This window comes from Bufo gargarizans, chromosome 5 (assembly GCF_014858855.1).
Source record: "Bufo gargarizans isolate SCDJY-AF-19 chromosome 5, ASM1485885v1, whole genome shotgun sequence".
NCBI lineage: Eukaryota > Metazoa > Chordata > Amphibia > Anura > Bufonidae > Bufo > Bufo gargarizans.
In genome coordinates, this window is record NC_058084.1 from 280,420,528 (window position 1) to 280,481,475 (window position 60,948).

General features: G+C 42.5%; 1 protein-coding gene across 4 annotated transcripts; it reads right to left on the minus strand.

Annotated features, from left to right (window-relative positions):
- Positions 1–9,982: 9,982 nt before the first annotated feature.
- MSANTD3 (Myb/SANT DNA binding domain containing 3) lies at positions 9,983–60,466 on the minus strand. 4 transcript variants are annotated; one of them, XM_044293198.1, is made up of 7 exons: positions 59,407–60,466; positions 55,479–55,575; positions 53,655–54,081; positions 42,949–43,095; positions 29,839–29,898; positions 21,809–21,937; positions 9,983–12,242 (listed from the first exon to the last, which is right to left on the minus strand). In XM_044293198.1, exons 3-7 carry the CDS (start codon positions 54,079–54,081, stop codon positions 11,833–11,835), a joined length of 1,173 nt encoding a protein of 390 aa, XP_044149133.1. In that variant the 5' UTR covers positions 55,479–55,575; positions 59,407–60,466; the 3' UTR covers positions 9,983–11,832. The 4 variants fall into 4 exon arrangements, with proteins under 4 accessions (XP_044149133.1, XP_044149132.1, XP_044149131.1 ...); XM_044293197.1 differs by having other exon boundaries at positions 55,479–55,617; XM_044293196.1 differs by lacking the exon at positions 55,479–55,575 and having other exon boundaries at positions 59,407–60,465.
- Between the last annotated feature and the right edge of the window lie 482 nt (positions 60,467–60,948).

Here is a 60,948-nt window from a genome sequence, read left to right on the forward strand (position 1 = left end):
GGGTATCACCGCGTCTGTGACAACCTGCTCTTTAAAATTACGTCATGATCTAACCTGTCAAATGAATGGTGTAAATAACAAAAAAAAAAAACGGTGCCAAAAAAGCAATTTCTTGTTACCTTGCCGCACAAAAAGTGTAATATAGAGCAACCAAAAATCATATGTACCCTGAACTTGTACCAACAAAACTGCCACCCTATCCCGTAGTTTCTAAAATGGGGTCACTTTTTTGGAGTTTCTACTCTAGGGGTGCATCAGGGGGCTTCAAATGGGACATGGTGTCAAAAAAACCAGTCCAGCAAAATCTGCCTTCCAAAAACCGTATGGCATTCCTTTCCTTCTGCGCCCTGCCGTGTGACCGTACAGCGGTTTACGACCACATATGGGGTGTTTCTGTAAACGACAGAATCAGGGCCATAAATAACGAGTTTTGTTTGGCTGTTAACCCTTGCTTTGTAACTGGAAAAAAAATATTAAAATGGAAAATCTGCCAAAAAAGTGAAATTTTGAAATTGTATCTCTATTTTCCATTAAATCTTGTGCAACACCTAAAGGGTTAACAAACTTTGTAAAATCAGTTTTGTATACCTTGAGGGGTGTAGTTTCTTAGATGGGGTCACTTTTATGGAGTTTCTACTCTAGGGGTGCATCAGGGGGCTTCAAATGGGACATGGTGTCAAAAAACCAGTCCAGCAAAACCTGCCTTCCAAAAACCAAACGGCGCACCTTTCACTCTACGCCCCGCTGTGTGGCCGTACAGTAGTTTACGGCCACATATGGCGTGTTTCTGTAAACGGCAGAGTCAGGGCAATAAAGATACAGTCTTGTTTGGCTGTTAACCCTTGCTTTGTTAGTGGAAAAAATTGGTTAAAATGGAAAATTAGGCAATAAAATGAAATTCTCAAATTTCATCCCCATTTGCCAATAACTCTTGTGCAACACCTAAAGGGTTAACAAAGTTTGTAAAATCAGTTTTGAATACCTTGAGGGGTGTAGTTTATAGAATGGGGTCATTTTTGGGTGGTTTCTATTATGTAAGCCTCGCAAAGTGACTTCAGAGCTGTAGTGGTCCCTAAAAATTGGGTTTTTGTAAATTTCTGAAAAATTTCAAGATTTGCTTCTAAACTTCTAAGTCTTGTAACATCCCCAAAAAATAAAATATCATTCCCAAAATAATTCAAACATGAAGTAGACATATGGGGAATGTAAAGTCATCACAATTTTTAAGGGTATTACTATGTTTTACAGAAGTAGAGAAACTGAAACTTTGAAATTTGCTAATTTTTCCCAATTTTTGGTAAATTTGACTTTTTTATGCAAAAAAAAATTTTTTTTTTAACTTTATTTTACCAGTGTCATGAAGTACAATATGTGACGAAAAAACAATCTCAGAATGGCCTGGATAAGTCAAAGCGTTTTAAAGTTATCATCACTTAAAGTGACACTGGTCAGATTTTCAAAAAATGGCCTGGTCCTAAGGTGTAAAAAGGCTGTGTCCCTAAGGGGTTAATCGTTTTAATGTTACTATGGACAGGAAAGACCTTCCTCTTCTTTTCTCCTAGCCCCTAAAACATTCTGTCCTGTACGGACTGAGGCTCCTTAGTATCTTCTATTTTCATTGTGGCCCTAATGGTCCTTAACAGCCTTTCTGTGCGTTCTGGGCTACAAAGGGGTCTCCCCAATTCCTCGTCAGAGGATTCAGTTTCTTCAAGGGATAATACTTCTCCCTCCTCAGAGTGAGGCTCCGGCTGATGGTCTGACAACTCAGATCTTTGAGAGGTAGAGGGCTGAGGAGAACACGGAGGGAGCCTTGTGTCAATTGCTGATTTAACCTCTTCCTTAATCATATCTCGGATTCATTCAAGGAAAGAGGGCGATTCCTCCGAAACGATCTTGTCCGTACATTTTGGACATAGTGACTTCTTTGATTTAGAGGGTAGGGATTTTCTACATATTGCACATCTTTCCTTGGATAAAGATTCCTCAGATCTTCTGGTGCTGGTGTCCTTGCCCTGAAAATGATTACATTTACCGGTAATCAGATTTTTCTGCCCCCCCCCCCCGACAGCACAACTGAGAGATGGCTCCGCCTCCATGGACAGGAAACCTGTAGCATAAAAAAGGTGGAGCCACTCTCCCACCTCAGTGAGTTTACTGAGCATGAGAGGGACTCCTTTTGGTTAATACAGCTTACTACTTTTTTTTTTTTTTTTTTTTTTTGCATCTCACCACGTGAATTCCACACTGTACCACCACCATAGGGAGGGAATTAGACAGGTGCTGTCGTGGGGTCAGGAAAATCTGATTACCGGTAAGTGTAATCATCATTTTTCCCCTCCCCCATGACAGCACCACTGAGAGAGATTACATAGAAATCAAGGGTGGGTAACAGCTTCCAACACCTTTCTGCCAAAAAGGAGGTCAGAGATAGAGTCGAGCTGAAGCCTATAGAAGGTAGAGGGAGAGGCCCAAGTGGCAGCCCTGAAGATCTGGTCAACTGAAACACTGGCCCTTTCTGCCTAGGAGGTAGACACCGCCCTAGTAGAGTGAGCTTTCAAGGAAAGCGGATGAGAAGAACCAGAAAAAGAGTATGCTAAGGAAATTAAATCCACCTAGCGATGGTACTCTTTGAGGCAGCATTACCTTTCCTAACCCCTGCGTACAAGACAAATATTACCTATAATATAATGTTATTTCTAGGTACTGGATCAGACACCTTCTTACGTCCAGAAGATGCCATTTTTCTTTATCTTCATAAAGATAATCTGTAATCTGTTTGTTTTGGAAGGGACTTTAGGAATAAAATTAGGGTCCGGCCTCATCACTACTCTATCCTCACGTATGGTCATAAACGGGGGATTAATAGACAGGGCCTGAATCTCACTAATTCTCCATGCTGAAGTGAGAGCTACCAAGATAACTAATTTCAGGGTAAGCATTTTGATCGAGCCTATTGAGAATAGTTCTAATGGATGACTAGTTAATGCTTTCAACACCAAGTTCAAATCCCAGGGGGGAAATCTAGGTCCCTTAACTGGAGCAACCCTATCCACTGCCTTGAAAAACCTAACTATCCAGGGATCCATAGCTAAGCTTCTACCGCTTAATCCCGAGAGGGCCGAAACCTGAACCTTCAGTGTGCTTTTAGCTAAACCTAAAGAGAGCCCTCGTTGCAAAAATTCTAAAACCTGTCTAGTAAAAATTTTGTCTGGCCAAACATTGGTTTCTAGGCCCGCAAAGGATAGGAATTTTTTCCAAATTCTAGAATAAACAGTGTTAGTCACATTTTTCCTGCTTTTAAGTAGGGTAGAAATTAAGAGCTTCAGAAAACCCTTAATTGACTAAATGCGCCCTTTCAATCTCCATGCCCTAAGATGTAAGTACTCCAACTCCGGGCCCTGCACCCAAGGTTCCAACACAAACATGGACCTGAGAAGAGAGAACCATGCTCTCTTTGGCCAAAATGGGGCAATAACTATCATATCTGATTTCTCCTCTATTTTCCTGAGAACTCTGGGAAGAAGCTGAAGCGGGGGAAAGGCATACCCCAGACAAAACTTCCATTTTAGGAGAAAGGGCATCCACCCCAAACGGGGATTCGTGAGGGCTGAGGGAGCAAAACCTCTCCACCTGCCTGTTCTCCCTGGTGGCGAAAAGATCTATTTCCAGGGTTCCCCATAACTCCACAATCTTTGCAAACACTTAGGGGTTCAGGGACCACTCTCCCTGTCTTAACCGATGACGACTTAAAAAGTCGGCCTGAATATTCTCTTTCCCTTTTATATGTAGAGCAGATATGTGTGTTATCTGAACCTGTATACCTGTATTTCTGAGAATTAATTCTATCTCCCTCATCAAAGATCGGGATCTGGTACCTCCCTGGCGAGTCAGGTATGACGCCACTATTCTGTTGTCTGACATGATTCTGACATGCTTGTGTTGTATCTCTGGAAGGGCTGCTCTTAGGGCTAAGGAGAAGCTGTTGGAGGAGAAATCTCTCTGAAGCAAGGACCAATTTCCCTGCCTCAACTGACCCTGAAAATGTGCCCCCCACCCCCAAGGGCTGGCATCGGTCGCGATTACCAAAGGGTCTGGGTAATTCCATGGGATACCCTGGTTTAAGTTCTTTACCTTCGACCACCAGTTGAGGGAGATAAGAGTCCTCCTGCAGAGCATCATCTGGGAGTCCAAGGTTTTCCCTTCCAGTCTTATCTCCAAGATCCTTGAAGCTGTCTTGAATGAAATTGCGCCCATTGCACTGCTGGAATACAAGCTGTAATTAATCCCAGTAGAGACATAGCCTCCTGAGTTTTTCGAACTTCGTTCCACACTTTCTGTATCTTTTCTAGTGGAAGAAAAAGTCCTCTATTGCAAGGAGTCCAGCTGTAAACCTAAAAATATTTGGCTTGTGCTGGGTTCTAATCTGGATTTCTTTAAATTTATTATCCATCCTAGACCTTCCAGAATCGGAATCACCCACTGAATAGAATTCTGACACTTCTTCTGGGAATTCGCGATTATCAGGAAATAGTCTAGATAGGGCAGGAAAAGAATGTTCTCCCTGCGAATGAATGAGGCTACTTCCGCCAGCACTTTGGTAAAAGTTCTTGGTGCACTTGACAGCCCGAAGGGCATAGCCTGAAACTGGAGGTGTCTGGTCCTTGCGTTCCCTACCATGGCTACTCGTAGGAATTTCTGGAAAGAAGGATGCATCGGGATATGCAGGTACGCATCCTTCAAATCCAATACTGCCATGAAACACCCCGGAAAAACTAGGTGAATTGCAGACTTTATGGTCTCCATCTTGAATTTTTTTGCAACTAGAGACTTGTTCAGTTGTCTTAAAATGTATAATTATCCTGAAAGAGCCGTCCAGTTTCTTACTAAGAAAAACATTGAGTAGAAGCCCTTCCCCCACTCCGCTTTTGGTACCGGTATCAACACTCTCTTGTCCATTAGTAGAGCCACTTCTTCTGACAAGTTTGGGGACTCTTTTGTGACCACAAACCTTTGTGGGTTATGTCCTCTGAACTGTAATTTTAAGCAGTCTGCCATAATATTTCTGACCCAACTTCCTGAAATCTCTTCCCAGGCAGAGAGAAATAATTTTATCCTTCCTCCTACCTGCAGCCTGGCATCATTTTTTGGACAGTTTATCTTTCTGAGAGGAGGTGCTCCCAAACATGAAGCCCTTACTTCCTGATCCTCTGGCCCTGGGAAACTGATTTCTATCCCCCGACTGCTTTTTTTCCCTGAAACCTAGAGGAATTATGAAAGGGACGCCTATAAGTCCTAAACTGTAAGAGGATTCCTGTGGTAATTTCTTTTTCCTGTCTGCTGCCTTTTCTAAAAGGGCATTTAGTTCTGGGCCAAACAGGAACTGTCCCTGGCAGGGAATACTGCATAGACGCTGTTTGGAAGCCATGTCTCTTCCCCTCCAGTTCTTAAGCCATAAAGCTCTACGGGCAGAGTTTGAAATAGAAGCAGACCTGGCCGACAATCTGACCGCCTCAACCGAAGCGTCAGATAAAAAAAATCCGCCGCCTTCTGTAAAGACGGCAAAAAGGCCAGAATCTGATCCCTAGGGCATTTATCCCTTATCTGGCCCTCTAGCCTGTCAAGCCAAATGGCCAAAGATATGGCAGTAACAGTTGCTGCTATGTTAGGTCTGAAGGAAGCGGTAGATGCCTCCTATGTATTCTTCAGACAGGAGTCTATCTTTTTATCTAATGGGTCCTTTAAGAAACCCATATCCTCGAATGGTAGGGAAGACCTTCTTGAAATTTTAGATATTGCCATGTCCAATTTAGGTGCTTTATCCCACGATGGAGAGGCTTCCTCCTCAAAGGGATATTTCCTCTTAAATATTTTGGTTATAAAGGCCTTCCTGTTTTTTTCCACTCCTTTTCTATTAGGGCTGTTATACTTTTATGTAAGGGAAAACATTTTCTTCTCACGTAATCCTTCAAAGACTGCGTCCGCAACTGTTCTGTCTTCCTTAACGTCCTCTAGCTCTAGAGTAGCCCTAATAGTTTTAAGTAGTTTATCCGTGTCACCTACTGGAAATAGAAATTTCTTCTCACTGTCCTCTTCTGAGGAAAACAAATCCTCGGACCCTTCATCCCTATCTTCTTCACCATCACTGAAGATTCCACCTCTGAATCCACCCGTTCCTCTGATATTTTTTTTTGACTTCTTAGATGTTTTAAGAGAATCTTTAACCTCCGACCTAATCGAGGCCCTAATATCATTCATAAAATTTGGGGATTCCTCTGCCAGCATCCTCTTGATACACTGCTGGCACAGTTTTTTAGGATAGGAAGACGACAAGGGGCATCTACATAAGATACATTCTTTGTTTTTCCTTTTCGCCATGACTTTTTTAGGCGCCATCTAAGGAAAAAAACGGCATATACACAACCACATATCAGTATTTTCTTATACCAGCAATTGTACCTTACCCCCTCAGAAGCTTCTATACCGGCGTCTGCCTTTCTGTCTCCATTTCTTCCGACCTCTTGTCCTCCTCCATGTTACTCCTAGGGGCATAGAGGTTACAAGTTTAAGCTGAAGCAGGGAACAGCACCTCTCCTTAGAGAGTTCCACATGTTCCCTGGGAGCCGACTGTGCCAGAAACCATTGCTGCTTTAGGTCCTCACCAGTAGCCGATCCAGAGCTGAGCACTGCTTGCTGAAAAAAGAATAATCCGATCGCCCAGAGAGGTTAAAAGATAACAGCCAAAACAAAAGTAATGTATCCAATGGTGCCCCCAGCTCTGAAAACGCCGATCTTCCTATGCAGCTTTTATTTCCGGTCACCTGACCGGAACTTGGCCTGTGGAACGCACGTCTTACCAGTGACGTCAGTCCCACGACTTCCGGCGCGCTCCACTGATCCTGGGTCAGTATGCAGCCTCCACGTGCGAGCCCTCTGGCATGTTCCTCCAGCAGCAGCCATCCTCTGTGCTGCGGCCCCCACAAGGTCTCATTCCTCTGAGGGACCAGTGCAAATAGCCCTGAAGATCAAGGGACGTCCCGGACCATCCCCCCAATCTTCTAAGAGAGAAGGACCCGGCGCCCGGTCTGGTAAGACCACATGACCCTCTAGGCTTTCCTAGGATTTCTTGGTCAAGGGTCCCTAGAAAAAAGCTACAAGTCTCCTGCTCCAGGGACAGGAAACCTCGCTGAGGTGGGAGAGTGTCTCCACCTTTTTTATGCTACAGGTTTCCTGTCCATGGAGGCGGAGCCATCTCTCAGTGGTGCTGTCGTGGGGGAGGGGAAAAGATAACATTTGAATCTTTTCAGGGCTTTGTAATATGGCTACACTATAACACCAGCACCACACCAGTGAGGGAATAGTAATGTGCCTCCTCCCGAACTCCGTGCCCCCAGCCCTATATCCGCCAGTCCTCTGATGTCACCCGCCACCAGAAGTGACGCCGAGGACTGGCAACTTAACTTCCGGCCTGTGCGCCCGCGCGCGATCCCTTGTTCCCGCAATGAGCCAGGGAACGGAAGCCCGGGGCTGCCATTACAGAAGGACTTATGCCGAAGGAACGGGGACAGAACCTGACAACCCCCCGACCTCTGCACGGCCCTCCCGGATGGGGCAAGTTATCCAGGCCGTGCGCGATGAACCCCTGACGTAGCAGAAGTGGCTTCCACACGATCCCGAGGACAGGAAACAACTAACTGAAGCAGGTAAGGGGAGGGGGTCTTTTAAGTCTGAGCTTCTACATTGTTTCCTTACCTGGGGAGGCGTGGACACCCTCCTGGAGTGCCGTTGTGGAGGCGCCGGGGAAAAAAAATTAAATCCTTTCTTTACAACAGCGCACTTCTATATTGTAGTGGTAAATCTGCTGTATGCAACACAGAAGGTCTAGGATTCAATTCCCATTGAAAACCTGTAAAATAATTTCTTTTAAAAAAAAACTTATGTGTGTTGGGAGAGAGCCCCTTCCCCAACCCACATTGAGGGCAAGTACCATGCAGCACTGAAGTGCATACTAATGACACTGATTAAGAAATTGGGCATAGGGGGCACACCAAATCTAAACGAGTGCCAACCACGGTATTGCTACACAACTATATACAATACAAAAAAAAGAAATACCACATACAAGGCTGCACCTCTGAGGAAGACAGTTTGACCTGGCGATATGCGTGGGGCGTATTCCACTACACACCATGCCCACAGATCTATATATTATGATGAACATCCTTGATCTTTTGATGTCTATTTATAATTTTTTATGTTATTTATATTCATGTACTTTTGTATCATGTTAGCAGTATTTGTATGTTTCTATATAGAAACTGGTGTGTTGTAGGGTTGTGTGTTGGACACATGTCTAGTCCACACACTGTTTCAACTGTATACAATGTTTTTATCCTTTGAGTTTTAGTGTTTGCTAATAAATTTGATATTTTTATAATAATAGGTGCAGCCTTGTATGCGATATTTCTTTTTTGTATTGTATATACTAATGAGACTGTCACAGACCTGAAGTGGCTGGGCCTGGTCATCCAGCTTCTATGGGCCTGCCACTGCAGTAGTGCTATAATGGCAGCCCTGTAAACTGTAGAAGCTGGGCAACAGGTCCTCGAAGGAAGGGGGGGACAGGGGACGGAAGGTGCTTTTGACACACAAAAATACGCTTATAAATACGCATTTATAAACTGAAGTAGCTTTGCAACAGGTTTTTTTGAAAAAAGACTGGCCACTACACATTAAATAGTTCATGTGTAGTGAAAAACAGTCCGCTCCAACCCTGGCTATAACAGACACACAATGCACTAACTTAATCCTCTCCTCTCCATAATGATAATCTTAAGTAATTTAAGATATCTAACTAAATATCTTCCCAATCCCTTACACCATCCCTGTAAAACCCTAAAATGGCTGTCCTGTGTGTCTTATTGCTGTGTGTGGAACAGACACATCCTAGCACATCAGTGGCTGAGTTCAGAACAGCGTCTCTGCTTGAGAGGTAAGATATTGCCTGACAGACCAGACAATATCCTGCGGCCAGGCTTATGTGTTCCTCACTGGGCATCTTTTGTGGAATTCATCTGTATTGAGCCTCCAAAACTTCTGATTCATTTCAAAGTAGAATTTGTGAAATTCATAATGAATTCCGATTAAATGTAGAATTTAATCATCAGGTTTGTGTATGACTGAAAACCGGGCATCATGTAGACACTGATGAATTGCATCCAACATTGCTACAGATTTTTCAGTACCTCTTTTGTGCTTTTGTGTGTGCGCAAAATACTTTCACAATAAAACAAAGATATGATACTGGTGCTTCCCGCATAATTTACATTATAATCATTAATAGGTGAGATACAGGCAATGATCTGTCTTAGGCCTCTTTCACACTACAGTATGTTGAATTCAGTGTTTTGCGTTCCGTTTTTCACGGATCCGTTGTTCCGTTTTTTGCTTCCGTTGTGGTTCCGTTTCCGTTCCGTTGTTCCGTTCCGTTTTTCCGTATGGCATATACAGTATACAGTAATTACATAGAAAAAATTGGGCTGGGCATAACATTTTCAATTGATGGTTCCGCAAAAAACGGAACGGATACGGAAGACATACGGATGCATTTCCGTATGTGTTCCGTTTTTTTTGCGGACCCATTGCCTTGAATGGAGCCACGGACTGTGATTTGCGGCCAAATATAGGACATGTTCTATCTTTTCAACGGAACGGAAAAACGGAAACGGAATGCATACGGAACACATTCCGTTTTTTTGCGGAACCATTGAAATGAATGGTTCCGTATACGGACCTTATACGGACCGCAAAAAACGGACCGCAAAACGGAAAAAAAAAACGGTAGTGTGAAAGAGGCCTTATACAGTATAATATCCTAATTTGGACAATTTGCTAAAAAAAAAAAAAAAAAAAAAAAAGAGGCAGCCACACAAAAATCAGATAAGCACAGACCGATCTAAAGAAAAAAAAAAAACGAAAAAAAAACCCCTCTGGAATCATAGTTTATTTTCACTTACAAATTATTACTTTTCATTTGTGCAATACAATTTACTCTAGACTGGGGATTCACTACACTTCTCACACGCTAAAATAAATCAGTCTTTTTTTTTTTTCTCCAACATAAATGCCTTTTTCTCTTTTTGGTTTTCTTAAGGTACCCATAGACATTAGGCTAAAGTTGATAAATACAGACAATTTCAACCAAAACGATCAATCGTCAGAGGAAACTAAAAGGGTGCAAAGATATTGATGCTCAGTATAGGTCTTCAATATCATGTCAAACAGCTGATCGGCAGGGGAGCTAGGAGTCGGATAGGATATAAACATCTTAGCAGGGCACAACCCTTTTTCGAATGAACAATCAGCTTAGCTGACCAATGACGGCCATTCATCTGAAAAGAAGTCAGCTGTGTTTGAAATTTTCAGCCAATAGTCAGATAAGGCTGAGTTCACACAGCTATTTGGTCAGTTATTTTGATCAATTATTGCTAGCCCAAACTAGTGGCAGCCAAAAAGACAGAAGAGGTGAAAATCTTTACAACAGACCTGATCTCAGAGTAGGCTTTACTACTCGTTTTGGCTCACAATAACTAAAATAAATAACTAGCCAAATAACTGAAGTGTGAACTTGGCCTAAAAGATCTTTCTTGGTAAGGACTTTCCCAGAAAGATCATTTGTTCAGTTGAATTCAATGTGTATGGCCAGTTTTAACCACTACGGCCAATATGGAGTAAAATGTGTATGGTTGTTTCAGAGAAATGTTTGTTCAACCATCAACCTAGTTCTGGCTAATGTGTATGGCCACCTTTAGTCCAATACTACAATGTCGGGTTTTAACATTACTTTTATCAGATTTTCCACCATTTTCATTTACTTTTTGAGTGCCTGGGAAAATTCCTTTTTCTCCCCAACTGGAGCCAAGAGGTTGTTCACTCTAGTACATAAGAAGGTATATTAAGAGTATAGAAAACGAAGTCAGAGCACCGCTGGGTATTCAACACATTTCTATTTTCAATTACATAAATACTGCCAGTAATAGATGAGTAGCAGTGGAAAGTTTAGTGTAGTTAAACACAAGGGTGTCCAGCACTCATCTTTATTTGTGCTTAAATGGTAGAGTGTTTCAGTCAAGGTTCACCGCAACCCTGATTTATCAGTCAGATAATATGATATAAATAAGACACAATGGTTTTTTTTGTACCTTTGGCCTCTTCAATACCTGGATAACCTTAGACCCATTACAGTGGAGGACTGAGTAAACATTACAGTGGATGTGAGAAATAACAGCCACATTACTCTCCATCATCAATACTTCAACTACTCTTGCATTACATTTTGGTCTCATCCAGAAGAACTGTGGTCATTTTGGTTCCAAATTACACCATTTTCACAGATTCATAAATGGATAGCAATTATCCATATTTTATCCAAATAATGTACCAAAGAAATCCAGCAAACAAACAATACACACAACATAATAAAAAGTGAACTTGATGTTTGTAAAATAAAAAAATAGTCTGTGGGAAGAAAGACCATACTTTCCAGCTTATGTCGTCATAAGCTTTGTGTTACAGCAGACAGGCCATATGCATGTTATGTTTTTATTACTACTAAAAGCAAAACATCTTGCTCCTGAATATATATATATATATATATATATATATATATATATATATATATATATATATATATATATATATAATTACTATTTTCCTACACAGCAACTGTTGCCAGTGTTTGGGCCTACTGATAGTCATCGTGATGGTTGAGCCATGTACAGTGCTGCTGCCAGTGTTTCCCCCAAGTATCTTTTGAACACTTACAAGGGTTATGATTCAAGGAGAGTTTGGGAACGGTCTGTTGAATGATGCTACTGGCCACTCTTTTGTAATAGTTTGCAGTTTCCTCTCCCAGTACATTTTCTTTTTGTTCAGGATCTCCATCTTTATTCGGTGTTCCACCTCAGCCATTTCACATTCACGCTCTATCTGTTGCACTTTAGCCACATGCACCTCATTCATCTGAATTAACTGCAGTTGGAGGATAGACATCTGCTGATGATGCTCTTCCTCATGCATCTTTGTCAGAATGCCATTCTGGGTTGGTTTGCTTCTATAGGTCCTGTTACCCATTATTCTTGCAGTGGAACAGGAAGGTGATGCCAAATTTCCTTGACATTTCTGCATGTTCACGATATTAGACTTTTCTGGTGAATATAGGTCTCTGTCGAGGATAACATAGGATTCTAGGTAATAAACAGAAATATATTACAAATACAACAATTTTATGCGTTGACAATATTCCTACTTCTCTCTGATGATATCTGCTTGTTTTGTCAACTATACATGCCCTACTTATGGCAGTGTGAATGTAGCCCAACAGTAATTTAGGATAACTTTAATTGACATGTGGTGACAACGGAAGTCATTTGGGGTCCTACAAAACTGACAGCCTATCCTTAGGTAAGGCCATCAATATCGGAATTGTTGGTTTTGGCTCCCAGCAATCAATTGATCATGTGATTCAACAGATCATGGTGTTCCAGCAAGCACCATGTCTACTTCATTATTTACCAGGCACAGATCCATACTTTTAGGACTAATTATGCTATTATTCAGAACTGTTCACCCTAGAGAACTGAATTTAATTGCAGTTCCAGGAACAGCCACTACAAAAAAAATATTAAAGCTGATCAGCAAAGGTACCAAGCGATAGACCCCCACTGATGTGATATTCATGGCCCATCCTAACAGCTTTACAATTTTGCAGGACACATTTAAGCATTTCATTTTTAGGAATATCATGTTTTTTTCATTCATACAAGATTATGAGAAGAATTAAATCTTTTCTTATTCCTTTAAAGGCACTGACAATATTAAAGGTTATTGTAATTAACTGTTTTGTAGAGATAGATCAAGTAGGTGATTACTGTGTAAATAATATCATGGGCATCAGTAATCATGTCATCAATACTCATTCCATTAGTTAAACTGTTTAACATTCTGCAAGTGCCCATACTATCAAGAAGTTTAAAGGCAAGGGAAATGGAGCCAAATACAAAAAGACAAGGACTTCCGACGTGTCTAGCGGAGCTCCACTACCTTCCAAGTGGCATTACCCTCCATAGACTGCCTAAAGGCTTATTTTTCCCCTACCACTGTGTGGGATTCCCCGCATGACTGCTCAGTCTAGCATTGTGCCCAAAATGGCGGCGGATAACATTGACACCACCCCGAACAATGTGCCGCATGACCTACAGCCAGCCTACACACAAGAGGATATCTTCGGATCTAGCCCCCTACCAGCCACAGATATTAAACGACTGGCCATTGAAGCGGCAAACCATCTGCCCCCGGACCTCAAAGCCTCGCTATCGGCAACGGCGCAAACGGCCCTCACAGAATTGCAAGATGCTTTTACACAACAAGGATACCGTATCGATGAGCTCGAGTAACGAACATTATGCGTGGAGGAAGACCTAGGAGGCACCAATACCAAAGTGGATATGTTGCAACAAGCGGTCAGGGAACTCAGAGATAAGGTGGACGATCTTATGCTGTAGCTATTCTAAAGGAAGATCGCAAGCAGATAGATAGATCTGGGGCCACTATGAGGACGGGTGGTGGTGTATTTTATTAGCGTTCCTAGCAGATACAGCGCTGCTAGATGCATGGAGGGTCTCACATCCTGATGGTAGGCAATATACTCTTTACTCTCATGCGCAAAATTTATGGTCTAGAATCGATTACGGGCTTACAGATCCCCAGTTATTGGCCAGGGTACAGGAGGTACTAATCAGGGATCTGGTGATATCCGATCATTCACCAGTTGTCTTAACCTTGGCGGACACAGTCCCGAGGGGAACAGAGTTTATATGGAAATTCCTGTCCTTCCTGGTGAAAGATGAATTTTTTGCGGAGTTGGTGGCTGCAGTACAGTACTCTGAATCAAGACCATGTCGTCAATAACCCAACACTGTTTTGGGAGGCAGGCAAGACGGTGCTAAGGAGCCGCCTGATTGCTTATGTAGCAGGGGTCCAAAAGACCACCAAGGCGCAGTATATCAAAATTAGTAAGGAGGTTTAAAGGGCTTCTGTCAGCCCACTAAACAGTTTTTTTTTTCTTTTTGGGTTAATAATAATCCCTACACTGCGAGCTCCTTATACATAAGCTAAATATTCATTTTTGTTCAGTAGATTTTGTTAAAAAGCAATTTTTATAATATGTAAATTACCTTGCTACCAGCAAGTAGGGCGGCTACTTGCTGGTAGCAGCCGCATCCTCCTCTCATAATGACGCCCCCTCCGCTGTGTGATTGACAGGGCCAGGGAACGGGATCGTTCTCTGCTGGCCCTGTTTGAATTCAAAATATCGCGCCTGCGCCGTACCTGTCTTTAATCGGCGCAGACGCACTGGAGAGGAGGCCGCTCCATCCTCAATGCGCCTGCGCCGGGTGTAGATGTGACGTCATTGGTGCAGGCGCATTGAGGATGGAGCGGCCGCCTCTCAGTGTGCCTGCGCCGATTAAAGACAGGTACGGCGCAGGCGCGATATTTTGAATTCAAACAGGGCCAGCAGAGAACGATCCCTTTCCCTGGCCCTGTCAATCACACAGCGGAGGGGGCATCATTATGAGAGGAGGATGCGGCTGCTACCAGCAAGTAGCCGCCCTACTTGCTGGTAGCAAGGTAATTTACATATTATAAAAATTGCTTTTTAACAAAATCTACTGAACAAAAATGAATATTTAGCTTATGTATAGGGAGCTCACAGTGTAGGGATTATTATTAACCCCCCCCCCCCCTCAAAAAAAAAAAAAGGTTTAGTGGGCTGACAGAAGCCCTTTAAAAGACCTGTATAGAGAAATCATACAAACCCACTCATCACACCATAAAAAAAATCATGGATTGGGGCAAGGCGAGATTTGGTCAGAAAGGATGGAGGGTATCTACAAGTCTCAATGGGAATTGGAACGCCATAAATATGGGAACAAGGCATGTAGACTGATGGCCAACGTCCCTTGTACCAGCTGCATGGTCCCGGAGGGGCTCTGGAATACTACTCAAATCTATATTGTAAACCTACACAGATTGTAGAGAGGTAGAAGCGGGTTTCCTGAATGGTCTAAGTCAGTGATGCCCAACCTGCGGCCCGCGAAGTCGTGTCATGCGGCCTGTGCAGTGACCGGACTTTATCAGCGCAGGGCGCGCTGCAAACGGCACAGGCAGCAAAGCGATGCTGCCTGTGCCTGCAATCTCCCCGCCCAGTGCCGCCTCCTAGCTAATTTATTCACTGCACTTGCCTCTGTGAAATTGAAGATAAGTGCCGTAATCTCACACAGGCCCACTGGCAGAGGCATCGAAGTGCGCATGCACCGTCTTCCTGGTATCTGATATCTGTGGACGGCACTGAAAGGGGGGGGGGGGGGGGGAGGATATCTGTGGACGGCACTGAAAGGGGGGGGGGAGGATATCTGTGGACGGCACTGAAAGGGGGGGGGGGAGAGGAGGATATCTGTGGACGGCACTGAAAGGGGGGGGGAGGATATCTGTGGACGGCACTGAAAGGGGGGGGGGGAGGATATCTGTGGACGGCACTGAAAGGGGGGGGGGGGGAGGATATCTGTGGACGGCACTGAAAGGGGGGAGGGGGGAGGATATCTGTGGACGGCACTGAAAGGGGGGAGGGGGGAGGATATCTGTGGACGGCACTGAAAGGGGGGAGGGGGGGAGGATATCTGTGGACGGCACTGAAAGGGGGGGGGAGGATATCTGTGGACGGCACTGAAAGGGGGGGGGGGATATCTGTGGACGGCACTGAAAGGGGGGGGGGGAGGATATCTGTGGACGGCACTGAAAGGGGGGGGGGAGGATATCTGTGGACGGCACTGAAAGGGGGGGGGGAGGATATCTCTGGACGGCACTGAAAGGGGGGGGGAGGATATCTGTGGACGGCACTGAAAAGGGGGGGGGGGAGGATATCTGTGGACGGCACTGAAAGGGGGGGGGAGGATATCTGTGGACGGCACTGAAAGGGGGGGGGGATATCTGTGGACGGCACTGAAAGGGGGGGGGAGGATATCTGGACGGCACTGAAAGGGGGGGGGGAGGATATCTGTGGACGGCACTGAAAGGGGGGGGGGGAGGATATCTGTGGACGGCACTGAAAGGGGGGGGGGAGGATATCTGTGGACGGCACTGAAAGGGGGGGGGGAGGATGATATCTGTGGACGGCACTGAAAGGGGGGGGGGAGGATATCTGTGGACGGCACTGAAAGGGGGGGGGAGGATATCTGTGGACGGCACTGAAAGGGGGGGGGATATCTGTGGACGGCACTGAAAGGGGGGGGGGGAGGATATCTGTGGACGACACTGAAGGGGGGGGGAGATATCTGTGGACGACACTGAAGGGGGGCGGAATATCTGTGGACGACACTGAAGGGGGATCTAGGGAGGGCTGTGGGGATTTTAGGTCCTGGAGGGGTGTTTGGGTGGGAGCTCTGGAAGGGGTGGGAGGTCCGATAGGTATGTGGGGGTGGGAGATCCGGGAGGGGAGGGCCCATACATTTTTTGCTATGGGGCCCCAGTCATTTCTAGCTATGCCCCTGATTGTTAAGATTGGGTGGGCACTGGAGAGATAGAGCGCCCTGCTGTAGGAGAAGCTGGCGGGAGATGAAAGGAGGAGGGGCCAGCTCCTGGTGGTGTCCGGCACACAGCGCAAGCATGGCGGAGGAGGATCTGACTGAAGCCTAAAGACCAGACATCAAGGTAGACCAGCAGAAGAAGGTGACCGCGCAGTATGTGATGTATACATGTGTGTAATGTATGTAGTGCAGTGTGTGATCATCACATACTGCACTACATACATTACACGCATGTATACATCACATGCCCCCTCACAGTAATAATGCCAAGATATGTGCCCACTTCAGACGTAATTGTCACACATGCCCCCTCACAGTAGTTATGCCAAGATATGTGCCCTCCTCACAGTAGTTATAGCCTGTTATGTGCCCCCTCACAGTAGTTATGCCCAGATATGTGCCCCCTCACAGTAGTTATGCCCAGATATGTGCCCTCCTCACAGCTCACAGTAGTTATACCCTGATATGTGCCCTCCTCACAGTAGTAATGCCCAGATATGTGCCCCCATCACAGTAGTAATGCCCAGATATGTGTCCCCATCACAGTAGTAATGCCCAGATATGTGCCCCCTCACAGCGTTTGCATTTCTTTCTGGAAAAGATACCTGGTTCCGGCCCGCAAAATTTATACCAAGTCTAGTGCAGCCCTCAGACGAAAAATGGTTGGGCACCACTGGTCTAAGTCTTCCAGCCCCATCCCCTGAGCAGTTGGGTTCCTAAATGCACCCATTATGGCTGAAGAGATACAAATTACAATTGCCAGGGAACAAGACCCAGGGACCTGATGGCTACTTGGGTGACTTTTATAAAATACTGGAAGTGCAGGTCTCACCTATCAGGTCATGTGTGGTTAATGCAATTCTGCATGAGGGGGAAGCTCTCAGGTAAGATGAATATGGCCCACATCAGACTGCTCCTAAAAGGTAAACCTGCCGAGAGCCCATCCTCATAGCGCCCGATCTCCCTCATCAACCAAGACCTGAATTTTTTCTAAACTAATGGCTAATAGGCTAGCTCAACTTCTACCGAGCTTGATTAGCCCAACACAGGTCGGCTTTGTGAAGGGAAGATCGACGACCACCTACATACGCAGAGTCCTAGCAGACCTTGATGTGATGGATCGTAGGGTGGAGGATGTTTCGACCCCCGCCCTGGTCACTTTAGAAGGTGAAAAAAAAGCATTTGATAACATACATTGGGAGTGGCTAGGGCAGATGTTAGATAAAATGGGCTTTGTGGGTTCATTTCGGACATACTTTACGCAAATGTATTCCAGCCCCCAAGCTAGGATAGGCACGCAAGTTTTTTTTTTTAGTTTTTTTTATCTGATCCCTTTGACTTATACAGGGGTACCAGGCAGGGATGCCTGCTGTCTCCTCTCCTGTTCAACTTGGCAGTGGAATCCTTGGTACGATACCTCAGCACTTGGGGGCAGTTCAAGGGTATTAGAGTAGGCAGTATTGCACTAAAAGAAGCCCTTTTTGCAGATGACATTCTATTATTCATGGAAAGACCCCGGGAGGAACTACAAGGAGTGTTGAACAGTATAAAGGAATTTGAAAATCTCTCAGGCTTCAGAATCAACACTGCAAAATGTGCACTCTTACAGTTGAAGCAAGGGAAAGATATGGTCAATCAGGAATCAACAATATGGCATACCTATAGTGAAAGACAGTATAATATTTGGGGATTAAAGTGGGACATGGGGCGGATTCTCTATACAAGCTAAAAATTATACTCCCCTATTTCATAAAATAGCTCAAGTTACAAAAATGGCATAATCTACCTCTATCACTTCTAGGATGGATACACTTAAATAAAATGATGAACCTTTTAAGACCTTATACCCTCTTCAGACTCTACCCGTATTAATCAAACATGTAGATATAGTTAAGCTATACAGTGAAATTACACATTTCATATGGCAAGGAAGACGCCCTCGGATAGGTCTGAAAAAACTCATGGCCCTCAAAATAAAGGGGGAATGAATATGCCCGATCAGCGTATATAATCTTTCCTGTCTATTTAGACATATTATAGACTGGGTACGACATACAAGCAAGCTTTCATTCAGATTATGCACTGGAGAGGAACTTGTGCTCCCCTTGGAAACCTCCAACCTGCTCCACACGGGTCTAAAAGACCTGCCTAGATACCTAAGAAACTAAGATCTATTTAGACAGACATACCTGGGCAGTTTCCACCTTTGTCAGAAAGTATCTAAATACTTACCACTGTGGGGCCATCCAGAATTCAAAGAGTAGGAGTAGTGGTCTCTTTAAGGAGTGGAGAGTGAAGAGGATCTTAATAGCTCAACATGTGATGCATAACTCAAAGTAGGTGGCTAACTCAGCAAGAGGTCAGAGATAAATATAAAATTGAGCTCTTTCCAGAACATCCAATTTGCCCATGTTAGAACATTTCTCACCGACAGACTGTCTGATCCCTCTAGGGAAATCATTTAAAATAGTTTTGATAAGATCTTACAAAAAGAAAGACAGGCCCTCAACTCAACCCCCATCTTTCTTATATTCTCAAATTAGAGAAGCCTTGGGGGGTGGGCTGCCCCCACTGACATTTAGACCATGGGCCCAGATACTGGAATATCAGGAGGCAGGAGACAAGATTTTGATAGGCTGGTGGGCGTTGAGAAAAATCTATATTAAATGAATCTTGGAGGGACACGCATTTCAGCATAATGCCATATATGCCTTTAATCTGCCACCAGTTCTTAGTAGACCTGGGAGATTGACAAGATGCCCAAAGTGTCTTATGCCACATACTGATTTATATCACAGCCTTTGGGCCTGCCGCAGACCTATGCTCTATGGGGTCAAATAGCACAAACAGTTAAGGACATTTGGAGCCTTAAGAGCCCTCTAAGACCTATGATTTATTTATCTCATTATTAGGAAGAAAAGGGAGGGGAAGGTACAACAGAGCAAAGATTACCTATCCTATTTCATGCCATTTGCATGGTGACTAAGAGGAGCCTATTGCAGAATTGGTTGCAACCCTCTGTCCCACAAAAGAGGTAGTCATAGAAAACATGAAAGGTTTATTGGCACTGGAAAGGAGAAAGGTAGAGAGATGCAAGGAGGGAAAGTTCATCAAAAAATTGTGTCGTTTCCTGGTACAACTCCTCACCAACTCAGAGGTTGAAAGCATTAGGAGACCCTTTACTCTCACTCAATGGTTTCTGACTGAGCAACTGAAAGGCACGCTAGACAGGCTGAAACAGTGAGAGTACTATTACGCCATTATTAGGCTGCAAAGTATATGACCTACGGAAGGCTCTTGCTGGATTAAAACACAGGCTTGAATGCGATATTTAGATAACTTGCTTTGATCATGGAAGGTATTCATTGTTCTTCTTTATGCAGGACATGTTTGTATGTGTCAGATGTACATTTTGTTGTATGTACAAAGTACTATGTCTTAAATAAAAACAATTTTCAAAAACAAAGGCAAAAGGATGGACAAAAGTGAACTTACAACAACTACAATGTGAAATTAATTATATTATTTTTTTTACCAAGCTGTTTTCCAGCAATTTGTATAATTTTAATGCTCCTCATTAAAAAAAGGAGGGAGAGCCATAATGATGATGTCACCAGCAGAGTGTTAGAGCTAGTGAAAAAAATCTGCCACTCCGTTCTTCAATCTTCCAGTCCTCAGCTTCTAAACTTCTGGACAGGGTTGCATACTCAACTGCAGCCAATGACTGGTCTCAATGGTGTCATGTCCCCAAGTTGCACTCGCCACTGCTGGGTCACATGCCGTTTGGGGATTTTTGCAACTTGCAACTGAGGTAATCGATTGTCCACAACAGCAAATGACCCAGTCAGGATATATAAAAGGTCAAGGATCGGAAGATAACTGAATGTTGCCAGAACAGAATGGAGAAGAGCAAGTCAGTAAGATTCTTTTTCAATAATATCCAAAATGCCCAAAAGGGGCAAACCACCCTATATACTTCCCAATAATTAGCTTTAAGACAATTTTATTTAATAATATGTATAACACAATTTAATCCTGGTCAATATTACAGATGTCAGCATGTTGGAAGGGGGCTGATCCATTTACTTTAACTTTGGCACACCAGTCAATTTGAGCAGATCTATCTGCAGTGGATATGCCTCTGTACATAATCTATAAGTATAGGGCTGTTGATCGGGGGCAGAGTCCTGACAACAAAGCCCAATGGAATAGTTACAGTGTGTCTGCAAGGAGTAATTAGAATGATGAACATGGCAGTGGACAGTCTGATATCAATGAACTAAACAGAATAATATTATTATGTAATAATGCACACACTGCACTACCAATATATGGCGTTTATGAAATAAAACATTGGCACCACTCCCTACTGGAGTGGCTTTGGGAGTCAAAAATCTGGGTTTAAACTCCTTAAAATAGCTAACCATGCCCACTTTTCAAAACTGGAGTGAGTGGTGTAAAAATGCAAATAGTCACAAAAATATTGCGCAACTGATTTTTTTTTTGCAAAAGTCAGAATTCTGGAGCGCAAAGCTTGATAAACCCCCCCAAAGTGTTTGGCTGCAAATTGTATACAAATAGGACAGGTCATCAATATTACAAAAGTGGACAATCCCTTTAACATTAAACATTTGCAAGACCCAGCCAAGCGTGCATGAAAAGGTGGGCGTCAGAAAATAGTTGTATGCGTATGCATGGGTAGCCTTTGGGCTCTTTTACATGGGACAAGAGTGAGGGAAATTATTAGGAACAAAAGTTTCTAAAAACACATAATAAAAAAGATCTAAAGCTAAGGGTAGAAAACAATCTAATAAATATATAATTTCTGGGGGAAAAAATAAAAAATTCAATTGTAATTACATTTATAATCCTTAGGCCTTTCCATGCCATATGATTGGCAAATGTCTTTACCTCTTCTATCTATAAGGTGAAGCTTTCAAAAAGAAACTGCATCCCAGCCATGATGGATGCACAAAGAAACATGAAATCAGAAGACTATCAAAATATTTTGGAGTGAAACATTCTGCTGTGTCAGGAAATAAATGGTGGATAGAACCTTTTCAATAACTAACACTTTGGAATTGAGCAATGTTAGTTTATTGAACAAAATGAAAAAAAGGTACCAATAACTTTGTCCACATCTGTACATACAATTCTGAAAATGTTACCTTTTTTTATACTGTTGGGGGAAGTGCCCTCTGCACGTACTGCTTCAGTGGCAGAGACATTCCTTATTGGTTCTGTCTGGATTTTTCCCTGTTCGTCAATGAGGATTTCTAGGTCTCCTTTGTGGAAAGCTATAGAATAGTGAATATATGAAAAAAAAATAAGTTAGCAATCTGTGCCATTTCAGTAAAATTATGTTTTTAATAACAATACATAAAATAATGTTTCCATCAGTGGAACATTTATTACAATGTTTTGGGCCCAATTTTGGTCCCCCTCTTCAGGCTACCAAAAAAAAATGCACAATCAGAATACATAAAACATGATAATTATGGCAGTAAATCACAATTGGAAAATTTTATACCATGATCAGCTTAAAATACTATGCATAATTTAATTATAGTGATATACATAATTGTGTAATCATATAACATGATTCAAAGACATTATGACATAATCTCTCTCTCTCCCCCCCCCCCCCAAAAAAAGAGAGGAAAACAACAAAACAATATCATGATTACATGGCCTAGTAACATTGAGATATATAAAAGGTCAAGTACTATCAAAATATCACAGGGCTAAACGTGTGTGTGTGTGTGTGTGTGTGTGTGTGTGTGTGTGTGTGTGTGTGTGTCAGGATCGAGTGTCAGGAGGAAAAAATTGCCACAAGACCAAATGCACTTGGGTACATATATAGCTACAAGGCAAATATCCAACTGCTTATTATATTGAATTTTATTTCCAAATTGATCTCACAATATCTCGAGCCGAATCCTGGGTTAATATACCCATCAGCAAGTGACACAAAGAGCCATTAGGATGGAATAAACATCACACGAACTTCATAGGAAAAAGTTAGTCAAAAGTCACTGAAGACCAACATATATAGCGAGCATACATAGCGATCATGAATCTGCAACAAAGCTTATAAAAAGTAAATATAGCTACCTGTGTCTAAAGGGAGTTCGGATTCACAGCGTGCATGATTTCCTCAAGGTAGATCACCCTAGGATTCCGGTTACGTATATACAGGTCCTTCTCAAAAAATTAGTATATTGTGATAAAGTTCATTATATTCTGTAATGTACTGATAAACATTAGACTTTCATATATTTTAGATTCATCACACACCAACTGAAGTAGTTCAAGCCTTTTATTGTTTTAATATTGATGATGTTGGCATACAGCTCATGAAAACCCAAATTTCCTATCTAAAAAAATTAGCATATTTCATCCGACCAATAAAAGAAAAGTGTTTTTAATACAAAAAAAGTCAACCTTCAAATAATTATGTTCAGTTATGCACTTAATACTTGGTCGGGAATCCTTTTGCAGAAATGACTGCTTCAATGCGGCGTGGCATGGAGGCAATCAGCCTGTGGCACTGCTGAGGTGTTATGGAGGCCCAGGATGCTTCGATAGCGGCCTTAAGCTCATCCAGAGTGTTGGGTCTTGCGTCTGTCAACTTTCTCTTCCCAATATCCCACAGATTCTCTATGGGGTTCAGGTCAGGAGATTTGGCAGGCCAATTGAGCACAGTAATACCATGGTCAGTAAACCATTTACCAGTGGTTTTGGCACTGTGAGCAGGTGCCAGGTCGTGCTGAAAAATGAAATTTTCATCTCCATAAAGCTTTTCAGCAGATGGAAGCATGAAGTGCTCCAAAATCTCCTGATAGCTAGCTGCATTGACCCTGCCCTTGATAAAACACAGTGGACCAACACCAGCAGCTGACATGGCACCCCAGACCATCACTGACTAAGGGTACTTGACACTGGACTTCAGGCATTTTGGCATTTCCCTCTCCCCAGTCTTCCTCCAGACTCTGGCATCTTGATTTCCGAATGACATGCAAAATTAGCTTTCATCCGAAAAAAGTACTTTGGACCACTGAGCAACAGTCCAATGCTGCTTCTCTGTAGCCCAGGTCAGGCACTTCTGCCGCTGTTTCTGGTTCAAAAGTGGCTTGACCTGGGGAATGCGGCACCTGTAGCCCATTTCCTGCACACGCCTGTACACGGTGGCTCTGTCCACTGCTTCCGCAGGTCCCCCAAGGTCTGGAATCGGTCCTTCTCCACAATCTTCCTCAGGGTCCGGTCACCTCTTCTCGTTGTGCAGTGTTTTCTGCCACACTTTTTTCTTCCCACAGACTTCCCACTGAGGTGCCTTGATACAGCACTCTGGGAACAGCCTATTCGTTCAGAAATTTCTTTCTGTGTCTTACCCTCTTGCTTGAGGGTGTCAATGATGGCCTTCTGGACAGCAGTCAGGTCGGCAGTCTTACCCATGATTGCGGTTTTAAGTAATGAACCAGGCTGGGAGTTTTTAAAAGCCTCAGGAATCTTTTGCAGGTGTTTAGAGTTATTTAGTTGATTCAGATGATTAGGTTAATAGCTCGTTTAGAGAACCTTTTCATGATATGCTAATTTTTTTTAGATAGGAATTTTGGGTTTTCATGAGCTGTATGCCAAAATCATCAATATTAAAACAATAAAAGGCTTGAACTACTTCAGTTGGTGTGTAATGAATCTAAAATATATGAAAGTCTAATGTTTATCAGTACATTACAGAAAATAATGAACTTTATCACAATATGCTAATTTTTTTAGAAGGACCTGTACTCCCAAAAATCCATAAAAGCCTAATCAATCGCCCTGGCCATCCTATAATTTCGGGCTGTGAATCTATCTTTCAACCAGCCGCAGTCATGCTTGATCAATTGTTACGCCCATATGCGCAATTAGGCAGGTCCTTTATTTTAAATAATACTACAGAATTTAGAAATCCAGGGGACTAATATTTTTTTAGTCACGATGGATGTATCAAGTTTGTATACTAATATTCCCACTGAAGATAGCATTGATTATGTTAAGGAGGTTTTGATACAACAAAGATTTTTCAGATGATGAAAATCATTTTAGCATAGATTTATTGAACTTTGTGTTGAAAAGTAATTTTTTTCTTTTTATAAAACTCATTTAATACATAAAGTATGGATGGCGCATGAATTTCATTTTACCTATTTCACACATGCCCGGGGAGTTAGACTCTTCCCTTTGTTGCGAGAGAAACGTGCAATGATGAGGGAAGATTTAAATGTATTGACTGTACCATTTTTCAATTCAGGTTAATACTTGTGGCAATATATATCCCCCCACCGTATTCAAGTGAGATTATAAAGAAAGTGTTGATATTTACGGCCAGATTCCCTGGTGTTCGTTCCCATATTGATGATGGGGGACTTTAATATTTATATGGATAAGTCTCTTGAGAAGTTTGATCCAGAGGCTTGTGTAGTAGCTCCATCGCCCACCTCATTGGCTAGGCTAATGTTGAAAATTTATCTTTGCGATCTCTGGACGGTTGGGCATCAGGGAGTACGGCAATACTCGTGCTTTTCCTCTTCCCATAATTCACTGTCCAGAATTGATCTGGTACTTGGCTCTCCAGCCTTACGAGATACAATTCAGGAGATCTCTTATCTCCCCTGTAGTGTTTCTCATCACTCCCCTGTTCTGGTGCAGTTGAGATTGGGAAACGTAGGACAGAATTCAAGGCTTTATTGGCGCCTAAACCCATTCTGGCTTCACTTAGTAGATACGTGTGATACCACCTCCAAGGTTCTGCTAGACTTTTTTTTTTACCAATAACATTGGGTCTGCTACCATATCAACGGTATGGGACACAATGAAGGCATATGCTAGAGGACTATATAATAAGGGTATTGGTGTGCACAAGACAAAAAGTAGGGCTCGCTCAGTGGGGCGCTCTAATAGGGCATTGAATACTGAATCTAAATACATTGCAAATTCATCACTGAAAATGCCACTAACTGGAAGGAGGCCCTAGGACTGTTAAAAAACAAAAAAAAAAACACCATCTAATAGAGCTGGGGATAAACATTTCTTTAGTATTTTATGGAGGGAGAGAGTGCCAGTCATCCATTAGCTACTATCATTAAAGCACAAACTGGCCCCTCTTGGTCTCCCTGGCATTGGAGAGGGGTAAAAGGAAAGGCTGTCCCTTGTCCCCTCTCCTATTTGCCGTTGCTATAGAACCTCTGGCTTGCCTGCTCAGAACCACGCCACTACTACAAAGTCTTGAGAGAGGAGAAATGGAAGAACGTGTATCGCCATTACTAGCAGAGTTTAAGCTTTAACCCCTTAAGGACTCGGCCCTATTTCACCTTACGGACTTGGCCATTTTTTGCAAATCTGACCAGTGTCACTTTAAGTGCTGATAACTTTAAAATGCTTTGACTTATCCAGGCCAGTCTGAGATTGTTTTTTCGTCACATATTGTACTTCATGTCACTGGTAAAATGAAGTTAAAAAAAAATAAAATAAATTTTATTTATAAAAAAAAATTAGCTAAATTTACCCCAAATTTGTAAAAAAAATTGCAAATTTCCAAGTTTCAATTTCTCTACTTCTATAATACATAGTAATACCTCCAAAAATAGCTATTACTTTAGATTCCCCATATGTCTACATGTTTGGATCATTTTGGGAATTATATTTTATTTTTTGGGGATGTTACAAGGCTTAGAAGTTTAGAAGCAAACCTTGAAATTTTTCAGAAATTTTCAAAAACCCACTTTTTAGGGACCAGTTCAGGTCTGGTCACTTTGCGAGGCTTACATAATAGAAACCACCCAAAAATGACCACATTCTAGAAACTACACCCCCCTCAAGGTATTCAAAACTGATTTTACAAACGTCGTTAACCCTTTAGGTGTTCCACAAGAATTAATGAAAAATTTAACTTTCTTGGCAGATTTTCCATTTTAATAATTTTTTTTCCAGTTCCAAGGGTTAACAGCAAAACCAAACTCAATATTTATGGCCCCGATTCTGTAGTTTACAGAAACACCCCATATGAGGTCGTAAACTACTGTATGGGCACACAGCAGGGCGCAGAAGGAAAGGAATGCCATGCGGTTTTTGGAAGGCAGATTTTGCTGGACTGGTTTTTTTGACACCATGTCCTATTTGAAGCCCCCCTGATGCAACCCTAGAGTAGAAACTCCATAAAAGTGACCACATCTAAAAAACTACACCCCCCTCAAGGTATTCAAAACTGATTTTACAAACGTTGTTAACCCTTTAGGTGTTCCACAAGAGTTATTGGCAAATGGAGATGAAATTTCAGAATTTCAATTTTTGGGCAAATTTTAGAGTAGAAACTCAAAAAAAGTGGCCCCATTTTAGAAACTACAGGATAGGGTGGCAGTATTGTTGGTACTAGTTTAGGGTACATATGATTTTTGGTTGCTCTATATTACACTTTTTGTGAGGCAAGATAACAAGAAATAGCTGTTTTGGCACCATTTTTATTTTTTGTTATTTACAGCATTCATCTGATCATGTTATATTTTTATAGACCAGGTTGTCACGGATGCGGCGATACCTAATATGTATACTTTTTATTTATTTAAATTAAGTTTTACACAATGATTTCTTTTTTTAAGCCCAAAAAATCATGTTTTAGTGTTTCCATAGTCTGAGAGCCATAATTTTTTCAGTTTTTGGGCGATTACCTTAGGTAGGGTATGATTTTTGCGGGATGAGATGACTGTTTTATTGCCGCTATTTTGGGGTGCGTGTGACTTTTTGATCGCTTGCTATTACACTTTTTGTGATGTAAGTGACAAAAAATTGTTTATTTAGCATTTTTTATTGTGTTCATCTGACGGGTTAGATCATGTGATATTTTTATAGAGCCGGTCGATACCCAATATGTATACTTTTTATTTTATTTATGTAAGTTTTACACAATAACAGCTTTTTTAAAACAAAAAAAAATATGTTTTAGTGTCTCCATATTCTGAGCCATAATTTTTTTTATTTTTTGTTCAATTGACTCAGGTAGGGGCTCATTTTTTGCAGGATGAGGTGATGGTTAGATTTTAGTACTAACCATTACTATTACCAACCAGTACTATTTTGGTGGGCAAATGCCTTTTTGATCGCTTGCTGTTGTACTTTTTGTGATGTAAGGTAACAAAAAAATTGCTTATTTAGCACAGTTTTAATTTTTTATGGTGTTCATCTGAAGGGATCAGGTCATGTGATATGTTTATAGAGCCGGTCGATACGGACGCGGCGATACCTAATATGTATTCCCCCCCCCCCATTTTTTTACCTATTTTTTTAACTTCATTTGGGGAAAATGACATTTTTGTTTATTTTTACTTGAAACTTTAAAAAAAAAATTGTCCCACTTTGGGACTTAAACTTTTGGGGGTCTAATCCTTTACAATACTTCAGTATTGTAATGCATTGGCTGTATAAGTAATACAGTGTGTATTACTCATACAGCTTCCGGGGCCTGTGAGATTCAGGGAGCTGTATCTCACAGGCTCTTCACCGGAAGGCAGCTCGATGCCTTCCATGCCATCGGGTCCCCCCTACGGCCGCATGGGAACCCGATGGCACCGCCTGAACGCCGCCACAAACCGCAGGTCTGAATTGACCTGCGGTTTTCGGCGATCATCGATACGGGGTGGGGGTGGGGGGGTCATTTGGTGGTAACTTGATTAAAATGGTGCTAATGCCGCAACTTTTATATATGCTTCACAACTCACTGGTATGGATACCCATGCATTACTTTCACAAGATTTCACAAATCTTTAGATTTTTATTGTGGAAAGAAAAAAGGAGTCAAATCAAATATGAAACTCTGCAAAGAGGAAAGGATGCGGGTGGTATGGCACTGCATAATCCTTTCATATACTTCCTTTCAGCCCAATTGCAACATTTTAGGGGATGGCACGCAGTTGGTAGTGCTGGGAGGGGAAGTAGGCTTACAGAATGGGCATCGGGATGCTCTCCGCCGTGAATTCAGAAATAAAATCCTCAGTGATTTTGGGGCTCATGAGAAAGGTGTGGGGGAAGGCTAGGGGGGGGGGGAGGGGGGGGGGGGATTGTTGAATATATTTCTCCCATATGGAACAATCCAGCCCTACCAGAACTATCTCAATTGACGGTCTTCTCCCAGTGGGGGGGGGGGGGGGGGGAATAAAAAAAATAAAAAAAAGGGACTTTGGAACATTGATCAGCTATATTCCCTGGGACTTTAGAAACGCTTTCAACAGCTATGCTCCGAGTTTGGCCTCCCTTCCACTCATTTTTATAAATACTCAGTTAAAGGGAACCTGTCACCGGGATTTTGTGTATAGAGCTGAGGACATGGGTTGCTAGATGGCCGCTAGCACATCCGCAATACCCAGTCCCCATAGCTCTGTGTGCTTTTATTGTGTAAAAAAAACGATTTGCTACATATGGAAATTAACCTGAGATGAGTCCTGTCCCTGACTCATCTCACGTACAGGACTCATCTCAGGTTAATTTGCATATGTATCAAATCGTTTGGTTTTTTTTACACACTAAAAGCACACAGAGCTATGGGGACTGGGTATTGCGGATGTGCTAGCGGCCATCTAGCAGCCCATGTCCTCAGCTCTATACACAAAATCCCGGTGACAGGTTCCCTTTAAGATGCACAACCCAAACTATCATCACTACAATATACCTATAATCAGACGCTTAACACAATAGTGGCAATGGGTTCAGTAAAGGGGGCTATCTCGATAGTCCATCAATCGCTACATGGGGAATACTTGAATAAATTCTCGCTCAAGGTTAAGACACAATGGGAAAATTATGTTGGGGCTGTAACTGATATCCAATGGGAAGAAAAACTGGCATTGACCCCGACCTTTTCTCTTAGTGAAGCAGCTAGAATGTCACAGTTCTTCATGATACATAGGGTATATAAAACTCCATTATGTATAAGGTGGGGTATAGAGGAGACTCATCCTGTCCAAAATGCGAGGAGGCAGGGGCTGATCTATTCCACATGTTATTGCGTTGCAGTGCCTTGAGATTATATTGGAAATAAATAATAAAACTAATAAAGTATACAGTGCAAATATTTCTCCTGATCCTAAAATGTGCTTGCTTGGAATTTTTGATTCTGATAACTTACAGGCACCTGGCCTTACAGGAATAAATAGAATGTTTTACATACCTGATAAAACATTAGCAGCAAAGTGGATACAGCCGCTGCCTCCGAGCGCAACTGAGTTTACTGCAAAGTTAAATTATAGTTTAGTTATAAGGTTGGAAAGGGGGGTCTATCTTAAACAAAATTGCCTCTCAAAATTCGAGGCTATTTGGGGTCTCTGGATGGATATATCTGGAGTGTGCAGTCCCTGGCTAGCTCTTAATAGAGGACTGGGAGGCATGATGGGGTGAGGTATTTCTGAACACTAAAAGTTGGTGTGTTGCCACTGCCCTGAGGCGCTCCATTGCCTCTTTTCATACCAATTTTCAAAGAACGAAAGGATAATCTGTAATGTTGCTATTTTTGTACGAAATTATATAGGCCAAATGATGTTACTTCTCTTGTCTTAAGGGGGGAGGGGGGGGGGGGACTAGTTGAGGGCTTGCACTCAATAATCATTTTCTCTCTCATTATAATAATAGGTTTGTCCTCATGGATCCGAACTAAAGTGGATAAAAAAAAAAAAAAGTTACAGAACTTCCATTGCTTGATGTGCTTCTTAAGGTATATGAATAGGGCTGCAGCTAACGATTATTTGAATAATTGATTCGTTGTCGATAATTTCATCGATTAATCGGGGGGGGGGAATGACATAAAAGGGGTTTATATGATTTTACTTGAAAAATTATGTTCAAAGGCCATATTAAAACAAATTGTGGATGGCACGGTTATGTGGGATCTGTGGATGGCACTATTATGGGGAGGGGGATCTGTGGATGGCACTATTATGGGGAGGGGAACCTGTGGATGACCATGCTATATCTTATGCTATGTGTCATCCACAGATCTCCCCCATAGCAGAGTCATCCACAGATCCCCCTCCCCATAATAGTGCCATCCACAGATCCCCCTCCCCATAACAGCCCCGGCCCCGCCGCTCACAGCAGTACTCCTTAACCGGCAGTAACTTTTACTTTAAATCACTGCATCTATATTACCTTACAATGAAGCTCCAGTAACAGGCAGAGCTGGTGTGACGTGCCTGCTCCGCCCACTTTATGAATAAAGCAGGCATGCGTGTCACGTGAGTAAGTGACGTTACGCCGCTGCCTGCTCTGCCTGTTACTGGAGCTTCATTGTAAGGTAATAAAGATGCAGCGATTTAAAGTTCAAGGACCCGCAGGCATAGCGCCTGACCGCCCGCTCCCGTCTGCATAGCAACGAATCGGCCGATTATTCGATAACAGGATTTGTTGACAACGAATCCCGTTATCTAATATTATCGATAACATTGATTAATCGTTGCAGCCCTATATATGACAATTCATTACATTATGATATATTTTCTAAACCTACAGATAGGAACAGTCTTTTATGTTTTGACAGTTATCACCCGCCAGGTTTAGTAAGATCCTTTCCACTTTCACAACTAATGAGGGTCAAAAGAATAGCGTCGGACCCAGAAGTGGTCGACCTTAGGATGACACAAATTATAAAGAAGTTATCTAGTCGTGAGTTACCAAAACAACTTTTGGACCAACACCTAAATCAAATTAACAATCTGACTAGGGACGACCTTCTGAAACCTAAAACCATAGTTAAAGGAACAAACACTAGGATTCCTTGTGTTACAACCTACTCTACGGAGTCCTGCAATCAGAAAAATTGTGTACAAACACTAGCACATTTTACAGACAAGCGCACCTAGTACATTTCATACAAAACCTCTCATGTCATACAGACGGCCAATGAATATATACGTGACAGTTTGATTCGGTCTGACCTAGGCTCTAGAAAACTTGACCCATAAACTACCATTACTGGCAGTGCCAATCCGGGCACATTTGCTTGCCTGGGATGTGCCCAATGCGGTAATGTAACTAAGGGCAAGATATTCAACCACCCTTCATCAGGGAAAAAAATATTCTATTAGGGGACATGCAAAAAAAAAAAAATTAAAAAAAACAAAGATAGAATTAGTCAACACAGTCCAATATTCTGACTAATAAAAAGGAGGCACCATTAGTGCAACACTTCCATAATCTCAAACATACACCTAGTCAACTTCGCTTTCAAGTGATCCGATTTTTTTTTTTTTTTAATCGGTTTAATATAAAATGCTTTTTGAGGAAAATATATTACCATCTAAAGGTTATTCCATCATGAAATAAAGATTCGTTTTTTAATTATGTAAAATAAGTCTGTATATGTTTAATTTTTTTGGTAAATAAATTCCATTAATCCATTCACAATGGGAGAGGAGAAATGCAAATGAGCTCTTAACAAGCTTTGCCTCTAATGCTACCAAATGTAAGGCAGTTATCCTATAAGTCAATATTCAGATCTTAAAATAAGCCCATCTGCAGACAGCTGTTTCGGGGTGATTGCCCCTCATCAGTGCAGAGCAGAGAGTACTGGCTTAACTGGGTAGGAGTCCTGTGTCCGAAACAGCTGTCTGCAGATGAGGTGCTGGATTATTTAATATCCAAATCATGTCTCAAAGCTCATTTTAAGAGCTCAATATTGACTTATAGGATAGCTGCCTTACATCTGGAGGCATTAGAGGCAAAGCTTGTTAAAGGGGTTGTCCCACTTCATTAAATATGTTTTAACTAATTTATTTACCCCCACAGAACATATCTTCCTATCTATGTAATTATCAAAAAGCTACCTTTCTTCCAATAAATCCTTATATGCGATCCCTTTGTTTATTTGAGTCTCCCATGGATACGGCCTCTTCTGGCCGGCCGCATCGCTGTGCCGCGCCTGCGCACAACAGCTGAAGACAGTCATCGGGCCGCCTCTCCATTATTATGAGTCCGCGCATGCGCAGTATATCCTGTGTGTCGGAGATAGCGCTGCGCATGCGCGAACACCCGAACAGTTCGGGCGAGTCTGCGGAGTGAGAGGACGGACGTCGGAGGAACGGGATACTATTTCCTAAAAGGTAAGTATTATAACTACTGGTCCACTAATCCACCAACGAGTATTGGGCAACAAAGGGGGTTCATGTAAATTCAAAGGGGGCATTTTTATGGACACTGGGGGCAACTATAAAAATTTTAGGGACACTGGTGGGCAACTATATGAATTTTAGGGACAATGGGGGCAACTATATGAATTTTAGGGACACTGGTGGGCAACTATATGAATTTTATGGAGACTGGTGGTAACTATATAAAATGGATGGACACTGGGGGCCACTATATGTATTTTATGGAGACCGGGGGCAACTATATGTATTTTATGGAGACTGGGGGCAACTATATGTATTTTATGGAGACTGGGGGCAACTATATAAAATGGATGGACACTGGGGGCCACTATATGTATTTTATGGAGACTGGGGGCAACTATATGTATTTTATGGAGACTGGGGGCAACTATATAAAATGGATGCACACTGGGGGCAACTATATAAAATGGATGCACACTGGGTACAACTTTATGAATTTTATGGACACTGGGGGCAACTATATGAATTTTATGTACACTGGTGATTGGTATGGTTTGGATTATAAATATGTCATATATAGAATGGTGGAGAGATAGTACAGGTGTAGGAGTGAAATAACACTGATATGTAGCAGAGCTAGGTATGCGCTGGAACATTCTCGGCGATTGGTGTGGTTGGGATTATCAATATATGTCATATATAGAATGGTGGTGAGATAGTACAAGAGGAGGGTAATACACTGATATGTAGCGGAGTTGAATATGCACGTTATTACTGAAATGTAGTACAGCTCTAATGGTAACAAATCTGCATATGTGCTGTTCAGTGATTTTTTTTTATAGGAGACAAGAAAACGAATCATATGGATACTAGCAGACATGCATTTGGGCTGCAGTAAATTACAATTTCTGCTGCACAGATAGGCTTTGGAATAGATATGAAAAGTTGTGTGTGTAGTTAGTATTCAGGACATCCAAATGGTAGTCTCTAAAATCACTTTCCATTGCTCACTGAGTGATCGGAGTCCACAGCAGGAGAGATGAGCTTCACAGACACTTCCTGGTGCCAGCCAGACTGGTGAGTCATACTTTTCATATGAATGAGCATGCAGGACTCAGCTCTCAGTGTGATGTCATAAGGAGGCGTGGCCAGCCTTCACTCTAGCTGCCTAAGCCAGCCCAGCTTTAGAAACAGAAAAGCAGGAAGTGATTTGTGAAGTAACTGCAACTCTGGCTGATTTTGCAAGATGGGAAAACCCCTTTAAGACCTCCTTTGCATTTCTTCCCTCCAGAGGAGCATGTATGGCCTAAAAGTCTCCTAACACTGATTAAGGTGCTCTCTCCCTAAGGAGAGTTAGTTTCCCCCTTTGTCCATTTCACAATGTCATGCTCTTCCAGAGGTTTTTTAAGATTATTGGGCAGTTTCTCTGCCTACAAGATATTATCACAAATGCTTGGTTTACTTTTGCAGTTCTCAAAATGAATTTGACTCAGCAGAGATCACGTGCCTCTTCTTCACAGCAAAAATTTTATAACATGAACAGAGTTGAGAAAAAGACCTTAATCCTAACTTCTACAAACCTATGAATGCAGTGTCAACCGAATATGAAAAGTTGTTATTCTAAAGGAATCTTCATCTACTTGCATATTATAAGTTATACCAGCAAGAATTAGTCTTTATGTAGAAAACTATGTTTTAAATCAAGCCTTACTGACTAGTGATTTAAAATCGTGATTTAAATGGAACCTGTCACCGGGATTTTGGGTATAGAGCTGAGGACATGGGTTACTAGATGGCCACTAGCACATCCACAATACCCAGTCCCCATAGCTCTGTGTGCTTTTATTGTGTATAAAAACCGATTTGATACATATGCAAATTAACCTGAGATGAGTCAGAGCTTGAAAATATGACTCTTCTCTGGTCACATAAGATATGACTCTCTCATGTTAATTTGCATATGTATCAAATAGTTTTTTTGTTTGTTTTTTACACAGTAAAAGCACACAGAGCTATGGGGACGGTATTGCTGATGTGCTAGTGGCCATCTAGCAACCCATGTCCTCAGCTCTATACACAAAATCCTGGTGACAGGTTCCCTTTAAATCCACCCTGATGAGCGGTATATAAATTAGTCCAGATAACTATAAAAAAAAAAAAAAAAAAAATGCAATAAGGGACATTAGGGATTAGTTTCTGCCCCTTTAAATGTACGTGGATTACTCAAAGGTTCGACATCTATAAAGAATCTGATGCCTAATACTTATATTTTGCTCCAATTATTCTCTATATGATTTTGCATCAGTTATAAATATTTTGTGCGCTATATAGCAATTTTGCTGCTTTTTCTTTATCATTTCTTGTATTACCCGATTTTGAGGGCTTGTCATTAACCAACATGGCGACGGATTCTATTTCAAGCCATGCGCATGCGTAGGATGCAAGATGGCGCCCGATGTCGGTCAGAGCTAGAGCGGGCCGCCGCTGCGGCTGTATTGGGATAAATACGCCCAATAGGGGCGGGTCATGTATTTCGGAACGATGCTGGTCAATTGGCGACTTCCTTTATAAACCCACGGCGTGCATCATGTGCCATGCATGCCGTGAATCTGAACTCCCTCAGACACAGGTAGCTATATTTACTTTTTATAACTTTTGTTACAGATTCATGATCGCTATATATGTTGGTCTTCAGTGACTTTTTATATTGTGAGAGATTACTTAGGAAATAAAATGCAAGATAATAAGCAGTTGGATATTTGCCTTGTAGCTATACATGTGTACCCAAGTGCATTTGGTCTTGTGGCAATTTTTTCCTCCTGACACTCGATCCCTAATTTGTATCATGTTTAGCCCTATGATATTTTGATAGTACTTGACCTTTTATATACAGTGGATATAAAAAGTCTACACACCCCTGTTAAAATGTCAGGTTTCTGTGATGTAAAAAAAAGAAACAAATCATTTCAGAACTTTTTCCACCTTTAATGTGACCTATAAACTGTACAACTCAATTGAAAAAACAAACAAATCTTTTTAGGTAGAGGGAAGAAAGAAATATAAAAATAAAATAAATATGGTTAAAGCCCTTTTGATTTTATTACAGCACTCAGTATTTTTGGGTATGAGTCTATCAGCATGGCACATTTTGACTTGGCGAGATTTGCCCACTCTTCTTTGCAAAAACACTCCAAATCTGTCAGATTGCGAGGGCATCTCCTGTGCACAGCCCTCTTTAGATCAGCCCACAGATTTTCAATCAGATTCAGGTCTGGGCTCTGGCTGGGCCATTCCAAAACTTTAATCTTCTTCTGGTGAAGCCATTTCTTTGTTGATTTGGATGTATGCTTTGGGTCGTTGTCATGCTGAAAGATTTAGTTCCTCTTCATGTTCAGCTTTCTAACAGAAGCCTGAAGGTTTTGTGCCAATATTGACTGGTATTTGAAACTGTTCATAATTCACTCTAGCCTAACTAAGGCCACAGTTCCAGCTGAAGAAAAACAGCCCAAAGCATTATGCTGCCACCACCATGCTTCACTGTGGGTATGGTGTTCTTTTGGTGATGTGCAGGGTTGTTTTGGTGCCAAACATATCTTTTGGAATTATGGCCAAAAAGTTCAACCTTGGCTTCATCAGACCATAACACCTTTTCCCACATGCTTTTGGGAGACTTCAGATGAGTTTTTGCAAAATGTAGCCTGGCTTAGAGGTTTTTCTTCGTAAGAAAAGGCTTTCGTCTTGCCACTCTACCCCATAGCCCAGACATATGAAGAATACGAGAGATTGTTGTCTCATGTACCACACAGCCAGTATTTGCCAGATATTCCTGCAGCTCCTTTAATGTTGCTGTAGGCCTCTTGGTAGCCTCCCAGACAAGTTTTCTTCTTGTCTTTTCAATTTTGGAGGGACATCCAGTTCTTGGTAATGTCACTGTTGTGCCATATTTTCTCCACTTGATGATAACTGTGTTCCATGGTATATCTAATGCCTTGGAAATTCTTTTGTACACTTCTCCTTAGGCCTCTTTCACACTTGCGTTGTCCGGATCCGGCGTGTACTCCGCTTGCCGGAATTACACGCCGGATCCGGAAAAACGCAAGTGTACTGAAAGCATTTGAAGACGGATCCGTCTTCAAAATGCTTTCAGTGTTACTATGGCACCCAGGACGCTATTAAAGTCCTGGTTGCCATAGTAGTAGTGGGGAGCGGGGGAGCAGCATACTTACCATCCGTGCGGCTCCCGGGGCACTCCAGAATGACGTCAGAGCGCCCCATGCGCATGGATCATGTGATCCATGCGATCACGTCATCCATGCGCCTGGGGCGCCCTGACGTCACTCTGGAGCGCCCCGGGAGCCGCACGGATGGTAAGTATGCTGCTCCCCGCTCCCCACTACAGTTTACCATGGCTGCCAGGACTTTAGCGTCCCGGCAGCCATGGTAACCATTGAGAAAAAGCTAAAAACGTCGCATCCGGCAATGCGCCGAAACGACGTTTAGCTTAAGGCCGGATCCGGATCAATGCCTTTCAATGGGCATTCATTCCGGATCCGGCCTTGCGGCAAGTGTTCCGGATTTTTGGCCGGAGCAAAAAGCGCAGCATGCTGCGCTATTTGCTGCGGCCAAAAAACGTTCCGTTCCGGAACGGAAGACATCCTGAAGGACGGACTGTCCATTCAGAATGCATTAGGATAATCCTGATCAGTATTCTTCCGGCATAGAGCCCCGACGACGGAACTCTATGCCGGAAGACTATAACGCAGGTGTGAAAGGGCCCTTACTGATACCTTTTAACAATGAGATCCCTCTGATGCTTTGGAAGCTCTCTGTGGACCATTGCTTTTGCTGTGGGAAGCGACCAGGGGCGTTGCTAGGGTCTCAAAAGATCCGGGGCACAAGCCCCAATAAATATGCCCCCCCCCCGCACTATGCTGTACTTGCTATACAGCGGCACTTACCTGTCACATCCAGGGCCTCCAGGTGACGTCTCCTCTCTGTCATCATCTTCTCGGTCTGGACAACTTCTCTCAGCCGCCTCGTCTCTGCAGAGTGTGACACACAGACATCTTAGCTTCCTCACATTCTATCATTATCCCCCAACTGGAGTCCCCACAGTGTTATCCTGCTGCTTTCTATGCCAAAACCTCAACCCCCCCCCCCCTCATACCCCCAAATACTATCCTAAAGAAACATTACTGCCCCCCATAGTAATAGTGCTCCTCATAGTCCCACCAATAGTAATTCCCTTCTAGAATGCCCTTATTAGTAACACTGCCCCAACCGTGATAATGCTCCTCAACAATGCCCTCCCATATTAATAATACCCTCACAGAGTCCCTAGTAGAAATAAGGCCCCCTATTGTTCCCCCAGTGGTAATAAAGCTCCCTACAGACCCCACAGTAGTAATAAGGCCACCATAGTGCGCTTAGTAGAAATAAGGCAGATCTACAAGACCCTCCTATAGAGCCCCCAGTAGTAATAAGAACGCCTATAATGTCCCCTGGAGCTGCAGTGCCCCCTGCAGTTATAATCCTCCCTCCACCATACAGTCCCATGTAAATAACATCACCTCTTCCCCAGCCGCCTCCAACGCACAATCCCATGTAAACATCACCCCCTAAGGCTACTTTCACACTTGCGTTCATGTACTTGTACAGGACGGATCCGCACCGATATAATACAAACGAATGCATCCGTTCAGGACCAATTTGTTTGTATTAGATTTTAATTTCTAAGTCCCAATACGGATCCGTCCTGACTTACATTGAAAGTCAATGGGGGACGGATCCGTTTACAATTGCACCATTTTGTGTCAATGCAAAGGGATCCGTCCCCATTGACTTACATTGTCAGGACGGATGCGTTTGGCTCCGCAAGGCCATGCGGACACAAAAACCGCTGCTTGCAGCATTTTGAGGTCCGCCTCCAAAATGGAACGGGGGACCGCACGGAGCCGAACGAATGCATTCTGAATGGATCCGCATCCATTCAGAATGCATTGGGGTTAAACTGATGCATTTGGGGCTGCTTGTGAGAGACCTGAAACGGATCTCACAAGCGGATCACCAAACGCAAGTGTGAACGGACCCTAAACATTAAGTCCCATGTACATAAACATCATTCCCCCCCCACCATCCACTTTCAACATACAGTCCCATGTAAATAACATCACTCCCTCCCCCAGCCACCTCAAGCACACAGTTCCATGTCAATAACATCCCTCCCTTCAGCCCTAAAATACATCCCAGTTAAATAACTACAACTCCCAGCATTTCTCTACCTCTCCCTTCACTTACCTCGCCTGTACAGACATCACTATTAGGCTCCTTCTCCTCTTGACTCCGGTCCAATCCTGAACTGGGAAGAGGCGAAAGACCTTTGGTGACATCACAGGCCATGTGATCAGCAAAACAGGCTGTGATAGGATGACCTGGATGGTGACATCATCCAGGTCATCCTATCACAGCCTGTTTTGCTGATCACATGGCCTGTGATGTCACCAAAGGTCCTTCGCCTGTTCCCAGTATAAGATTCAATTGTATTTGCCGTTCTGTGTACGGCAATACAGTTGCATCTAGCAGGCAGGCAGGACATTCGGGGCATGGGACAAAACATCCGGGGCCCAGGCCCCGAATGTTTTAACCTAGCGACGCCCCTGGAAGCGACTAAGAAAATTTCAGGAAAAAGACCAACTAGAGCAGCTGAACTTTATTTTGGGTTATTCAGAGGCACTTTAAAATGATGGCAGGTGTATGCTGACTCCTATTTAACATGATTTTGAATGCGATTGCTTAATTCTGAACACAGCTACATCCCCAGTTATGCAACCACATTATTTTAGAATTTTTTGTTTTCTTCCCTCCACCTAAAAGATTTCAGTTTGTTTTTCAATTGAGTTGTACAGTTTATAGGTCACATTAAAAGGTGGAAACATTTCTGAAATGATTTATCTTTGTCTCATTTTTTTTTTACAGCACAGGAAACTGACATTTTAACAGGGGTGTGTAGACTTTTTATATTCACTGTATCTCTATCACAAGGCCAAGTAATCATTACATTGTTTTGTTGTTTTCCCCTCTTTTTTGGGGGGGATTATGTCATAATGTCATTGAATCATGTTATATGATTACACAATTATGTATATCACTATAATGAAATTATGCATAGTATTTTAAGCTGATCATGGTATAAAATTTTACGATTATGATTTACTGCCATAATTATCAATCATGTAAACTAATATTTGTTCTAATCATACTAGAATTTTTTTTTATTTTCTTTGTAATTAAGTACTTTTTAAATTTATCAAGTGATGATAATGTTTTATGTATTCTGATTGTGCATCTTTTTGTAGCCTGAAGGGCACCAAAATTGGGCCCGAAACGTTGTAATAAATGTTCCACTGGTGTTGACATTTGATTGAGAAAAAGCGGAGTTTTTGAAATCATTCCTTTGGCGTGCGGTCTCAAACTTAATTGACTGGGTATATACAGATTTCTGTGGTGGAAGGAATCAACCTGGGACGCGCACCCATAAAAGCCGCTAGTGGATGAGTGCTGTGGTCTTATTCTGATTTACAATACATAAAATAATATAATGTACGGCGCTGGTGGACGTGAATTAAGGACCAGCGACGTACACCGTCACTGACAGCCGGGGCCCTGCTGCATACACTGGCATCGGTGAAAACACCAATACCGACGTGTTAACCCCTTGTATGCCGCAGTCAAAGCTGCAGTGGCGGGACCTTATGGCAGAGAAGGCATTGGAGCTTGCCTTCTACGGAAGCCTGTGAGATCCAGCCCTTAGGCTGGGTCTCACAGGCAGGCTGTCGGCATAAAAGCTGACAGCCAATGCATTACAATATGGCATTCCTTTCCTTCTGCTCCCTGCTGTGTGCCCGTACAGCAGTTTACGACCACATATGGGGAGTTTCTATAAACTACAGAATCAAGCCAATATATATTATTGAGTTTTGTTTGGCTGTTAACCCTTGCTTTGTTACCCCCCCCGATGCCACTTTTTTGGCAGATTTTCCATTTAAATCCATTTTTTTCTTTAACACATCGAGGGTTAACAGCCAAACAAAACTCAATATTTATTAACCCGATTCTGCGGTTTACAGAAACACCCCACATGTGGTCATAAACGGATGTAAGGGCAGACGGCAGGGCACAGAAGAAAAGCGCCGTATGGTTTTTGGAAGTTAGATTTACCCAAACTGGTTTTTAGATGCCATGTCCCATTTGAAGCCTCCCGGATGCACCCTTACAGTAGAAACTCCCAAAAATTGACCCTATTTTGACAACTAGGGGATAAGGTGCCAGTTTTATTGGTACTATTTTGGGGTACATATCATTTTTAAATTGCTCTATATAAAACTTTTTGTAAGGAAAGGTAACAAAAAATAAAAAATAAATGGCTGTTTTGGCACGGTTTTATTATTTTACAACATTCATCTAACAGGGTAGATCATGTACTATTTTTATAACCGAATAGTTACGGACGCAATTATATCAAATATGCCTACTTTCTTTGTTTGTTTGGTTGCTTCAGTTTTACATCATAAAGCATTTTTTATGTTTTTGGGTCTCCATTTTCTGAACACTATATATTTTTTATTTTTTATCCGATTATCTGGTGCTCGTTTTTTGCAGGAAGAGTTTATGTATTTTATTTGTACCATTTTTGGGTACATATGATTTTTTGATCATTCATTATTACACTTTATGGGCAAGGGGGACCCAAAAATTGGTTGTTTTAGCAGTTTTTATTTATTTTTACAGCGTTCACCTGAGGGGTTAGGTCATGTGACATTTTTTATAGAGCAGATCGTTACAGATTCGGCAATACCTAATATGTATGCTTTTTATTATTCAAGTTTTACACAATAATAGCATTTTTGAAACAAAAAAAAAAAATTATAAAAAAAAAAAATGATGTTTTAGTGTCTTCCTAGTCTGAGAGCCATAGCTTTTTTATTTTTTGACAGATTGTCTTAGAGTCTCATTTTTTGCAGGATGAGGCAACGGTTTTATTGCTACTATTTTGGGGGGCATACGCCTTTTTGATCGCTTGGTGTTGCACTTTGTGATGTTAGGTGACAAAATGTTTTTTTTGGCATTGTTTTTATTTTATTTTTTATTTTAATGGTGTTCATCTGAGGGGTTCCCTCAGGTGAACACCATTAAAATAAAAAATAAAATAAAAACAATGCCAAAAAAACATTTTGTCACCTAACATCACAAAGTGCAACACCAAGCGATCAAAAAGGCGTATGCCCCCAAAATAGTAGCAATAAAACACTCATGTGATATTTTTATAGAGCTGGTTGTTACGGACGCAGCGATACCCAATATGTATACTTTTTTATTTATTTATTTCACTTTAACAGAATAATAGCATTTTTTTAAACCAAAATGTCTCCATGTTCTGAGAGCTATATTTTTTTTAGCGATTTTCTTATGTAGGGGCCCATTTTTTTCGGGATGGGGGGGTGGATCATGTTATATATTTATAGAGCCGGTCATTACGGATGCGGCAATACCAAATATGTCTATTTACAAAAACATAAATTTTTTTATTTTTATTACTTAAATTGGGGAATATTTGTTATTTTTTTCCCATGTGAAACCTTTATTTTATTTTTTAAACACTTTATTGTTTTATTTTACACTTTGCGTCTCCCAAAAGGTCATACAAAAACCTCTGGGGGATATTTACCTTCACTCCTCCCCCCCTCCCACTATTGATTTCTCCTGTAACTGGGGTTGACATAATAGCCCCAGTTGCAGGGGAAATACAGCCCCCAGAGAGGGTGTACAGTAGAATACAAGGCTGTACAGCCTCAGTGCAGAGCTGATCGAAGACCCAACAGCTCCTGCACTCTCCCGGCCCCGGCTGTCACATGACCACCGGGACAGGAAGCGCATAGCACTTCCTGATCTGTATACACAGCGTTCGCTGAACGCTGTGTATGCAGCAATTTAGAAGGCAGGGACACCTGGGAACTGTCCCTGCCTTCTCTCTGGGGTGGCCTACTGTCACTGACAGCAGACCACCCGCTCAGCAGCTGCCATCTCTGAATGGAAGGTCCAAAGAAACATTTTCATAAACACCGATTTATGTAAGAGTATACATACATATAAAAGGTAAATGCTTTCAGTCCACATATTACCTTTTTCTACTGAGCTGGATGGCGAACCCTCCCCACACAATGAGTCTGTTTCAGGTGCTTTGTTATATGGTTTGGTCTGGATTTTTCCTTGTTCATCAATAAGAAGCTCCAGGTCTAAGAGATTAACTTTCTTGTTGCAGTCCATGTCTAAAGCATATACATGACAAATAAGTGAATACCAGTGTCAATAACGAAATGCATAAGCAAATAAATAAAAAAAACATGCACACATGCAAAAAGATAGGAGGATCCAAAGCATTATACTGAGGCAATATTGGACATAGCTACAAATAATAGCACAAAGTATAAAATAAAAACTTAAAAGGGGTTGTCCAGGTTCAGAGCTGAACCTGGACAGCCCTCCATTTTCACCCAGGCAGCCCCCCTGACATGAGCATCGGAGCAGTTCATGCTCCGATGCTCTCCTTTGCCCTGCGCTAAATTGCACAGGGCAAAGGCATTTTTCAGAGTTCCGGTGACGTACCGGGGCTCTCCATGGGGCTGACAGGAACCCCGGTGATGTCACCGGCACTGATGGGCGGGATTTGGCTCTGCCCTAGCCAGTAAAACGGCTAGGGCAGAGCTAAAGCCCGCCCCTCAGAGCCGGTGACATCAACCAACACACCGCTGGGCGGAAGTTACCGCCCGGCAGTGTGTTCTTGAAAACAAAAGAGCCCGTGCCCTGTGCGATCTAGCGCAGGGCACTGGAGCGCATCGGAGTATGAGATGCTCTGATGCTAGGCTCAGGGGGGCTCCTGGGGTGAAAATAAGGGTATGTCCGGGTTCAGCTCTGAACCCGGACAACCCCTTTAAAGGGTCATCTCAGACTTGCACATTAATGACCTCTTTGTAGTAACATCCATCCATCCAGTTCAGCCTGTTACCAAGGCCATCAACATTTTATCAATTGTTAGTTTTATTTATTACTTACACAGGCAAAGCAGCCTCTCCATATGAGTTAGGCTACTTTCACACTTTCGTTCGGAGCGGATCCATCTGGTTTCTGCACAGACGGATCCGCTCCTATAATGCAGACGATGGGATCTGTTCAGAACGGATCTGTCTGCATTATATTTTAGAAAAAAATTGTAAGTGTGAAAGTTAGTCAGACGGATCCGTCCAGACTTTACATTGTAAGTCTGGACGGATCCGTTTGCCTCCGCACGGTGAGGAGGCCAATCAGTGCCAGACTGATGCATTCTAAGCGGATCCGCATCCACTCAGAATGCATTGGGGCCGTACGGATGCGTTCGGGGCCGTTTGTGAGAGCCTTCAAACTGAACTCACAAGCGGAGCCCCGAACGCTAGTGTGAAAGTAGCCTAACTGTAATACCACACACGACTTAAAGGGGTTCTCCAGGAATTAATAAGATGAAGACCTAAATATTACTTTATTATAAATATATTCCCAAATACCTTTCATTAGTTATAATGGCTCGTTTTCCCTCTCCAATTGATATTAGCCGGGCCTATAGAGCTCTTAGACCTCCCAACCCAACCAAGCCAAGAGACATTATCTGCCATATACATTTCTACACTATTGAAGACCAGAGTCTTCAAGCTCATCAGAAACAACCAATTCTGCATGAATGCTCCACGCTTTAAATGCTACAAGATCTATTCTGCCATACCTTGGCACAATGTGCCATCTTGAAACCGGTCTTGGATTTTCTACATGACAAAAAAAAATAATATATATATCCCATACCAATTGGGATACTATTTTGCTCTCCCTGAGCAACATGGTGGTAAATCTGCAGTCCCACGATCTCCCTCAGACCTTCCTCCAGGATCTACAACCCTTTCTGCTAGAAGTTGAGATGGTCTTCCACCTAGAAGTCACAAACTAAGATCATGCCATGCTTCTTGATAGCTATATACCTCCGTGTCCACTTCATCCTCAATTGCCTGGACTGTCAGTATCTCTCTTAATATGTGTCTGTCTACTTTGGGAAAGCCCACGTGTGTGGTCAAGTACCCGGTTATATTGCTCTATACTTTGTTCTGTCATTGTTAGCATTAACAGCATTTTGTTCCCTTATTCATAGTCCCAACTAGGGGATCCCATATGAATTCCCAGGCCCTGTTTCTTTATACAGTGGGATGCGAAAGTTTGGGCAACCATGTTAATCGTCATGATTTTCCTGTATAAAATCGTTGGTTGTTACGATAAAAAATGTCAGTTAAATATATCATATAGGAGAGACACACAGTGATATTTGAGAAGTGAAATTTATTGGATTTACAGAAAGTGTGCTATAATTGTTTAAACAAAATTAGGCAGGTGCATAAATTTGGGCACCGTTGTCATTTTATTTATTCCAAAACCTTTAGAACTAATTATTGGAACTCAAATTGGCTTGGTAAGCTCAGTGACCCCTGACCTACATACACAGGTGAATCCAATTATGAGAAAGAGTATTTAAAGGGGGTCAATTGTAAGTTTCCCTCCTCTTTGAATTTTCTCTGAAGAGTAGCAACATGGGGGTATCAAAACAACTCTCAAATGACCTGAAGACAAAGATTGTTCACCATCATGGTTTAGGGGAAGGATACATAAAGCTGTCTCAGAGATTTCAGCTGTCTGTTTCCACAGTTAGGAACATATTGAGGAAATGGAAGACCACAGGCTGAGTTCAAGTTAAGGCTTGAAGTGGCAGACCAAGAAAAATCTCAGATAGACAGAAGCGACGAATGGTGAGAACAGTCAGAGTCAACCCACAGACCAGCACCAAAGACCTACAACATCATGTTGCTGCAGATGGAGTCACTGTGCATCGTTCAACCATTCGGCGCACTTTACACAAGGAGATGCTGTATGCGAGAGTGATGCAGAGGAAGCCTTTTCTCCGCCCACAGCACAAAAAGTGCCGCTTGAGGTGGGCTAAAGCACATTTGGACAAGCCAGCTTCATTTTGGAATAAGGTACTGCGGAAACTAAAATTGAGGTTTTTGGCCATAACAAGGGGCGTTATTCATGGAGGAAAAAGAACACAGCATTCCAAGAAAAACACCTGCTACCTACAATAAAATATGGTGGTGGTTCCATCATGCTGTGGGGCTGTGTGGCCAGTGCAGGGACTGGGAATCTTGTTAACCACTTCCCATCTGGGCCATTTGCCCCCTTCCTGACTAGGCCTAATTTTGCAAAACTGACATATCTCACTTCATGTGGTAATAACTTTGGAACGCCTTTATTTATCCAAGTCATTCAGAGATTGTTTTCTCGTGACACATTGTACTTCATGATAGTCATAAATTTGAGTCAAAATATTTCACCTTTATTTATGAAAACATCCCAAATTTACCCCAAAATTTGAAAAATTCGCAATTTTCTAAATTTCAATTTCTCTGCTTTTAAAACAGAAAGTTATACCTCATAAAATATTTATTATTTAACATTCCCCATATGTCTACTTTATGTTGGCATCATTTTGGAAATGTCATTTTATTTTTTTTAGGACGTTAGAAGGCTTAGAAGTTTAGAAGAAATGGGCACACGGCAGGGCGCAGAAGAAGAGGAACTCCACATGGTTTTTAGATGCCATGTCCCATTTGAAGCCCCCCTGATGCACCCTTACAGTAGAAACTCCCAAGAAGTGACCCCATTTTGGAAATTAGGGGATAAGGTGCCAGTTTTATTAGTACTATTTTTGGGTACATATGATTTTTTGATCATTCATTATAACACTTTATGGGGCAAGGTGACCAAAAAATTGGTTGTTTTAGCACAGTTTCTATTTATTTATTTTTACAGCGTTCACCTGAGGGGTTCAGTCAAGTGACATTTTTATAGAGCAGATAGTTACGGACGTGGCGATACCTAATATGTATACTTTTTCTCATTTATTAAAGTTTTACACAATAATAGCATTTTTGAAACAAAAAAATTATGTTTTAATGTGTCCATGTTCTGATAGCTATAGTTTTTTTATTTTTTGAGAGATTTTCTTATGTAGGGGCTCATTTTTTGCGGGATGAGGTGACGGTTTTATTGGTACCATTTTGTGGGACATACGCGTTTTTGATCACTTGGTGTTGCACCTTTTGTGATGCAAGGTGACAAAAATTGCTTGTTTTGACACATTTTTTTTTGTTTTTTTACGGTGTTCACCCGAGGGGTTAGCTCATGTGATATTTTTATAGAGCTGGTTTTTACGGACGTGGCAATACCAAATATGTCTATTTTATTTTATTTTTTCTATTTTAATTTTTTTTTTATTCCTTACTTGGGGACCTGTTTTTTTTTACATGTGAAACTTTTTTTTATTTTATTTTTTTTTCAACCCTTTATTATTTTTTTACACTTTTCGTCCCCCATAAGGTCATACAAGACCTCTGGGGGACATTTGCTTCACTTTTTCTTTTTTTTTTTCACTGTTGATTTCTCCTGTAACTGGGGCTGACATAGTAGCCCCAGTTACAGAAGAAATGCACCCCCCAGAGAGGCTGTACAGCGTGATTCTGCGCTGTACAGCCTCAGAGCAGGGCTGATGGAGGTCTCTGTAAGACCTCACAGCTCCTGCGCGCTCCGGTCCCGGCGGTTACATGACCGCCTGGCCGGAACAGGAAGCGCTGCTCGGTGAGCGCTGTGTCTGCAGCGATCCGGAAGGCAGGGACACCTGGGCAATGTCCCTGCCTTCTCTCTGGGTTGCCCTGCTGTCACTGACAGCGGGCAACCCGATCAGCAGCTGCACGATTAGCGTGCAGCTGCTATTTCTGAAAGGACGTTTTAAAACGTGCTTTCAGAAATAGAGGTCCACCCATAGGACGTTTATATCCTATGGGCGGACTTAAAGCGGTTAAAGTTGAGGGACGCATGGATTCCACTCAGTATCAGCGGATTCTGGAGACCAGGAATCAGTGACAAAGCTGAAGCTGCGCCGAGGCTGGATCTTTCAACAAGACAACGACCCTAAACACTGCTCAAAATCCACTAAGGCATTTATGCAGAGGAACAAGTACAACGTTCTGGAATGGCCATCTCAGTCCCCAGACCTGAATATAATTGAAAATCTGTGGTGTGACTTAAATAGAGCTGTCCATGCTCAGAAGCCATCAAACCTGAATGAACTAAAGATGTTTTGTAAAGAGGAATGGTCCAAAATACCTTCATTCAGAATCCAGACTCTCATTGGAACCTACAGGAAGCGTTTAGAGGCTCTAATTTCTGCAAAAGGAGGATCTACTAAATATTGTTTTCATTTCTTTTTTTGTGGTGCCCAAATTTATGCACCTGCCTAAATTTTGTTTAAACAATTATAGCACACTTTCTGTAAATCCAATAAACTTAATTTCACTTCTCAAATATAACTGTGTGCGTCTCCTATATGATATATTTAACTAACATTTTTTATCGTAACAACCAATGATTTATACAGGAAAATCATGACGATTAACAAGGTTGCCCAAACTTTCGCATCCCACTGCATATATTTTTTAAGCCTATGGTAATTTCACTAGTTTTTTCATAGATTACCAAGGGAGGTAACCACTCATGCTCCTGTCTTTTCCCCCACTAGACAGAGGCTCTGGTTAGATCTTGAATCCAACTTTAGTCTCTACTAAGTTATTAAAGGGAGTCTGTCACCTAATCTGAGCCTTTTAGACTGCTCAGATCAGGTTATAGACTCCTTTGCCCACATTACAATGGTACGTTTATTTGTGTTGTCCATTGCCGAGATCTTCCCCAAAAATACTTTTTATTTATATTTTTTTATCAAATCATTTTTATTGATCAAATAAAGTCTGCTTATTTTATGACAGTAAAATGCCTCTTTTAGTATAGTCAATAAGCAGCAGTGTCATATGGCATCATCACAAAAGAATCACCGCGCAACGGCGTACAGTGTACACAAAGATAGGACAGAATTTAGATAGAAGATACCCACAACATAGCAGACCAAAAAAAAGACTTTTAAAATGTATGCTTATGAGGTTCGGCAAGTGCCCAGGGGCAGCGTTACTGCAGCGAGTGCCCAGAAAACCACACCCATTTCACCCATCTGGCCCACCCTATTTTCCTATCATTACCTCCTCCCCCTCACTTCTCCCGCACCTGCGCACTACTGTGCCCATTATGGGCAGAGGAACAGGGAGATGGACTGCGCATGCACCGGTCTGTAGCTCGAAATCTAGCTGGCGGAAGTAACTGGCCACAGCAGAGGACTGCAGTGAAGCCAAAGAAGGTTTGGGTCTGCTCAGGCGCTAGATTTGTGAGGGAAAGGAGGAGGTAATAATAATAATAATAATAATAATAATAATCCACAGTTACCATCACTCATTCAACCTGATCAAACAGGGTTTGCTCCTGGGAGGCAGGCTCGTGACAAAGACCTCAGATATCATGCAATATAATGTTACCCTACAAGGCTGCCCACTCTCACTCCTTTTATATGTTTTAATTATGGAGCATTTATTGGGGGCCATCTGGATCAACCCAGACATCAGAAGTATCTCCATTAGAGGGGAGGAGTATATTTGTTTGGCGTTTGCGGATGATTTATTAAAAGGGGCTTTCCCATCTCAAGCAATGGGGGCATATTGCTAGTATATGACCCCATTGTCTGATAGGTGCGGTTCCCCACACCTACACTGAGAACAGAGGCTCAAAAGCTGTGGAGATCGCAGGGATTTTTCATAGTTTGGTAGGGTCTGTACCTTTAAGATGACTCTGCTACCTAGACTACTCTACCTACTCCAGACTATACCCATTCATATTCCTGTCTCATTCTGAAGACACATTTAATGTTGCTTTGGATCCTTTATATGGTCCCCTGGGGAACCCAGTATTAAACATGAGATTCGTTCATGCCCAAAGGATGTGGTGAGGTTGGCCTTTCTGACTGCATGCTAGGTACGGTATATTTTCTCTCTGCTGCTTATGCGGGATTATTACATTTACTTCATAATGATGGCTCCAGGGCATGGGTGGGACTAGCTCACGATTTAAACCTGCAGAAAATACTGTCCCTTCCTTGGACCTGGCCGCTCCCATCCCTGGATTCTTCATGTACTACCTTCACTTCCCGCATTCCCACCTTGGCCTTTCCTCCTCTGTGTTTTTTAGGGAATGTAGGCCAGAGACCGCTCCATTTTCATCACATAATATCTGCATCTTCCCTTAAACCCCTTTCAGCACTACTACTTGATGCTGTCCCTTCAACTCGCAATCAGGTCAAATATACCCAAATCCAACATTTCTAATCATCTATTCGGAAGCACACTGACTTTACACAACCTCTATCAACATTTCAGCATCTGTGCCTCTCTCCCTCTCATGCAATTTCCGCAATTTAAAAACTGTTATCAGAGAGATGGGATATAGGTCTTCCACCAATCTGTCAAGCATGAGAAGCAGAGTTAGGGCTCATGCACACAAACTTATTTTCTTTGTGTCCATTCCGTTTTGACAGTTACTACGTGTGCTTTCCGTATGTTTGTTCAGCAAAAAATAGAACATGTCCTATTATTGTCCGCATTACGGACAAGGATAGCACTGTTCTATTAGGGGCTTGCTATTACGTTCTGCAAAAAACGGAATGCACACGGACGTCATCAGAATTTTTTTTGCAGTTCCGCTTTTGCGGACCGCAAAACACATACGGTCGTGTGCATGAGCCCTTAGGCAAACAAATTTCAAAGACACAATGGTCAAAAGTGCTTATTTCATCTCATAAGGCTTCTATTGAAACTAAAGCAAAATAAACATGCTATAAAATAGCTTTCCGGTGGTATGGAGCACCTACTCTTCTTTATCACTGGTTTCCAGCTGTATCCCCTCTATTTTGGCGCTGTGGTGAAGCAGAAGGCTCCATCTCGCATATTTGGTGGAGTTGCCCTCCTCTCTTAAATTTTTGGAACAATGTACTTAGAGTGATTGGCGAGATTACTGGGGCCCATATTCCTAAGCACCCAGAAACAGGGGGGGGGGGCTGCGATCCGCACAATTAACCCCTCAGGTGCGGCATCACAGCCCCCTGTAAGAGATCGGGTGGTGCCAGGCAGCAGTTATGTACACAGTTCTTAGTATATTCTAACTTGAAGCATCCCCATCACCATGGGAACGCCTCTGTGTTAGAATATACTGTCAGATCTGAGTTTTCACGATCTAACTCAAATCCATAGAGGCGTTCCCATGGTGATGGGGACGCTTCAATTTAAAATATACCATCGGATTGGAGAAAACTCTGATCCGATGGTATATTAATAGGGACTCCTGACTTTACATTGAAAGTCAATGGGGGATGGGTCCGTTTGCAATTGCACCATATTGTGTCAACGTCAAACGGATCCGTCCCCATTGACTTGCATTGCAAGCAGCGTTTTGGTGTCCGCCTCCAGAGCGGAATGGAGCCAAACTGATGCATTCTGAACGGACCCTTATCCATTCAGAATGCATTGGGGATAAACGAATCAGTTCGGGGCCACTTGTGAGAGCCCTCAAACGGATCTCACAAGCGGAACCCCAAACGCAAGTGTGAAAGTAGCCTAAAAACAGTCATACCCAGACTGAGCTCAACAGTTTTCCCCTATTTGGAGTAGTGGTTTGAGGAAATAGCTTCAATTCTGCAGATGGAGGAGCTCATTGCACCCAATGCAGACAATTCTAAATGTTTACAAACTTAAGCTGCTTGGGATTCATTCAGTTCTTCGACTTTTAAATGAGGGGAAAAAAATATTATCATAATAAAAATCAGGAAACACAAAAACAAATTCATTTTTTAAAAATTGTTGTGCTAAGTAGTAAAACAACAAACTATATAAATGAAATCATATTTGTACCATACTGACGTACATAATTAAGGTAACATGTTATTTTTGCCACATGGCGAAAGCTGCAAAATTTAGAATGCAAACTGTCAGAATTGGTGCGTATTTCCATTCCTCCCAAAAAAGAGTTTATAAAACGTAATCAATAAGGTACATGTTCCCCAAAACGGTGTCACTGAAAAATACAACTCACCCGGCAAAAACCCCTCATACAGCTCTGTCCATGTAAAATGAAAAAAGTTATCAAAGAAAAAAAGAAAAAAGAAAAGTTACATTAAATGTATCCCCAAATGTTGTATGATCTCATAGGGGAAGCAAAAAAAAAAAACACGTTATTTATCACCTGTCCTAGAGACAACCCCTTCAATGTTTCACTAAATGTATTTTGATTATGGACATGTGGTTGTGCATTGTGCAACAATGTTTAAATTTCTTGTTCTTTAAGGCCCAAAATAGGTAGATACTTAAACAGGTTAAGTTCTGGAGAACCTATGCATTATGACCAAAATATTACCTAGTAAGCACACTTATTAAACAGTGTTTATGGCTGTTACAATGCTGTACATTAAATATCAGACACTACATTAACAGAGAGCCAACAAGAGTCAATTAAAGGGGCTGTTTGAGAGTAAAAACTCATTCACAGGTAACTGGGCAGTGTAAAAAAAATAAAAAAAATAAATAAATAAAAATGTCATGGTCTTAAAGGGGTTGTCCCGGTTCAGAGCTGAACCCGGACAGATCCCCATTTTCACCCAGGCAGCCCCGCTGACTTTATGCTACGATGCTCTCCTTTGCCCTGCGCTAAATCCCGCAGGGCAAAGGCATTTTCTGGAGTTCCGGTGACGTACCGAGCTCTCTTTACGGCTGCTAAGGCTCGCCCATCAGTGCCGGTGGCGTCACCGAACACACTGCTGGGCGATCCAGCGCAGGGCAAGGGAGAGCATCGGAGCATGAAGTGCTCCGATGCACAAGTCAGGGGGGCTGCCAGGGTGAAATTATGGGTATGTCCGGGTTCAGCTCTAAACCCAGACAACCCCTTTAACTTCCAGTCCAGCGGGAAGTGACGCAAATCCCTGCTGAGGGACAATAGCCCCAGCAGTGTTGTCAGCTCAATGCTGACCTGGTAACACTTTGAATGGGTCAGTGTATTTTCAGCACTTGACCTTTGAACACTGGATTCAGGTGTGAAGTTACTTACCCTCAAATAATCCCTTTAAGTTCACCAAGCTTTTACAAAGTCTCTATTAGTATGCTATGTTAAATGGGATGCCTGGCTGCTTAAATGTTCTTATAAAAGGATTACAACACAGTACCATAATAAAAATTCATATCATTTACCTTCTGGATCCCTGCTGCTTCTGGGATGAGACAAAAACTGGCTGAGGCAGGGCATGTTGCAACCAGTCCTTGGGTCAAGAAGGACTAGGAAAGAGGGACCAGAACGTGTGGGGAAGGTAAAGTATACGTTTTTACAGGGATCAGCAACCTTCGGCACTCCAGCTGCTGTAAAACTACAAGTCCCATTATTCAAACATGCACGGCTGTTCTTCTAACTACCACAGAAGTGAATGAAGCACTCTGGGAGTTGACGTTTCTGAACAGCCGGAGGTTGCTGATCCCTGCACTATTTTATAGCAGTCCTCTTTAAATAATAATTTTAAAAAATAAAATCAGCCAGACAACCCTTTTAATTTTTGTTACTTAAATGGGATGTCCAAGATTTTTATATTGATGACCTATCCTTAGGATAGGTAATCAGTATCTGATCGATGGGGGGGGTCCACCTTCTAAATACAGCTGATCAGCAGGGGTTCCGGGTGTCGGACCCCCACCAAACAGATATTGATCAGTATAAAGATCCTGAAAACCCCTTTTAATAGGCATTTGTTATACAGTATAACCAGTATCCCGCCACTAAAAGAAGCAATTACCTGGATTGGAAGAGTCATGATTATATTGAGATTCCTCTTCAGACTGGGTTTGTACATAGTAGATCTGCTCTGGAATCATACTTGCTACCTTTTCTTTTATGCTGTTGGAAGCAAGCCCACATCGCATGACTTTTTCTCTTCTCTCGTGGGCCATTATCTTTCTGGTCCTTGCCTTGATATTCTCCCAGCATTTTTTTAATTGTTTGAAATCCCTCAGAGATACATTGGGTTGTGAATTGTACTCGTGGGCTAATGCTTGCCAAGTGCGCTGCTTCAGAGCAATAGTCCGAGCATCACTTTTCTTACACTCCAGTACGTATTTGTATTTCTCCACCAGGGCCAAGAGGACATTCTTCTCCAGCTCAGAAAAGTACTTGGCTGGTTTCAGCACTTCGTTGTTTTGCATTTTCCACGGTACTGCAAACATCTTGAGAGGATAAAGATAATTTCAGAATTCTGTCATATTACTACTGACATTAACCAGCTTTTAAAAGGATTTCCGTCATCAGAAAAATCGTTATGCATCTGGCTGACATTAGCGATGTGCTAATGTCAGCAGTACATAACAGTATGACATATCTCCCTGCCTGCCGCCGTTTGCGCTCAATAATGACGTTTATAATATGCAAATGAGCCTCTAGGCGCTAGTGGGGCGTTGCTGCAGCACCTAGAGGCTCCGTCCTCTCACCGTTTGACATCCTCGGTCTCCTCTGTGCCCCGCCAATCCCGCGCCTGCATCGTCCATCCTAGTATTAGGCGCAGTGAGTGAAGGACGGCAGAAGGCGAAAGCCCTTCACTCACTGCGCCTAATACCAAGATGGACGGAGCAGGATTTGCGGGGCACAGAGGAGACAGAGGATGTCAATCACTTTTAGATGGGCGTGCCGAAGGGCGAGTTGACCGAGCTTCTTGGTGCTGAAGCAACGCCCTAATAGCACCTAGAGGCTCATAAGCATATTTTAAAAGTCATTATTGAGCGCGAACAGCGGCAGGCAGGGAGTTATAAAGCACACTGTTATGTACTGCTGACATTAGCACATCGCTAATGTCAGTCAGCTACTTAACGTTATTTCTGATGACAAAAACCCTTTCATACTTTTTATTGACTAAAACGGAACAGAAAAACCAACAAAACATTGGCCCAGATTTACTAATATATTTCTGCCTAAAATCTGTCTTAAAAAAAAAAAAAAAAAAAAAGGTGGTGCAAACTGGAGCAAAAAAGGATTTCTACACTTTTTTTGTGACTTGCTTTAAAAGGGGTTGTGGCTTGGGTTTAAGGATGGGGCATCTCAGGGAAGGGGGGAGGTCTAATGTATTAAATTTTTCACCAGAATTGGCCATAATTCTGGCATAAAATTTTGTCTCACATAAGCCAATTAATAGCTGTCTATCCCTGTACTACAATTCCATTACGCCTGAGGCACTCTGATAAATCTGGTGAAGGTCTAGACCAGGGGTGCACAACCTGCGGCCCGGGTGCCACATGTGGCCCTTGATACCATTCTGTGCGGCCCCCAACCATCTGGTAACAGACATGTATACCTATGTCTTGTGGCTGCTCACATGTATTTTTCCCATTAGATGGGAGTCCTGGAAGTGTAACTAGACATAAATGGTATATAATGTGTGTTCAATATGCCATAAGTACAATATTTCAGTTGTTAATACACCTTTAAATTTTAATTTCGGCCCTCGTCATTGGTTCAGTCTGGCAACATGGCCCCCAACCAGGAAACGTTGTGCACCCCTGGTCTAGACAGCCTGAATTTACACCATCTATAGAATTAGGAAATCTGGGCCAATATATTCTATTAATCTCACCTATTTTTCTAAATGTGGAAAGTGACGTTCATATGCCATCTTCACATCATGCACTATACAGTAAATTCCCATTGCATTGTTATAGCACTTCCAGAATCTGTGGACATTTTCAACCAATTTGTTATATCTCTCAATATACCTTAAAATAAAACACATAAAGGAACATTAAAAAATATCTACTGTTTTGTGTGACTCCTATGTAGACCTGTGTGTGTCCATGACTTAAGACTACAAAGAAACTCTGGGGGTTATCTATCAAACTGGAGTAAAGTAGAACAGTCTTAGGCTACATCCGTATGCCATCTTTTTTTTATTTATTTTTTGCGGATCCATTGTAACAATGTCTTAAACGGACAAGAATAGGACATGTTATTTTTTTTGCGGGGCTAGGTAACGGATATATGGATGCGGATTGCACACAGAGGGATCCAGCAAGCAGTTCCGTCGACCAGGCAAACGGACAGCATTTGTAGACTGATCTGGATTAGTCTATCTGGATGTCATCCAGAGAAACGGATCCGTTATATATTTTGATCCGGCATTGCGGTATTTTTAATGCCGGATCCGGCACTAATACATTTCAATGTTAATTAATGCTGGATCCGGCATCTGATCCAGAATTTTGAATGGAGATAATACCGCAGCATGCTGCGGTATTTTCTCCGTCAAAAACGCTGTTGCATCCTGAACGGATTGCTCTCCATTCAGAATGCATTAGGATAAAACTGATCAGTTCTTTTCCGGTATTGAGCCCCTAGGACGAAACTCTATGCCGGAAAAGAAAAACGCTACTGCGAAAGTAACCTAAGTAGCCCATAACAACCAGATTCCACCTTTCATTTTGGACAATTTCTGACTGGCTTACGAGCTTACATGCTCCCCAACATCTATGAGTTGGAAACTAGAAATGTAAAAGATAATTTATTTTTCAGTTTTCTACAAATGTGTCCATTTTCTACAAATAGATTAATACTGCTAATAGTACGATATAATATTACTAAACCTGGAGACATACCATCATGAATGATAAAACCATAGCTGACAACAGTAAGAGGTAATCAGATATGGAGAGGAAAGAAACAATTCAAAGTCAAATAATGGGGTCACAAACAGCAGGGGGCAAACATCAACATTTTTAAGGGCTTTACACGCAATCACTATTTTGCTATAATGCTATAATAGAGGATTTCAAAACCGGAATTAACTGGTTCAGCTTTGTCCCCATTTATTGTCAATGGGGACAAAACTGATCAGTATGCATCTGTTCTGTTTTGTCCGGACACAAAATCGCTGCAAGCTGCAGTTTTGTGTCTGGTTTTGCAAAACGGAACAAACCAGATCCAGCATGAAAATATATTATGCCGGACAAGAACTGACCAAGGGGTGTAGTGAACATTCTGAGCCCACATGTGTTTTGCAAAAATGAATGCACAGCAGATGGCGCAAAGTTAAAATTGCAATCTTGCCCTGCCATTCTCTGTTGTGATGCAGGTGGCATGATGACGTTATAACCTTCCGCAGATGCCTGAAGAGGCCAGGAATGCATCGCTAGATCATTTTGTGGGATCGGGAAAGGAAAGACCCGGACTTCTGTGAAGTCCGGGTTCGGGTACCAAACATGCAGATTCTTCATACGCGTGTGCAAAACACATTAAAACGCTTTACACTCGTGCATTTTCCCGCGACGCACCCGCATCCTATCCGGCCCTCACACGCGACGCCCGTGTGAACGAGGCCTTAGTTTATCCCTTGGGCTACTGTTAGATTTGTCTAATTTAAGACGAGGCGTGCGCATCTGTGGCAGTCCTTACGCCTGGTGTAAATGTTAATAAGTCTGCCGGGGCTGGAGCCCTGGCTCGTGACTCGCCCCTGCCCAATAGCGGCATAAACCCAGTCATGTAACTAAATATTGTCCCACAGCCGGTTAATAAATGGGACTTGCGACCATTCTATAAAATAGTCACAAGTACCTTAGTAAATGGGTCCCAGTGTGTGTCACTGAAGATCACTGCTGTAGTCACGCGTATGGTCTGTAGCAGGGATCAGCAACCTCAGGCACTCCAGCTTCTGTGAAAACACAACTCTCAGCATGCACACATACTTGGCTGTTCTTGTGACTCCTATAGAACTAAAAGGAGGATTCTGGGAGTTGTAGTTTGAGAACAGCTGGAGTGCTGGAGGTTGGTTACCCCTGGTCTATAGCATGATGATGGGTGGTAGCATTCTCTTTTGTGAAACAATTCCCAGAATACATCTGTTTAGGACATACTGATAGCTGTAGTTTCACACGTTACCGAGCTCGGCTCCGGCGCTGCATTTGCCTTACGAGCTCGTCTCTGGCGACAAGTCAAACAGTTTTAGGCTAGGGCTACACGGCGACGTGTCATGCAATAAAAAGGGTACAAATACACTGCGATGTGTCGCGCAACATTTATTGTATTGATAGTCAATGGTGTCACACTGTGATGCGACAGTTGCCATAAAATATGTTTCCTGATTTTTGTGCGACACATGTCGCCTTGTAGCCCTAAAGTTATAGGTACAAATCTGCTGACAAATGCCCTTTAAAGATTATCGGGGACATCTTAAGACCGGTATTTTCCACGTTGGTCTCCAGACCCTCTGAGATGCTGGAGCTAGCGACAAAGTTATGTAGAGGCACAGCCCTCTTGCTGGCGTAAATTTAAGCCATTTTCCATGCCAAAAAATGTTAAATGCCCACCCGCTTCCCTGGTTACAGCACCCCCCCTTTTCTCACTGCTTTGGAAAAGTGGCATTAACAGGGAAAGTCGCAAATATTACAGCACAAGTGGTGTGCGACAACTATCAAACTACAGCGGACTGAGTCGCAGGCATTTACGCTCACCTCACTTACATACTCCTTTCCGGAGTGCAAGACACGGGTCAAGGGATATACAAGTGCACAGAAGTAGCCACACAGTGCACCATTAGGACTTACCCATCCCTACTGCTGCAGCAAGTGCCTCTCCTCTCTGACATGGAAACTACATGCAGGCAGCCACACACAGACATGCACTTTGGGGGCCACATGTGGCCCCCAGGCTGTAGGTGGAACACCCCTGCTTTAACCCCTTAGTGACCACAAATACACCTTTTTACTGATGTAAACAAAAGGGGGTTTAGGCTACATAGCTGGCTTTAATCAATGCCCTGCAAAAAATAAGCTCTCATACAGGTATATTGATGAAAAAATAAAAGTTATAGGTCTTGGAAGGCAATGATGAAAAAATAAAAATAAATAAATAAATGTGCGTGGTCACTAAGGAGACTGCAATAATACTCTGGATAGGACCTTATCTAGTGTTTTTCTAAACAAAAGTTTCTAAAGATTTAGCATACATGGATTTTTCAGATTTTTTTTTTTTATTATATCCTGCATTTTTTCCTCAAAATGGGTCTTATGAAAATGCCAGCAGTGTCTGTTACTCTGACAGAGATTACCTGGCCATACAATAGACTCCATGTCATGGCGGACTACCCAGATAGAAGAGAGGGAAGCAGGCAATGCACTATAACTGATCAGCAGGAACAATGCTATTGGGAAAATCAGCCCATTCCGAAGTAGAAGGAGATGATGTCACCATAGCAACCAGGGCAAGTTCAAAAACACCCAGGACTGCGAAAAAGGTCACTGGGAACATGGCGACAGAGTGGAAGAGAAGGCAACGCCTGACCCTGCCACACACCAGTGCCCTAATTGTGCCCTGTAGCTGCGCCGCCTGCCAGCTTCAGTCACATGCATGAGAATCAATAGACGGGGATGGGAAATAAGGGAGGAGGGGTGCAATGCCGTAAAAAAGAGGTAGAGTGGGAGGAGAATGCCCGGGAAAGGGTGGAGGGAAGTGACAGGGGCTATAAACAATTCATTAGAAAACTAGCACCAATATTCACAGGGTGTAAATCCTACCAAGCATCGGGACTGGTCTGAGCGTGTCCTCCTCGGCCCGGCGAGAAGCTGGCTTGGAGCCGTCAGTCTAAGCCTTGCCCGGACAAAGAGCCTCTGCTGCCCCCTGAAAGGAGACGCTCCGGGGGCTGCTCACCATTCGTCTCACACTGGCCGCCGCCGTTAATGTCGCGCCTGGCCCGCTCTGGAATTGTTATGGCTGCTCCTGATCAGAACAAAGGACAAAAGCAGCCCTTCCTCCAGAGCCAGATAATTTCCCTGCCATTTGAGGCTCTTCAACCTGAGTGCATGCAAAAGGCCTTCCTCCCAGTGCTGCCAGCTGCGGAGTGGAAGAGGCGGACTGGATGAGCTGGAGGGGAGTGCAGGGATGTGGTGGAGTCAGTGCTCCATAGTGGAGGGGCACCACATCTCATAGACTATTGCCTAGAACACCCAGACGCTGGAGAGGACCTCCACTGGCAATAGTGTTGGTGATTATTTTTATGTTGGCTGAAGGTCTAAGGGGAATATGAAACCCATGGCACACTTTTCTGCTTGAATTTTTCTTAATTAGGTAGCTTTTTTTTCTTTGCTGTAGATTTTAGGTGACCTGCACATGGGCATAACATCCGCACAAATTTTCGTGTGGATTTGCGCGCACATGTCTGTACCAAAACCATTGCGGATTAGATGCGGTTTTGCCACAGATCTCACCCTTCATTGAAAAGGGTAAATTCCGCAGCTAAAACCGTAAACATGAACGCTGCAGGTTTGGAAATCCACATGACAGGTCAATTTTCTGCATGGAAAAAATCTGCAAAGTGTACATGATATTTGTGTTATCTCATACACCTTGCTGGTACTGTGCTATGCTGCAGTTTTTCCGCACGGGAGTCCACGTGGAAAAACTGCATGTATTCTGCAATGTGTGCAGGCGACCATAGTGGTTTTTTTTTTTTAATCTGTTTTCACATCATCTAGGGAAAAACACCAGGTAAGATACACTGCAAAAAACGCACGAGGCATGAGCCTTGTTATAAAATAAGCGCAGCCTCTGGCAGCTCATGGGGATATCACAGACTGGCGTAAAACGTCTTTTTCTACAGATTGTATATGATTTATTTTCATAATTAAAAAAAATGAATGAATCATAAGGCTGTAAACACACATAGGTGTTTTGTGTAGGGTTTCCGCTGTTTTGAATATTTTGTGTTTTTTTTTTTACACTGCAGTTTTTGCTGAAAAAACATTCTAGCTCCAGATATTTGTTGAAAGTCTATGGTAGGGGTCAGCAACCTTCGGCACTCCAGCTGTTGTGAAACTACAATTCCCAGCATGCTCCGTTCATTTCTATGAGAGTTCTGAGAAGAGCAGAGCTAGTACGCATGTTGGGAGTTGTAGTTTCACAGCAGCTGGAGTGCCGGAGGTTGCTGATCCCTGGTCTATGGGAACAACCAGGTATGTACCTATTGTGCATCCTCCTCATCCGGAGGCGGAGAGCCTCATGGGGCTCATCTCCCTCACAGTACTGGTGTGCAGGGTTTGGAAGGTCGGTACTCTAAAAGT

Coding starts and splice junctions, on each gene's coding strand:
- MSANTD3 (XM_044293198.1), bottom strand. CDS start 54,081: ATGTTTGCAGTACCGTGGAAAATGCAAAACAACGAAGTGCTGAAACCA. Junction 43,096..53,654: donor TCATGACTCTTCCAATCCAG/GTAATTGCTTCT, acceptor TATATGCTTTAG/ACATGGACTGCAACAAGAAA. Junction 29,899..42,948: donor ATCCAGCTCAGTAGAAAAAG/GTAATATGTGGA, acceptor TTAACTTTGCAG/TAAACTCAGTTGCGCTCGGA.